Source organism: Lutjanus erythropterus, chromosome 13 (assembly GCF_056507025.1).
Source record: "Lutjanus erythropterus isolate fLutEry1 chromosome 13, fLutEry1.hap2, whole genome shotgun sequence".
Lineage (NCBI taxonomy): Eukaryota > Metazoa > Chordata > Actinopteri > Lutjaniformes > Lutjanidae > Lutjanus > Lutjanus erythropterus.
Window position 1 is genome coordinate 15,100,204 of NC_139329.1, and position 72,089 is coordinate 15,172,292.

General features: G+C 39.9%; 1 protein-coding gene across 2 annotated transcripts; it reads right to left on the bottom strand.

The window, feature by feature from the left end:
* Positions 1-204: 204 nt before the first annotated feature.
* trim44 (tripartite motif containing 44) lies at positions 205-59,185 on the bottom strand. Of its 2 annotated transcripts, none has more exons than XM_084734727.1 (6): positions 58,808-59,185; positions 55,819-56,483; positions 53,207-53,284; positions 42,434-42,721; positions 34,092-34,114; positions 205-1,673 (listed from the first exon to the last, which is right to left on the bottom strand). In XM_084734727.1, the coding sequence occupies exons 2-6, from the start codon at positions 56,443-56,445 to the stop codon at positions 1,589-1,591; spliced, it is 1,101 nt and encodes a 366-aa protein (XP_084590853.1). In that variant the 5' UTR covers positions 56,446-56,483; positions 58,808-59,185; the 3' UTR covers positions 205-1,588. The 2 variants fall into 2 exon arrangements, with proteins under 2 accessions (XP_084590853.1, XP_084590852.1); XM_084734726.1 differs by having other exon boundaries at positions 55,819-56,462; positions 58,808-59,184.
* Positions 59,186-72,089: the final 12,904 nt, after the last annotated feature.

Sequence of the window (72,089 nt, forward strand, 5' to 3'; positions counted from 1 at the left end):
TTGCCAATCAATAAGTGTCAAAATGCGCCCCGCTTCTGATTATAGATCTGACATGAATACTAGGAATTACACACAAACATAAGGAACTGATGGTAGGGTAGAGGATGAAGGCAGACAAGTGGTCTAGACAACAGGATGATGGGAAGTAGAAACCCCAATTCCAAAAACATTGGACACGTAAATAAAAAAAAGAATGCAATGATTTTCAACCTGTATTCAATTGAATATAGTATATAAGATATTTATTGTTCAAACTGCTAAATTTTTTGGTAAATACACTATACACATACAGTATACACTTATTCTGTCGTTGTGTCCTCTGGGCTAAAGAGGTGAAGGACCATCCAGATTGTTACCAGCACAAATTGCAAAAGGGAGCATCTGTGATGGTGACGTGTTAGTGCCCATGGGAAAACAGTTAACTGGCACATCTTTGAAGGCACCATTGATGCTGAAAGGCACATACAGGTTTTGGAGCAACATATGCCGCCACACAGACTATGTCTTTTTCAGGGACATGCCTGCTCATTTCAGCATGACAACACATTTGGCATGTGTTAGAAATGGTATGGCTTGTAGTGCATTATGAAGCACAAAATACGACTTTAACTGAAGTCATATATCAACCATGATTGGGAAAGAATTTCACTTTCAAAACTTCAACAATTAGTGTCCTCAGTTCGCAAACAGTTATTAAAAGAAAAGGTGATGTATCACAATGGTAAACAAGCCCGTCTCAACTTTTTTGTAATGTGTTGCAGGCATCAAATTCAGAAGGAGTGTATATTTGTGAAAAACAATAGTTTTTTTTTCAGTTTGAACATTAAATATCTTGTCTTTGCAATGTATTCAATTGAATATTTTGTTTCTATTTATGTTTTACACAATGTCCCAACTTTTTTGGAACTGGGGTTTGTATAAGAGACCTCCTTATAGAACAAAAGCAAGAGAAACTTCCTTTATTAGGCTTTCCTTTTTTCATTTTTACAATCAAAATATAACACACTTGATTACCCTTGTAATATATATTCTCTCGATTGATATAAGGCATTGTGGCATCTGACAAATGTTCCCTTTCTGTGTCTGAGGGTGTCCAGAATGTTTGTCAAAACGACAGAACCAAAATGATATCGCGAATAAATGAAACGTGAAGCGCACCATGTCACAGAATTTCCCATTCCTGACATCTGTTGGGCTTAACAGATGCTCCGCTCGGCTGCCTAGCCAGGCTCCTCTCGGAGTCAGCCAGGCTCACCAGTAAGCCAAGGATCTGACTGGCTGTGGAAATTGAGCCTGATGGTAATTGATTGCACATAACTTGCTTGCTTCAATTAAAGAAAGTTAGTAGCCAGTGAGGAATTAAAAAAGTTTGGGAGCAGAAAAGACGTGGCCATCCATATTTGTCACACCAGTCTTCTTCAAGGTCAGTTCACTGCCAGCAGGCGCCAGGAGGGGAGGGGACAGGAGTGGGGTAAAAGGGAGACGGCTGACAGAGAGCTGGCCAGCCTGACAGCTCGATAGGGCTGATGGCAGGCTGAAGCAGACATTGAAGGACAGGTGGGTGTAGTAAAGGTCTGGTCTGCTGGTATCAGGGGGCGTGGTCCATGGATGGTCCGGAATCATTGTCTTCAAAGTCCCGTGGGTCCATGGGGTGTGCCCTCGGCTCTGGTAGCCTGAAAAAAAGAGATACAGAGATAAATTAGATGACTGTACATCCTCCAGCTCTTTCACAAATACCTGCATGCAGCCACACAAACACACACCCCACCTGCCACGCGCACATATTATGGAAATATAATAAACCTTTGTGAAATGTAATCAGCTTCAATCAAGCTAAGCCTTAAGTAGAAATCATCCATTCTGTCGGTTTTATATTAGCAGCTCTGCGCTGACAGAGACAAAGTGATAGCTAAATTGCAGGGACCTGTAGCAATCCGAGTCTGGCTGATAGATTCAATTTCTCCGCAGACAGTCTACACTAATCATATGCTCTAATTGGACAATGTCGTAAGGGTGATAGAGCACTGCTCCTCCCTGAGAAGCAACTCTCTCCTGAAACTTGTCACATCCCACCCTCCATCCTTCTTATTATGATTTTTCTCCCCCTACATCTACAGTACCCACATCCATTTTAAAGAGACTATATGTCAGCATGTTTTTTTTTTTTTTTTTTCTAAAAACACACTTACCGGATGGGGATGCTCATTAAGTCAATGAGATTCAATGCACTTTAGAGCTATGCCATGTAATTTCACTGCTCAAATGTTTATTTTAAAAACAATCACCTCCTATGACCTTGGACAGTTAGTTTGCATTTATATTTGAGAATTTACTGTCACCTATCAGAGCAAGAATCAACAAAGAAGAAATACCTGATGTCATGTTTATGTACAGTTTTATACTTATACACAAACTGGTGAAATGGCAGTTTAAATGAATGCACTGTTTTGATTCAGATAAGTGACATTTCAAGTCCAAGTTTAAGGTCAGAACTGATCATAATTGTCACAAAATCAAGATGTATTTGGATACAAAAGCAAAAATAAACTGCATGATTCAATGAGGTCATCTGTTTGTTCACTGTCAGTTAAGCAGCTACATAATTATGTATCCCACAATGCAGCTGCTTTGTTCTCTGGTTATTACAGTTGGAGGGAGAGTGGTCCATGGCAACCAACAAAGCAACAGGTAATTTGTATGGCGAACAGTATCATCTCTTACACATGTGGTCAAACAACACAGAAAACCAAATAAATGAATCATTCTCCAGACAAACACAGTTAGCATTAACAACACACATATAGAATTCTCTGTAGGAGCAGCAAGAACATGAAAAAGTCATGATGCAAAACAGTCAGTTGTACAGTACATTCAATGTAACGTAACAAAATATTTCATCAAATGTTTTTCAGTTTTAGTTAGATTTGCAGTCTCGGATAAGGTTGTCAAAAGTAGCGATACTTTAATACTTTTTCAAAACCATGTGTTTTTTTTTTTTTTTTATATATTTTTTTGGCATCTTATGCCTTTAATGACAGGACAGCTGAAGCCGCGGCAGGAAATGGGGAGTGAGAGTGGGGGAATGACACGCAGCAAAGGGCCATGGGTGGGAGTCAAACCCACAGCCGTTGCAGAGGACTCACAGCCTCCGTACATGGAGCGCACGCTCTACCAACTGAGCTGTCCAAGCGTGCACAATGTGCATCCAGTCAGACAACACTGGCAGTGATATAACCATTACGGTTAATCCACTGGTCAGGCGGGTCGGGTCATAAAAATTACTTACAAAAACAATACATGTAAAATTAACAGCACGATTAATAATGGATGCTCTGCAGGTGGGTGAAATAGGATGGAGTGTCTCCCCCCGTTCCAACTGTGTCTGTACGCTTTACGCAGGATCCAAGAAGGATAACTGCTGTGGCATTACAGTGCATATGGACACATTAATACAGCAGGTTAAATATTGCAAGCAACCTCTGTGATCAGCAGAGTAAATTGTTAAAGACAATACAACACACAAGAAAGAAATCACATTGACATCACTTAAGCAATGGTTTAATGATCAGAGGCTTCAGTTTTGTTTCCATGTGTGTGTGACGCCACTGTGGAAACTTTTGTTAATAATTAAGCAGAAAAACTAAAATCTGTGGTTAGAAACAGACAGGACAGAGGAAACATTTTTGTATACTGCTCCAATGGATGTCAGGGTGTATATGCTGCTTTACTCCAAACAGTTGAACAATGAAATTACAGTTCCATGTGTAAATGGACACAGTGTCTCTCTCTTATGTGAACACAGCTTCATCCCATTTTATCCACCTGCAACCATCCGCTATTAATCATGATGTTAATTTTTAGGATCTGTAGATTAACTGCAGTGTGTCAATGGCACAATTGGTTTCTGCTGCCTCAAGCTAGCAATGTGCTAGTAATGAGCCTTACCACAGCTCATTTTAAGACCAACACACCCATGGACACACAGATGGGCACAAGTACACAACGTGGGTGCTGTACAAGAAAATGACAACTGTGTTGGTCAGAAAATAGCAATACCAACTGCACTGTACTCCATGCTGTGCTTTGTACCAGGCAGAAGATAGAGCCCTTGACCTTCATGCAATATTTCAGCCTGCTGATCGGCTAGTACTTGTTGCCTTTGTTGAAATATCAGGAGAAGACAATTGGAGTCATAATTCAGTATGTGTAGCCCTATGTAAAATGGCCATAGCTGTTTGATCAGCTTCTCTATATGCTATAGCTGTCTGGATTATACCGGCAAAGGAGAAGTGCTCACTAACATGGACTTCAACAAATGTGTTAAAATTTGAGAGCAACAAATCTTTTGTGTTCATAGATGAAGTCTGAGATTTTTTACTAACAAAAAGCGAAAACAAAAGAGTTTGTTTATATTTTGTTCAGTGTTTAATGGATCTATAATTCTAGTATAAAGCGCAGTTCTAGTATATAAACCCTTGTTACAAATAATTGGCATCAAAATGAGACAAAGGACTGCTTGTCAAGCTACCATACAGAACAGATGGCACTCTGTATATTCAAAATAAATAATGGTTGAATGTTTTTAGCTACAGGTAAGGCTCACCATAGAGATGTACAGTATGATGCTTTCTGTTACTGAGGGGTGAAGGAGTTTTCCATTTTCAGTCTCGCTGTTGAGAATTCTTTTTATAAGTACAATCTTTCCAAAAGCAGCCAATTAATGAATTTTATATAAACTTATTGTCATTGTGTCTAGTAATAGTTCACTGGGCTCTATCTCATATCTCTCTGTCAAGGACACATTTCCATCCATCTCTGCTTCCCTCCCTCACTTAATTCAAACACTGTTCCACCTCCGCCGCCTTCGTTTTCCTGCCCATGTTGCACGCAGCACAAAAATCTGCTCATCGGTTAACAGGGAGCGATATCTTCCTGAGCACTGCTCCCAGAGTATTCCTGTCTGACATACTTTGTGTTGGCAGAAACAAAGAGCTGCTTCCTCTCCCATCCTGCACCTTTTCCAGGAGCACATAATCACAACAGGGTGCCTTATCAAAGAGCAGCAATGTGCGCATGCAAGCTTGCACGTGTGTACACCTATAAGCAGCGTCGTAAAAAAGGTTTTGATGGCGTGTTAGCCTTTCAGAATATAATGGATTGACTCAAGAATGCTTAGTGGTCAACTCATAAACAGCACTTTCAGGTTTTAACAAAGAGGGAAGAATATGAATTCAGACTTGGCATCTAACTTCACCTCAAGTGCCAACATACTGACTGCCAAAAGAAATGATGATGTCGAACAGAGTGCATACACATATAGGGTTAGTTCTACATTCTATCTTAAATAAACTTTCAGACCGTTAAAGGGATAGTTCTTATTATCTGAAGTGGGGTTGTATGAGTCAGTGTATTGGAGAAGGAAGCAGCAGGAGCACTGAGCAGAAAGAAAAGTAGAAAAGTAATGAACTGCTGTAGACAAGGTCAGCAAAAAAAGGTATTTTAGCCACTAAAGGGAAAATACACCATTTTTTTTTACACCATGTGAGTGTCCAATCACATTTGATGGTAAATTTAGTCAATTGAAGCAACAGATTCCTCAGTGTGTGCTATACTGACCAAGAAAACTGAATTTTCCTGCTCAGGGAGCCATGCAACAGTGCCCACATGTGCCAAGGTGCATTGTGGATTAGCTTGTGACTTATGTTCCCATGTAATCACTGTCCTAGCCTAAAGGTATTACTTTGTTGGCCAAAACAGCATTAAGTGACAAAAATACCCATCTACCACACATCCCCTGACTACCCACTAAAAATCCAAGCTGAAGTGGTCTGTAGTTCTTCCTGCATCCACTGACATCAAATGATCAACATGAGATACTGCAGCAGAAGAACTCAGTTTTCTTAGTTAATATAGGAACACTGAGGAATGTACTGCTTAAATTGACTACTTACCACTGATTGGACATCCACTTGAAAAGTGCCTAAATCGCCCTTTAAAAAAAGTCCATCTTTGATGGGCATGTTTTTAAGTGTCTAAAATACATTTTGCTGTTGACCCTATACACAGCAGGACATTGCTTAGCTTCCGTGCTGGTGCTCCTTTCCGCTTCTCCTAACAGAAGGTGTGCTGATCGGCATCTACTACAGCTAATACACTGACTAACCATAAGTGCCTCATACAACCCACATCAAATACTCTGAAATATCCCTTTAATTATTCAGAAGCCATTCAAATTGACAAAGTTACCACTTGCACTTTCTACCACACCAGTTTCATCCAGCTTTCAAATTGTCTGCAGCATCACAGGGTGTTCACTCTTTACTGTCAGCACAACACACAAAATTCTGCACTGAGCTGAGCCCTGCACAGCTCCCTCCTGCCTGAAATGGCATTTGGGGGGTAAACCGTTGGCTGCCTTATTTGTGTAAGGCAATTTCATCTTGGAACTCCAGTCAACCAAAACAGTCACCCTGCTCTTCGTATGAAAAACAAACAAAAAAATCCCCCAAAAACAACATAAAAAAGTAATTACAAATATATTTATATGAGACCTCCACTATGGAAGCAAATGAACTATTTATATTCAAACGGTCTTTGCTGAGCCTTAGGACACATGGCTGTAATAACTTATTTATTCCACCCGCAGGAGAAAGGCCATTACTTGAGAAGGGGAAAGAGAGAATGGGATGGGTGGTGGAGGGAAAAGACAGAGTGGAGCTTCAACATGCAACCAAATGTCAGTGGGTGGGTGATAAATTCCCTACAAGCTAAAGCCCTTGCTTTGTTCTCTTTTTCTGTCTGTTCATTCTTCCTAGCCTAAGTAAAAGATCACTTTTCTGTGTGTGTGTGTGACTGGCTTCTTTCCGTGCATGACTTATTCATAAGCTTTAATGCAGTCGATGTATTATTGATCAGGACCGATCATTGCCTCTTCCCCTTGGTGTGACCATGGCCTGCGGACAAGGGTGAGCTGAGGGCTGGGGGGCCGGATTCACAGCTCACTGTCTGGGCTGCAGGGAGACACACTGGCTGTGGCTCCAGGGTGATGGATGGATGCCTCGGTGTGAGGAAATTTGGGACACTGAGTGTGTGTGTGAGAGAGAGATAAGAGTTTTCGATGGGACTGATAGACTAGAACAAAGCTAATCTTACTAATGTCTCCTCTCTGAGTGAGACAGGAAAAGTTTCTCCAATAGCCCTAAAATGAACCCATCGCTCATGGGAGAAAACCTTTGGCTCCCCACGAGAAAAAACAGAAGGAGGGAGCGTGCCTGATGTTGCCGAGACTTTGACTTTTGTCTCCCTCATTCTATTCCTGTTTTGGCCTCAACTCCGTGGAGCTCTCTGGGAGATGGAGGGAGGGAGGGGTCCTCGCCCTGATTAAGTTTGAATTCCCTGCTCTTGGCAGAGAAGCTGCAGGACTCCTAAGTCATCATCCGGAAACACTCCCATCACGTCGGGGCAGCCTTGCCAGCTTGATCCAGCCTCATTGCCATATGAATAATCATACTGCGGTAGCTTGGATGGAATGGAATGGGTTTGAGGTGTGTGCGTAAAAAGATGGAGAGAGTGGGAAAGGGAGGAGCTGAAGAGCAAGGAGGAGGTTGCTGATAGGGAAGTGAGGTTCTTCTTGATTAAGCAAAGAGGCTGAACGTGAACGAGGCTGCGTACACAGCGCTGGTGGCAGTCATCCTCAGGGGAAAATAACTATTGCAATTTGCGTTTCCAAACAGCGGTGATGCCATCGAAGCGTACTCCATCACATAAGACTGCAGGAGCCATTTCTCAAGTCCTAGAGGCCTATGAGGTTTGGTCTAATGAGAGAGGATCTTTAATGGTTATTGATAGAGCCCATGAGGACAGACTCTTACCCTTACTCTCCAGTGAAGCAGTGCGCTCTGCCACTACTTAATGAAGTAAATCTTGTCGCTTCTGCAGGATGATTTAACACTGCAAACAGCTTTTACGACAAGAAAGTAGTGTGACATAGGGCTGGGCCATGTATCGATATTTTATCGATATTGTGATATGAGACTAGGTATTGTTTTAGATATTGTTATATTGTGTTATGGCGAGTGTCTTTCCCTGTTTTAAAGGCTGCGTTACAGTGAAGTGATGTCAGTTTCTAAACTTAGCAGATTGCTCAAGCTGTTCTTTTGATGATGATGATTATTGATAGAACTGCAACATTAAGGTGATTAACCAGTTATTTCAATGGTTTTCAAACTGGGGTCAAAAGGGGTCCTTGACTGGCTTGTAGGGTCCTCAGCAAAATCATATAATGGGCATGATATGTCAACAAAGATTAAGGAAACATGCTTAGGTGAAATACTCCCCTCTCTGACAACAAAGCCACAGCCGTGGTGTCCTGCTTTGAAAATTCTATTCCAGGAGTTCAAATCACTGTCAAACGTTCGTTGAAGTGTCTGTTTATGAATCGTAAGAAATCATTAATAATCTCTTAGAAGGTGTAGATGTTTGTAACAGTTAAACTGAGCAATATCTGGCAGGCAGTAAGACAGACTGCCACTGAACCCCAACTCTAAAGTGTGTATTTTTGTGGCAGTGGGCTTTTGTTTTCAGGAAAATGGGCTTAGCTTTACATCGACAGACAACTGGGAGATACAAAAAGCTGATCAATGAGCAACCATTGCCGAGGTCCTTAACGTGAAGTAGTTTGGGAACCCTTGGATTAACTGATTGAAAGAAATTCAGTTGCCAAATATTTTGATAGTGGATTAATCATTTCAGTCATTTTTCAAGAAAAATGTCAAACATTTGCTGGTTCCAGCTTCTCCAGTGTCAGGATTAGCTGATTTTCTTTGTAATTTCATGACAATAAATGAAGAATCTTTTGGTTTTGAGCTGTTGGTCAGAGAAAAGAAGCAAATTTGAAGATGTAACTTTGGGCTCTAGGAAATGTGATGAGCATTTTTCACAATTTCACAGACTAAGTGGTTAATCGATAATGAAAGTAATTGTTAGTTGCAGCCCTTATTTCTTAATATTTTGTGAAAACACAGATAGTCAGCCCCATAATATGGCTGCACTGTTGATAGAGATATTTGGTCAGAAATACTGTGACATTTTTTTCTGTATCACCCAGCCCTAATCATATGGTTTGCCCCATTTGAGAATTTATGTTATTTTTGAGAAAATGTGTATATTGAGTTACATATTGCATATCACTGCACAGACTAAAAATATTAGATATTTAGATATTATTTCTAAGTCATATTGCCCAGCCCTACTGTGATATGGAAAAATAAATCAAATAAAGGAGTGAAAGTGGGAAAGGAAGGAGTGTAGAGCATTACTGATGTGAGGGAGGGGGAGTGAATGTTAACAAAAAGCAGGCATCGATTTGTAGATGGCAATCTGATATTAAAAAAAGAAAAGGAAAAGATATACTCTAGGCTATTATGAGTAATTTAGCTTCTCTGCGCTAATGCTCTGCTGGATCTAAGTGGCCATTGTCCTGGGAAGGTTTACATCTTTCTCTCTTTTTGGCCATCTTGTCTGCCAACTTCCCCTCTTCTCTCTATGGATTTATGTTATCTCCTTTCATCTGACAGCCCTGTCGAGGGGTGTGTAATTTAGAAATAGCCCCTACGCACACCTTTCATTAAGAGCACCCCTGTGATCTTCCAAACACTTTGCACTGCGATGATCCTGCCAGCTAGAATTTGAGATATGGATGTATCCTAATGAGGAGAAATGTGAAGCACAAACTGAGGAGGGCAAAGGAGCGACATAGAGAGGTACGGGAAGACTTAAGGAGGGAAAAGACAATTTGATCAGAGCTTTAGAAAGGTGAAAATCAGAGAACAAAAGGGAGGAGAGTGTTGTCAGGAGGTGACAACATCCTGATGAGAGCTTGTTGCTCAGACACCAGAAAGGGAGAGGTGATATGTAAATGCAGGAGCCATGACTGATGCATTTTTCAGGAGTTTCTATTAAAGTTCCATTGTCACAGGTTACTCAGGCCATGATCAGATATGGTGCTTTTCTCTCATGCTCTAATATAAAGAGCACTTCCGAGCACCGCCGGGAACAAAATCATCAACAGTCTTTTTGATATGCGGCTCCGAGTTTAAGAGCTTGCAACTTCTGAAATTAGGTGCAGCTACTTCTCCTGGGGTAACAAAGAAGACACCGTAGGGATGTCACCAGCTGCTGCTACTGTGCAAATTAAACTGTATTAAAAACACATCAAACTACAATCCAATTTCATTTGCAAATATAGTTTTATAAAAAAGAGCAGCTTTTGGAAGCAAATAGAAGTGGATAATGATAATTGAATCGTAAAACATTTTATTTTAAGGGAGAGAAACCTTTTACAGTTGATTACTTTTATGAAAACAAATTGGTTATTTTAGAAGTTTCAGTTGAGGTTAATAAATATGCACAGTGCTGAAACTCTGCCTTAAATAACAATGATTAAATAATTTAGCAACTAGAATTGAAAAGCATTTTAACCAGCTGATTTTGCTTTCCTTTCTGAGTGTCATAAATACTGCCTCTGTATCTCTTGAAAAGCTTTAAACTGGTTTAAAAAAAAAAAAAAAAAGATGCTTCTTGGCGAGCCCCAGAGGATTGTCCTAGGTTAATTTTCCCCAATTTATACGTTACCCTAATACTTACTCCTAATACTTGGATGGGTTAAATGCAAACTTACTTTATGTTGTACTCTGTATAATTGTATTTGCTACAATAAAATTGACCTTTACATTTAGTGAGTGAATTTGAATATAGCACTGACTTCTTATGGGTCCAAACATCAACATGTTGACTTGTGTTATGGCTGCTATGATCCTATTACAGGATGTCTAGTCTTGTTTACACTATTGATAAAAAAAACTGGTAAAAAACATATTTTGCATCACTTTATCTCATCAAGCGCAGCTGCTCAGGTTTTCACTGCTAAAAAGCGAGAAAAGACCTTCACCCTGAATCTTCTGTCGTTTGCTGTAGGCTAGCTGTTATTTTTGGAGTAGACTATTTTAAAATTTACTTTCAAAGCCTGACTGGGTCTGCCCCATGCTACATCACTGACCTTTTGACTACATATGAGCTACACAGACTGTGATCTTTAGATGAGACATGTCTGAGTAGACTGAAGACTAAAGGTAACCATGGGTTCCTCTCAAGTCTTCGAGACTTCAGAAATAACACACCTGAAGAGATCAGGTTAGGGAGGTCAGAAAATGTTTCAAGTCACTTTTATAAAAACCTCTTTTATGCTTGTTTATGTAAATTGTTAGTGATGTCAGTTTTTCCATTTCTTTGTCTTTTTTATGTTCTGATGTTGACAATGATATGATGATCTTCCTTTATTTCTATTCCTTGTAACAAACCCTTTATTTATATTTTAAAACATTTTCTATATGATACACCATTTTCCTCTGGTAACAGTGTCTGTCCTGTCAAGGCAAAACAAAAAAAGAAAACCTCACCATGTGTGACAGCAGCTATCGAGGAGTGAGAGCTCCATTAAGATTCTGTGGTGAGAGGCTGCTACGTGGGCACAGGTGTTACCAGCTCTGCAGGTGTTGGAGGTGGATGGCAGGCTCACAGCATGGATTTTATGACTGTTCCACTGCTTTACTTTTAAACTTCTGATGCACCGGATCTATTTATGCCACCTGATTAATCGATGCATGGGAAAATATGGAAATGCATGAATATGACTTTCAATTGGATTGGATGTGACAGTAAGTGCTGCATAATGATGCACAAATAGGAGACAAGATGTCAAAGGCTGGATGGAGGACACTGCCCAAAAAACATACACAACTGATATTGTGTTTAGTTTTTCATTCTGGTTTGCTCAGATTTATGTTTTAATGTACAACTTGATAAATCTAGGATTTCAGCACAACACATACACAAAAAAATCTAGACTTGACCTCCGAAGTCTAATCAGTTCAGACGGACAACCTAAAAAAATAATGCCACAAAAAACTTTTCCTCCTAAAGGAAAAACCATAGCCAAGTCTGATGTTCTCTGATGCAGTGATAAACACATGCACGTGTGTGTATTACATGCAAAGCCGACACGTAGGTAGATTCATAATGTTAGTAATTTTCCTTATGACAAAGAAAACAATAACAACACTGTTATTTCTGCATGAAAAGGGAAAATAATCTACACAGGTGTCAAAACTCTGTGGCCATTTTAGTGATAAATGCGTAAAATTTCTTTATAGCCTGCATCTGTGCAGCAACCCCTATTGAGCCACAGTCGCAGCAGTATTGCCTCTGTCTGTTTACATGGTGATTTATGGGCTAAGGTGATTCTTTTCCACAGGAAATATAACTATCTGTGCTCATGATATCCAGACTGACCACAGCAAACTGTAATAATTTCATATCTAAAATGACAGCCTGATCAAGGAAAGAAAAGTGCTTTTTTTAATCTAATCAATTATTAAGTCTTTTTTTTGTAATTACATTTTACTCTAGGATGGAATCCATCAAATATGTACAAATGTACAATTTATACCCTCACTGACAAGAAATGAATTATTGACTGTATCTTAATGGCTGGAGATCAGAGGAAAAGAGTGAAACAAGCTGCTGGATCAAAATAGAGAGCCTACCATCACATGATACATGTCCTGAACCGACTGAATAATTGCTACAAACAGTGACAGTCTGCCTCTTTCAGAGTCACTGGTCTATTCATACTGTTCACTGGGATTGTCTTCCCCCTGAAAAACAATGCAACACCCTGTGGTGTTTCCATGCTGTTCCAAAGACTTAATCAGTTCAGGGAGGAAGTGAAGAGACAAGGCACAACAACAGGCGATGCATCATGGTACAGGGGACAGAGAGCTAGGGGCTGTTTAATATGACCCTTTGTGTGCACCGCGGCTTATTCATCAGAGCAAAAAGGGAGAGGCGAGGATAAATCCATCTCATCATCCACCAGATGTATTGCCTCAAGTAGACCCCATTCAAACTCATGTTCATGCATGCCATTATTTCAAAATGTGCATTGGAAAGTGCGGCGTGTACCACTCTAACCTAGGGACTGCGTGCAGTCAACTCACTACATGATGCATGTATTATGCCGAGGACGCCTTTCTCTGCATACAGACTGCGAACAGCGAGGCAGAAAGGTCAGCGAAGTGGAACAAAATGCTCAGCCAATCAGAATAATCACACAGGTTTGTCTGTGCTGCAGCAGGTGCGAGGAGTTGGATGAACACTGTTATCCTCCATGAACTAATTTCTCGCTCACTTTGACACAGGTACCTGCCGTTAATCATACAGAGGAATTAACGTGAAGCCATTCAGATAAGAGCATTAAACTACTGTAAAGACTCAATCTTACATTGGCTCATTTAGTGATTTTACAATTTCTGTGGTCACAGGGGCAATCGAGGAATTAATTGAGGAGAACTGCAGCAATCCCCTCCATGTAGCCCACAAAAACAGAACTTCTAATTAGTGTGAATGCCAAATCAAAACTGACCTGAACATGAAGACATGCAGCCCTGTTGTTACTTGCAACTTGTACTTAAAACACCAACTCCAAGAGAGTTGGGATGATGTGTAAAATGTAAATAAAATAAAATGCAATGATTTACAAATCCTTTTTTTTAATATGGTACGGAGACAAGATATTTAATGTTCCAACTGAAAAACTTATTGTTTTTTGTAAATATACAGTCATTCAGAATTTCATCTGAATTTGAGGCCTCCAGCACATTTAAAAAAGTTGGGACAGGGGCATGTTTACCACTGTGTTACATCACCTTTTCTTTAAACAACACTTGAAAACTGAGGACACTAATTGTTTAAGTCTTGAAAGTGAAATTCTTTCCAATTCTTGCTTTATACACAACTTCAGAGACTCTACAGTCTGGGGTCTCTTGTCATGTTTTTGGCTTCATAATGCACCACACATTTTCAGTGAGAGACAGGTCTGGACTGCAGGCAGGTCAGTCTAGTACCTGAACTCTTGTGTCTGGGCATTGTCTTGATGAAATAAGTAGGGATGTCTCTGACAAAGACATCATGTGGATGGTAGCATCTGTTGCTCCAAAACCTGTCTTGTATAACATGTACTTTCCAGCATAAATGGGGCCTTCACAGGTGTGACAGTTAGCCATGGCATGAGCACTAACATACCCACATACCATCACAGATGCTGGCTTTTGAATTTTGCACTGGTAACAATCTGGATGGTCTTTTTTTGGTCCATGATTTCAAAAACCAATCTGAAATGTGGACTTGTCAGACCACAGCACACCCTTCCACCTTCCATCCATCAGTCCATCACAGATGAGCTCAGGCCCAGAGAAGTCGGCAGCATTTCTGGTGTTAATATGTGTGGGAGACTCTAATCTTGTATTTGTAGCTGCAATCCTGTAATCCTGTTGGCTTTTAATGCAGTTTTTAATGCAGTGTCGCATGAGGTCAAAGGTCATAGGCATTCAATGTTGGTTTTTGGCCTTTACATTCTTGGAATCTGGAGAAATCTCTGCATATATCTGAAATCATGCATTGCAGATGGTGAAATCCCTGAATTCCTGAATCCATGCTTATCAAGTCATTCACAAGCATGAATGGGCCTGTCAAGGATGCCCCTTTTTCATATCCAATCATGACACAGCTTCTTCTTCTTCCAACTTCTTTGGAACGTGTTGCAGGCATCGAATTCAGAATAAGTGTATATTTACAGAAACAATCAAGTTTATCAGTTTGAACATTGACCATAGTTTACACAGTCTCTTTGATTTACGTTTTACACAGCATCACAACTTTTCTAGAATCAGAGACGTATGTATTTGACTGTGTGTGAACCATCATGTGGGTAAAAACACACCATGATATTTCCTTTTAAAGCCCTTTTTCAACAAGATTCAATCTGACGATCAACAATTATCCTGACTGGTACACTCTCGTGGGGCCACAGGACTGTGCCTTCCAATTTATCAGAGCCATTACAGTCTTGGTCACAAATTAAATGGCAATGAATGACGTTAAGAAGATCCCTTGGAGGAGAACAAGGAGGAGATAATGGAATCACCTTAATGGTTCCCCACTGCCTAACAAAGAGATAGGGGAGAGAGGACAAACTGACTGCTAACAAGAGGTCTGATCTTCAGGAGGAAGACTATACACACAGGTATGCAATGAAAGAACTCAGATCCATAAAGAAACTCAATGACTGTTTATTAGACAGGATAAATGACTCACTGTGGTCTAATACTCTGCTGATACACAGTAAATGTTACCGTTTGGAGTTTCACTGTTAGAGGGACATGATGACTGATGACAGCCTGAGCACCATTTACAGACTGTTGTCCAGGAAGCCTTAACAAAAGACTTGATGCAAAGACTTAAAACTGTTCTACAACACTGACAAAAGCTTAACTGATGGCAAAATGACTGAAATGGACCTACAAAAAGAGCAGGAACCATTTGCAAAAAAGAAAACAAAAATCTTATTTCTTTGCAAGTACCTAAGTTAAACTTATAAGTAATTTTCTGAACTACCAGTAGTGTTGAAGTGATAAACCCTCATGATAAAATCCCAGACGATTAGTATTACTATTTGAAAATTGAATTATTGTGATAACTGTGTTTGATCACAACACTTTGAAAAAAAAAAACAAACATTGTAAATACTGTCCAGCATCAGCCAAAGTTGAAAACAGTACAGCAGCAACATTGACAGTGAAAACATTGCCATCACAAAGGTCATGATGCCATTTCAAAATGGATGCAGAATATGCAAGGCAGCCACAGTGTGTACAGATGCATAGGGGTGCATTTGCAAACACGTAGTTAAAAGCATAGGCAGAACTCTGGCCTTAGTCATTATCTCAACATTACTGATGATGATGTATCAATATTCTCAGTGTGTTAATATGTTGTGACAGCACAAACAGTCATCCCCACAATACTGTTGCAATCTCAATAAACATCAATATCTGCTCAATACTATCCATATTGCCCAGTCCTACAGTAACCTGTGTTACACAGCCCAGCTTAGAGCTGAATGACTTAAAAAAATATCCAATTGCGATTATTTTGAGTGATACTGCAATTGCGATATGATTTGCAATATTACAGGTTGTGATAATTTTTACATCACTATTTTTATTTTGATTGAAAAACATTACATGTTGTTTTACAGGAATCTGTACTAAATGAATATGTTTTTAAGTCTGTATATGTAGGACAGGACACCTCTGCCTCACAACAATCATTAATTTCAATGTTTCTTGACACACTCTCTGATTAAAGCTGATAACCAGCTTCGTCACACCAGTTATACACTGTGAGACCACTAATATCAGGCCCACTGAACCCACGGATCTCAGGCACAGCCAGACTGTTGTTGGTTCATTATACAAATCCACAGGTTTAAGGATATCTGATACCTGCTAAGCAGAGCAAAACTTATTTTTTCCTGCATGTTTTTTTTTTTTTAAACATGCAAACTTTAAATGCAGACGATGTCTTTGGCTTAAATTGAAATTTCCGTGGTATCTAATATTCCTTTGAAGTTTGAATCTTGAGCTCACAACAGTGAGAAAGGGAGAGAAAAACACATTGGAGAGATAAACTTTTATCTGTCCTTCAGAAAGCACAGAGCATCAGCTTATAGGTAATGAATAGTGAGCACCTATGCTGTCCCCGCTCTCCCTTTTACTTAAGACTTCTTACAATCCTCCCTTCCTATTTTCTCTTTTGTGACTGCAACTCGGCTGCCATTCATTATTTTTTGTGTCCACTTCTCAACTGTCTCTCTTTTTTCTCTCCCCCTCTCTCCCTTCATTCGCCCACACCCCTAACATGTTCCCTTCTCTGTCCCTCTCTGCCCTTTGTCTTCTCCGCAGGCACCATTGATCTGTGGTAACTGAAGGGAGTCCTTCCTAGCCTGATCTGCACAGTCAGTCAGTCACGTGACCACTGAGCTGGCTCTGTCCCAGGGCCAGACAGCCATTATGAAGACTGACTGGTCACAGCAGCGCCCACACACTTGGCAGGCTGGCAGCGCTGCCCCCTGTTGCCTCTTTCAAACAACCCCCCTTCTCTAACAGCAGAACGCCGGCGCCACCTTAATCAGTGAACTGCCCAGGTGCCCGGACGAGCTGTCCTGGAATCTGGATTGCTCTGGAGAGATTTGAAAATTAAAAGCCTGTTTACACCACACTTGGAGAGACGATGCCGACTCCTCCTCTGTCTGCGCTCTCCTCTATCATAGAGATGGAGGGATGTCAGAGGCACATATGGCCAGAGAAGAGGAGGAGGAGGAGAGAAAAAAAGAGTCTATGAGACAGAGAAAAACAGACAGAGTTGGAGAACAGACTGGCTATTAGGCAAAGCCTTCTGTCACATGAAAACTCCCCCTCCCCTGCATCCAAGCCCCGTCATCCAAGCCCTCAGTGTGAAGGACACCCAGATAGACAGCCTAGAAAACCTGGGCTCCAGACTGTCACAGCTCTCATCTCGTCTGATAAAAGTCTCATATGCCTCATCCGTCCCACCCTGCTTTTTCCTCTGCAGAATGTTAAACACACTATGTGAATGAAGGACCTCCCTCAGGGTGCAGAACAAAGATCTGCCTCTTGCAACAAACAAAAAGATTAACAGTTAGAATCTCAAAACCACCTTTAAAGAAAAGTTATTAATGCAAATTTTGTGCTATAATGCAAATGTATAAGCAATTTATAGATGGCGCTGCAAGACACTGAGACTAGTTTGGGCTTTATTGTTGGTGAAATTTGTTGTTTTGCTCCTGCAGAAGCAGAATAGACAGAAGCAGCATTGCAACACAGTGAAATACAGTCATGGGGCTCGACAGCTCCCTAGTGCCGACTGACTAATAAACTTTTATGTGTACTAATGCATCCTGTAAAACATCAGTCATGAAAGCCTGCCTTCTCCTGAAGGTGACATGCCTCTATTGGATATTTCATCATCAGGAAACTGGAAGCAATTTCATTTATTTATTTATTAGTTTTTAACAGTTTGTCACAATTGCTTTAACGCTAAACGTGATTCTCTGAAACAAATGCTCAGTGCCCTAAAGCCATTTATCAAATCATTCAGTGTTTTGGAAAAACTCTTACTTGGGGTGACACAATTCTCAAAACCCACAATGCAATTAGATTTTTCTATTTACACTTTTTTTTTTTCAGTGACAATTACTTAGTTAGTAAACAAGTCTTGATTTGCGAAAGATCTACAGATCATTGGTTTTACACCCTGACAACTGGCATTTACATTTTCAAATTCTTCTTTGAAAAGATATGATATCAATTGTGATGTAACAGCCAGTAAGCTACGCTGTGTCGTCCTTGAAGTGTTGTTATGTTTTTTGGACATGTGTTAGGTGCTGCAAATAGAAAAAAAAAAATTACTGGGAGAATTGCAATTTTGTTTTTGATTTCGATTACAATTTTATTTTGCTCATTTCAATCAATATTCGATTTTTAAAAATGGTAAGATGGATGGTAAAATGGTAGAATAGTTTTTCTTCCCATTTCTCCCTCATTGCCTGTGATGTAGATGTAGTGATGTGTTTTGTAGTGTGTAATGTATTGTTTGATTTGTCAGAAGTGTCAGAGGTCTTGTGAATGCAGCTTGAAGACTTGGTTTTGTGGTTGCAGATTGGAGAAAAAGGTGGAACGTTTCAAGAAATGTGTCCTAGCAACTTTGAAAAACTGTAAAGCGAGTAATGCCCATTCTTGGAAACTGGATTTATAACTATAATCACATCTGAAAACAATACATAATTTCTAGTCAAAACCAGCTAATGTCTCTCTGTGCCTGGGCAAAATTCACAAAAAGCAATAATATTTAATGATTCCACTGAGAGACTGTCTGGTTCAAAAGGGAAAATGCAGACGTACAAATGGGACCTCCGTCAGAAAAAGCCATTTTTTTTTTTTTCTGCTCACACCCCTCCCTTCACAGAACAACGCTGGATTAAGGTGATTTCGCAAAGTGCATGCTAAATCCCCCATTAGAATCCTGAGGTAGTTTAATCCCAACCATCTCCTCATTCCTCTCCAGCCAGTACTATAAATCTACATGTTGATGGGACTCGTTGTGAAGGTGCTGAATTAAACATGCCAACTTCTAACTGAGCAGAGGGATGGACAGTGGACTGGGAGAGTGAAGAGTGCCCTGACATCTGTCCCGCCGAGCTGTCACACACGTGCTATGACGCTGTTGCGGTGTCCAACTGTGGAAGGGAGATGTTTGCCAATGGTGTGTGTATGTGTGTGTGTGTATATGTGTGAGTTTCTGTGTTGACAGTTCATACCTAGGGCCAGAGGTTTGATAAGGCACTGATTCATTGCCCCCTGGTTCAGGCTGCCACTATCGTCCTCCTACATCTCCAGCAAGCTGAAATCAGACCTGTAATTCCACCTGAAGGCTAACACAATGCAATGTGCATGTGTACGTGTGTCTGTGTGTATGTGTGTGTGTGCGGTTAAAGGGGACACTCTAGGTGAGACAGTATGTGTGTGTGAGCATCTTTCGGTCTGTGCAGCGAGACAGTTGCCTTGTTCTTTCCATCCTTCCACTAATTATCTGTGGTAACCGTGTGAGTGTGTGTATGAGTGTGTGTGAGTGTGTCTTGTTTATGTGTGCTTTTAGAATGAATAATGAATGTTTATACAGAGTGCGACATCTTCTGAGTGCTTTAACTTGTGTGTGCGTGAGCACTGCATGCATGATAGGATGGAAGGCAGAGTCTCTACAGATCCAGTATGACAATCTGCCTCGTGGATAGAGCACTGAGAGAAGAAGTGTGTGTGTTTTTGTGTGCGTATATGTGTGTGGAAATGTAAGAGTGGGAGAGAGAATATGCAAAGAGTTTCCGGAGAACCTATTTTTCCTGTTTGTAAATGTGTTTAATTCCCTGACAAGATACAAGACAGGAGGAGAGGGAAGCTCTAATTGCCTCGTCCACTTCCTGCACAGTATGTCATATCAGCTGTTCCCGAGCCAAATAATGTTATTCTCAAATGCAAACAAAACTCACAGGCAGCCGTAGATTGCCTACAGCGTGCAACGTGCCCATCAGACCAATTAACAACCGGTTGATTGGCAGTTTCCTGTGGTGGTGATTTCCGTTGACAACACTGGCATTTGCTGATCATTACAGTGCAGCTGTTAATGTTGAGATCAGATAAGCCGTTTAAAAGTACCCAACATATCCTGCCAGTTACTGTATAGATTGTTTAAATGAGAGTAAATCAACATTCATGCTTGTGCTCGTGACTCTACAGATAGTAATGTCAGCCCGTTTCTCCACCGCTTTGGTGCAGGCTGAAATATCACACCAACTACTGAATGAATTTTCATGTACAGACATTCACAGTCTCAATGAATTCTAATGACTTTGATGATGCCCTGACTTGAGGTTGACAGTTGTGGTTTTGAATAAACTCTTTCCAACAACTACTGTTGGGACTTTTTCTCTCTAACCATCTCCAAAATCTTTGTGTTATGACAAAACACAAATGTAATGACATCCCCATCAGTTTCAACTGTACTTTCTGTTTGGTGCTAATCAGCAAAAATTAGCATGCTAATATGCTGAATTAAAATTGTCAATATGGTAAACATTATACCTATGCATGCTAACGATTATTTTCTGAAAAGTGAGTCTGTGTTCTCTTTTCCTGTGAGAAGAGTATTGTGCCCTTGATAGCACTGGACAGGCCTGCAGTTCCTTGTGAGTCCGTTGAAGCACGTTTAACCTCTTCCTTTATCCAAAGACTTATCATTTACTACCATAAATTATGAAGGTAATGACAAAGGAAAGCAGCAAATCTTTACATTGAAGAAGAATGATTAATTATCAAAATAGTTAGCAGCTAATTTTCTTTCAACTGACTAATAGATTCCATTTTATTTAAAATATGTCTTGACCTTTACAATTGTGTGTTACAGCTGTTATGCATCATGTGTCACGCTTTACAGGCTGACAACAAAACATCCTATAGACATGAAATGTGACTCAGTTGAAGGTCATTTCATTACTGCAGCAGCAGAGATACATGTTGCCAGATGTTCTCTGACATGTGATGGAGATAAAAAAAGAGAAAATCAAAACATCTGCACCTTCGATGTAGCAATCCAGCTTCTGCCATCTGCCAACTTTCTTCCTCACTGCACTTCCTCAATCACTTTCTTCTCACTTCTTGTTGTCTTAACACTTTCTTCTTTTCAAATAATTGCATGTGTGCATAAACACACACACACACACACACACACACACACGCGTCACCCACATACTACCACACACATAAAACGTACATTCGCTCACACTAGAAGTACTGCTGTCTTCCGAGGGGGAAAGTGTGCTGTAATTAACACATTTGGATTTATTTTTTATTGCTGATACTAATAAGCCTTCTTCTTAACAGAACACACAAAGTGCAGAGGCTTTCCTATGTGACATGCGATTATTAGATGGGACAGCTTGAGAAGTAATCTAATGAGCAGGTGCAGAGAAATGGAATTAAAAAGACAGGCTGGGAGAAAAGGAGTGCAGCACATAAAAACGCTGTGCTGTATCCATAAATAATGAAGTAGATAATAACACATCAACACATTTTACGATGTGACATTAACATGACGTGTGCTGCCTCAATTTACAGTCATGGAGAGGGTAAAGGAATTCAAGACAAGTATGCTTTCTCAGTCTAAATGACTGAGTATGATGTTGAACACAAGCCTACGTATTAGATAGCACAGGGTTATCAGTGAGGGTATTTGCTGAAGCAGATATCACAAAATATGGACCACTGGAAGAGATAAAATGCTCATACCAGGAAGCTTGGTGAAGTTTACAGTCACAGACTAACCTATTGTTGCTGTCTGGTGCACTGGAGCCTTCTGAAATATTATTTGCCACGCTTTCTTTCATTTTTCACGCCTTTCCATTCTGTATTAGCCATCTGCCCAGAAAGCTTACTGTAATTTTGCTGTTTACACCCACCCACCTTTTTTCCCTTTCCTCTTCAGCAGTCACCTCGCATCTTCCTTGGTGGAGTTGAAATTCATTTCTACAGGCTATACTCTTATGCTCATCTCAGCCTGGTTACACCATACCTGTGCTCAATTTCATCCTAAAACGCAGTGCTGCAAATGCTTATGTCATTGTACTATTTTCTTCCTTGCGTGTCTTCATTCCTTGGCTTAGAATGATGTTATATACATACAAGTGGCATTTACTTTAAAGGCACTGTATGCAACATTTTCCTAAAATAAAACAAAACAAAACAATGTATAGAATTATTTAAATATGATCCCTCTAAATCAGGGGTCCTCAATGTTTTTCAGGCTATAGACCCCTTAGCTGACAGACCCCCTACTACATATATTACACTGAATATTTTTGAGTCCTCTCTCATTTGTGCTTAGCAGCAGTTGTAGCATGGCTAATGCTAGGTGTGTCAGCTGCATCCTCTGCACTTCAGCCAGTAGTGTTTCAGGTGGAGGGTATGTCACAGTCACTTGCTTGTGAAGTTACAAAATGTTCCATTGTGGCTCACAAGAACGTCAGTGCACTTATATACAGCTATAATACAGCTAATTGGCCAGTGTGTTTCAATAATGCATAACTAGCTTGTTTGCTGTTTTTGGTAAGATGTAGCACAGTGGTTTTGTGTTGTCAGCTACCTCACATGATTGTATGAGGTTTTCATGAGCAGCATTTTGTGAACGTTGTGTAAATTAAATGTTTCGTTTTATTTAATGACTGACTGGTTTGTCTTATGTTGGGGTTATGTGGGTCAAGTTGAAAAAAACAAAGAAAAAACAAAAAAAAACAAAAACAAGGTGCCTCTGCAGTAGGAGGTCCCTGGATGGCCCTCTGCTCTAAATGTTCCTCTATGACCCACTAGAACAGTGTCTATCTCCTATGCTAAAAAACTGCAGAAAGAGTTTTACACACATACACACACAAGCAGGTAGAGCAGACTGAAGATCATTTCAGCTCTATTAATACAAAACACAGTGTTGTGTAGAGACGTGGGCCTGTTTATTTATGCTTTAGAATGTAACCACTGAGAAACAACCAGAAAGTATTGTTTTATTTCTTTGATTCACTGTTTTGTTCTCACTGATCATGCACCCTCTGCTAATTCACACTCTACGTCTCTCGACCTCTCTGTCATTCACTGAAAGTAGGAGGAGGGGGACAATTTTGATGCTGCGTTTACAAACTGTTGCAGATTCAATCTTTAAGTTGCACAAAGTGCCTCTGAATAAGAACATCGGCCTGATATGTAAAATATGAACTGCAAAGGTTCCTAACCCAATACTTTGTTAATCTAGCCTTTCTTCGCACTGTAAGGCAAAGTTCAACAAACATGAATATTTAAAGAATCCTGTGGTACTCCTTGTTAAATTGTTAAATCGCTCTTTTACCAGCTTTTCAATGTCAGCAGAATAAATCTGACAATCATTCCTTTTCTCAAGGTATAAAGTCACTGTGCTGACACTGATCTCTGAAGAAAAGCACTTCAGCACACACAAACGCATGAGCACACACACAGAATACAACAAAAGTGCAAGTACAAACACACCTTTGCATGCATACAACAAAAAACATCGGAGAGGCAGGAAAAGGTATGTGGTAGAGAGATGTATTTTACACACATGGATTAACAATCCATTATTCATGGGCACGACAGGCTCAGAGCATAAACACAAACACAGCAGTAACCTGATTCTGCCACACTATAGCCTCGGATGCATCATAGACACTTATCGCCGACTCTCTGCTCTTCGGGATCGCAGACAGCACACACAGTACTCGCCAGACCACTCGTATCTATCTACCCAGCAGATCAATACTAGAAGCACTCTTAAAGCTCTGGTCAAAGCTCTATACACTGTGTCCCTGGCCCTCACAGGCCTATACTGTAGGAAATGAACAACTAATAAATCCAGTAGCAGTGCCGGCTCTGGTGAAATCCAAAATCCTGCAGTACATCAGACTTATCAGGTGGCAATCCCCACTGCAGTCAAGTCCAATATCAAAAGAAGCAGTTTCTGTTTGAAAATACATTTGTACCTGTCATGTCTGTTTCACAAAAACGCATCCCTAACTGTCTGCTCTCTTTTGCATTTTGACAGGCGCCATACAGTCATGATTCACACTTGCCACCTTAACGGGATATTCAATTAGACAGCTTCCCTCTCCCCCACTTGCTCTTTGAACCGTCATACTTCACTGAAAACTTTGGATGGAGTCTGGAATCTGAAGTGAAATAGATGCGCGGAGCTGAAGCAACCCAACTCTAAATCAGAGGCAGCGTGTTTTTTTCTAGGTAAATTGCCTCATTTGTATTCAGGAAAAGTTTCAGGAGAAACAAATAACTGCCATTAGTCATCACAAAAGACAAAGCAAACAGAAGCACACTCTTGCATGCACTTATCTACACGCTTTAGAAATAAGGGTTCCCAAAAGGGTTTTTTCTGAAGGATTGATGTTCTACCCAGGACCATTTGCTTCTGAAGAACCGTTTTTGGAAGAAAGAGTTTGTCAAGGATCCTTCCTAAGGCCAGGGGTTCCATTAAGGACCTTTTTCATCCAAAGTACCTTTATTGGAAGACAGAGGAGGAGAAGAACTCTTTTGTCAAGGGCTCTTTTTTACCATAACATAACAAGGTTCTTGGTAGAACACCCTGGAAAAGTTTTTGATGTTCTTGGAATATAAAAGGGTTGAGGGAAGAACCCCCTGGGTGGGTTCTAGACAGATCTCTTGTATAAAAGAGGTCTTGGTGGAACCCCCTGGGTGTGTTTGTGTTAGGACCATTACAAGGTGGAAAGGTTCTAAATAGAACTCCAAGAGAGGCACCTGGGTGGAACCATAACACCATAGAAGGCTTCTCTGTAGAACCTCTCATAGGGTGTTCTGAGTGAAATCTTTCACAGACTGTATACCCCTTTATGTTCTCATGTTCTGCGACATTTTTTTTAATCAGTGGAATTTTATTAAAGGTTCTCTTATGGGGACAAATCAAAGAAGCTTTTATGCTTCTAGTTAGCTCCTTTATTTCTGTGAGTGCGCTTAGTTTCTCCGTTTAACACCTCTACACACGCCCCTCTGCGAGCATTTCCAAAAAATGTTTGATGTGAGTCATGCTAACGCCGACAATATCCGTGAAACACAAGTGCCCACACACACAAATGCACATGCACACACATTAATGCAAGTGAGTGATACTTTAAAAACTGGAGGAACATTGTGCATATGGCATGAATTATGCATGCTTATAGTCTCTTGTCATCTAAATGCATGTCTCTGTATTTGTCAGTTTGGTTTGTGTGTGCTTTGCATTCATTTGGGACGTCTGATCCACCCCTGTGGAATCGTGATGGCCAAGAGAAAGACAGAAAAGAGAAGAAGAGAGTAAGAGAGAAAGAGGAGAGTATTAATGAAGAGGTTTTAGTACAGTCATAACAAGCAGTCAGGCCGTACACACACATGCATACACTGAAAAACAGATAAAGATGCATCTAGCTGAAACATTTTAAATTATTAAATGAGGGCATGTTGGCGTGAGCACACAAACACACACACACACACACACACACACACACATAAACAGACTGGTATAAAGGCAAGAGAGGCTGTAGTGCCTCCTTTTCGTAGGAGACGATGTAAATTTTTCATTAGAGGAAATGCAGCTCCCGCCCTCCATGTCCTAATCTCTGAGCTCTGTCCTGTGTCCTCTGGCCACGCTCCCATGACACCTCCCTGCTTCACTCAACCCATCTATTTGACCCAGTGAAGGGCAAGCAGCTCAGACAGGCAGATAAGCTGTGTACCAACGTGCTTGCTTCGCTTTCCTGTCAGCACCCTTTTTTTCGTGTGTTCACGTGAATGTACGCCATGATTGAGGGGTGTCTACAGCCTTCACTCAATGAGACACACAGTAGTGAGTGATTTGCCCCATTGCTCTTCTCTGTCAGTGAGCATGGTCAGTGGTGAGTACAAGCTCCCGGAGCTTCAGCAGAAAACAGCGTTGCAGCCAAATCCAGTACAATTGAAGTGAATGGTGACCAGTTTTAAAATGCAGTCTGGAGACACTCTGTGGGTTTTTTGTGTTATTTTTTTACATTTTAAAACTGGTCACCACTTCAATTGTACTGGATTTGGCTGCAACACTGTTTTCCGCTGAAACTCCAGGAGTGTTTTGTGAACAGGATATCTTCACCCATCCTCACATCAGCACAGGGGTCAGTAGAAATAGAGTGAAATTTCATTTTTGGGTGAACTATTGCTTTAAGCACTGGAAATAGGAATCATGTGTCATAACTTTGTGAGCCTCCTAGGCAGAAAAAGAAAAAATAATCTTGCCATTCAGGACTGTTGGTTGCTGTTTCAAATGTTGAGATTATAGTGGAGTACTTCTGACAGGTGGATGCAACAAATTTTTCTCAGGTCCATCAATCAGAAAGTGATATGTGATATATAGACAACAAGTGCCACTATGGTGCCAGAGTAACAATAAGGTATGTACATTCATGAAGACCAATTGTGAACAAGTAGATGATCTTTAATTTGATTTCTACACTTCCTTTCTGAAGTTTGTAAATGTTCATACATTTACAATGTGTCTGTATGTACTGATAGATTAGACGGACTTAAATTTAATGCATTACAAAGAAAATACTATATGATTCAGTCAGAGAGTGTCTTCAAAACCAAAACAGTCAATGAAGAAACTTTACAGCACATGATTTATGTATAGGTGTAAATTAATGTAAGCCATACAGAGTAAATGTGTGTGCATCTGTAAAAGTGAAAAGAACAGAGAAGGGAAATGGAGAGATGGCATCTTCCCACGTTGCAGCCGTGTGTGTGTGTGTGTGTGTGTGTGTGTGTGTGTGTGTGTGTGTGTGTGTGTGTGTGTTCTGGGCCATGCATGCATGATAAAGTGAGTGAAGCAGGGGACAGGAGCTCAGGAGATACAGCAGACGTGAGTGATTGGAGCAATGAATGGGGGGACCTTGCATTGTAATTAGAAGTGCTACGCTCCCCAGCGAGCTTTACCATTTTACTGTGATTATGCTGTGTGATTTATATGCTGAGAAGGCCTCCATCGCTCTCGCTAAGCAAATTTGCTACATGTCGCAAAGCTTCAACTTTTCGTAATTCGGATGGTTTTTCTTCTTATAGATTTACTCATCATGAAGGGGATTTGACTGAAGCTAAGCTCAGAAATAAACCAGATTATCAGCTGAAGTTATTGAATTTTTGTTTAGGAGATAAGATAGAGCTGCAAGGCTTCCTTCCACTTTCCTTGCATTACGATTACTCGTCTATTTTATTCCATTCATTTGTAACATATGCATAGTACTGTGTGTTTAACCATACTCCCATAGACCCCTGTATACCTTCAGGGTGACATGTTTTTTAAACATTAAGCCATGAGGTTTTGCAGACTTATTATCTTATTTCTTCCCTCCTCTTTCAAATCTGCAAATAAAATTAGTATAATATAATATAATGTATTTATTTTCCCAAAAGGTGTAGACAAGACAGAATGCTAATGGGTGCAAGAAAAAAGCATGGCATAGATGGAGAAAGCTGCATCAAATAAGCTTTTTACTATTGTAGACGAGTATTCATGCATTTTTTTTGAAAATACATTTGAACAGAAAAAAGCCATACCACTGAACTGCTATGAGAAACTAGCCAATCAGTGATGACTTAGAAGAGTTGAGCAGTTATTTTCAGTTTCCTTGGGAAGTGTTTCTTCTTTAGGACCTCTTCTTTTCACTGCTTCTCTTTATATGCCAAGACTGACAGGATAGGAAAACACAAGGGAAGCCTCACTATGGGAGGCAAAGAAAACATCTCCAGAAAGACCTAACTTAAATATGACACTGCTTCCATGAATCACTGCTTCTGGATGTTAGTTTTGGATGTGGCTGTTAAGCTATACCAATGTTCACTGATGCCTGCATTTTTATTAAGTTATCTCCCCAGTAAAGACAGAAAAAAGCCAAAAAATGAAGAGCAGTCAGGGTCTAGGTTTTATGTTTTGACTGTTCCTGTTAGAGCTAGACTGCTGTATTAGTCTACTGATATTATTGCTCCAATACTGGCCAATCACAACTTTACTACTTTATATTGGTACTGGCATATATTTTGACCAATATATGCCTATATTAAAACTTTTTGTAAAGAGAACATAAAGCATATTTTCATTTGTTAGCTATATCAGCATAAACATGTTTTTTCTTAATTTAGGTTTAATATATACCTTATTTTACTTGATTTTTTCAAAGTATAGTTGTTTATAATGATTAGAAATAAGAGTGAAAGTGCACTGGTATCATTTTGGACAGTAATTTTATTGTCAAACTGTAAAATATCCTGCCTCCATTGCATATCTTTTCCACTTTTAGGGATTGTTGCAAACAAATGTGATTCTATATTCTGTAAATTATATTCTGTATAGAGTAGAATTTCATTTTTCACAATTTTTTAGTTGTTTATATTATATGGTATTGGCCTCAAAATCCGGTATCGATTAGGCCCGATTTGTGTTGGAGCAAGTATTAATTTGTGTGTGAGCAACTTCATATTAATTCTTATAATTAGCTACCACAGTTGTAACAATAGCCACATTTAGCAAATAAGTTAATGTTAGAATGTAAGTACATCTACAATAGTCACAATGTTGCAGAGCAAATGAGCTTCTCTTGGCTAGAATTTTGCAAAAAAACACGAGCATAATGTTGATAAAGACACTGCTCTTTGCTCCCAGACGTAATCTGCCATTTCTGCTAAGCTGTGTTTCTGGAGCCTGATGTACAGTATGTGGTGTATATTGCATATTTGTCAGGCAAGCGCATCGCTTACTCATCTGTTAGCCTGTTAACATACAGCCACATTATTAGCTTCTAGAAGACTCAGAAGCTGTTTTCTCATAACGTCAGTGCATATATTTCATCTCAAAAAGATTGATATTTTGCAAGAGAATGAGGGCAAACCAAAACACTGACTTTTTGAGAAGAAATAAATACATCAGTCATCTATAATGACTCTTTTTTTGGTGGCTAAAGCTCCAAAACACCCAAGCTAAAAACTTAGAAGCCAAGAGACACTAGATACTTCTACATGTCAACTAAAAATAAATCTTCCCAAGTCCCAAAAGAACAGCAAATTTAGGTCTAACGAGTGGAATTCCTTGGTGTATATCTCTTTATCTCTCATTGACTGTCTCACTGTCTTTGTATCTTTTTCTCTCTTAAGCATGCATCTCAGGAGACAACATAAAAGTGCCTTTCTGGAATTAAAGCGTTACTGCAGCAATAAACCCTTTCTCCCCATCCTGCCTTTGTTTGTGTGTATGTGTGTGTGTGTGTGTGTGTGTGTGTGTGTGTGTGTGTGTGTGTGTGTGTGTGTATTCATGTGTGTGAAGTCAGTCAGAGACACTCATCTCAACTATTGATCAGTGGCATGGTGACTCCTGATGTGCTGTGGCCCCTCTGTGATCACTGAGGGCTCAGACTGCAAAATGTGAAAGCAAATAAATAGTGTCTCAGAATTTCAAGAAAGAAACTAAGTTATATATACACATCCTATGAGAGAGAAATACAATTTAGTAATAAATTTAATTGCTACATTTACTTGTTTCTCTTTTAATTAAATCTATATAATAGACACATTAAATGTCTAAGCCCTGTACTTTTAGGAGTACCAGCATAATTTGGTGGGTAATACAGAGTATTGGCTCATGTTTATTAAATTTAGTGCCAAATTTCTGTACCTGGTGTGTATTTGGGTGAAAGAATTGGTTCGTTGAATAAGTTGTTGTTTGAGATAACTCAGCTATTTACACTGTCTTGTGTTACAATGGCTTAGGATTTTTACTAGCATTAGCCAACGCTCAACCACTGGCTGCATCTGAAATTTCTTACTATGCTACAAGAGTGTGTGAGATTTATTTAGCTATGTCAAAACCTAGCTAGCTGGGTTAGTTGTTGTTGTTGGATATAACCACTATCTTGGTTGGCTTAGCATTTTACTAATGTTAGCCAACACTCAGCCACTAGCTGCTACCAAAATACCTTACTAACATACTATTTTGTTGGCTAAAACGTATGTGAGGATGTAGGTATAGGTTTGGGATGAAAGAGGAGGGATGGGAGGGATTATTTTGTGTAGTGTTTAAAATGCTCTAAATAAATAAAATATTTTAAATGAGTACACTAATGATGTTGAAGTTAAATTTGGACTTTTCTTTGCAACTTTCTTTCTACAGAGAACTTAAACTACTGAAAAAAGGTATAGTTGGTACCGGTACTGAATTATAGGTAGTGGTAGCAGTACTGTACTGGTTCAAAAGTGAATGGTACCCAACACTAGTCATAATACACTGTAAGATACTAGCATAGCCTGTAAGTTCAGAGCTTTGGGCACATTATTACATCCACGTAGACACACAAACACGATTTACAAATAGATTACAACAGCTAGATTAGATCCAAAAGATAAATACTGTTCTGATTTGCCAATTAGGAACATTAATACATACAAATACACATAAATGCATGTACACAAGACAAACACATGACGCATCCACAAACAGATGCATAAAAGGTTCAAGTTAGGCAAAAGCGTTGTAAAGAGGGTGCGGGGGGGGTTAAAGCTGAGGACAGCAAGCAGAATTTGCAATGCATCACAGAGGCAACAGTGAGGAGGTTGTGTTGTGGGGGGTAAAGCAAGATTTATATTCAGGGGAGGACAAATCTTGGCAGGCATGGAGTACCTATGTTAAGAGGCTTGGGGAGAGGCGGGGGATCATATTGATGAGGAAGTCCGGGAAAGATGCGTGTGGGTGCAGGATTGTGGTCCTGTGGGGGATGCTCTGTCTACAGCAGAGATATGGGGCTCAGACAGCGGATTAGTGTTTCTGCTCCATAATCAATTTGCTGTCTGGATCCCATTGCACATAACCCTAAACATCCACTCTTCACTTGATCCTGCAAAATCTCTCTCCTTCTTTTTCCCTCCACCAATTTCACTTCATCTGTTTTTCACCCCCTCACAACCTTGTTTGTTTCACCTTCAAGCCATAAAAGAGAAATCTACAATACTTTTATTTTAATAAATCATTAAATGACCATGATATGTCACCAGAGATTAAGGAAATATGCGAAGTTGAAATATTGATCACAACAGCTGTGTCGTTCTGTCAAATATCTATTCTGGTCTGAAACAGGTGTTACTGTTTGCCAGTTTCACTTTTTTGTCTACTTAGAGGTCAAATTAATGCAGAATGTTGGCTGAATTAGTAAGTGTCTAAGAATTTGAGTCATAAAAATTTTTATAATAATTTTTTAGAAGGAGTAGATGTTTATAACGACTAAATTAAGCAATATATCAATGGAGCCTGGCAGTCAGTGAGACAGATAAGTCACTGAACACAAACTCCAGAGTGTGTATTTTCACAGCAGTACATCAGCAGGGCAACAGGCTTAGCTTTACATCAACAGGCAATCTGCAGCTATAAACAGCTGCTAAACTTACAGATTCAGGACTCATTGCTGCTTGTTATTGTCAAATTACAATGTTAGGCTCGTCTTGCTCTTCTGCAGTAATCCTGCAACCTGCCTAAGCTTCCTGGAGTCTAGAAAGGAGGAGACGGGGTCTAAACAAGTCACTTCAACCACAGGCAGTTTATTAAAAAGGATTTCAGCCTACTTAATGTATATTCTATGCCTCCCACTCACTATGTGGACTACAGGACAATTTTTTTGAGATGGAATTGTTACAACTGCTCCTTTAAAATGTCTTATCTCTATGGCTAAAACCACTATAATAAACTCACACATGAAGCTGTCCAGAATTCACTTGTGTCATTCCTTTTTTTCTGCTAACCTCTCCAAAACAACCCAGTATTTCTCTCCAAAATGAGTGTCATTTTCCACTAGCCCAGTAGATTCTGCACCCACCGCAATTTAGGGCAATGCAGGGGACTCTGGGAGTAATTATATCCGGGAGTGTGAATGTGAGTGTGTAGAGATGTGGAGGTTAACCTTGACTGAGGGCAAACTATTAGCTCCATCTCACCCTTGGGTCCAAGCTTGCTGCCATCTGCTCCCGAGCTTAGGGGTCATAATACTGGCTGACCAATCAATAACATATTACATGTTGGCACTGTACGCCAGCCATGGTCATGACTTTCTTTGCTTATTAAAAGCAAGGTACATTACACTCCAGAGAGGGAATACAGCACATTTTCCACAAGCAGGCAGTGCAACAATATCAACAGAACAAAGTCAAATTAAAAATTAAATTTCTGTTTGCAGAAAACAAGAAAGTTGTCCATCAAGACTGTGTATTTTGTGGCACAAACTATTTTTGTATTCAGCCTTCAATTTAAATAAATTCTCAGAGAAAACAAAGCTCTTGTCTCTGAGGACGGATGTGCTGGCATTTGCTGAAACTGTCTGTGTTTGTGTGTATACATGTGTGTCTTGTATCTGTAGAGGGGAGGGGTACTGTGAGATGAAAGCCCAGAGAGACAGCCAGGACGAGAGGCAGGGAGAGACAGCAGGTGGTGCTAGGAGCGCTCCTGCTCCGGCTGAGGGAGGGAGGCAGAGAGGCTTTCGTGTCAACAGATCAATAAGTGTGGGATTGGGAGAGGACTATCCATTTCAGATTGTCTGACACAGACGGAGATAAAAGGTGAAATATGTAGTGTAGGCAAAAAACGGAGACACAAACAAACTGTAAAAGCAGCTGAAAAATTATATGGCTGTGTCTGTCTGGTGCAGTTTCTCACCCTTTGTCTCACATAACTGTGGGGACACATACGAAATGTAAATACGATGGTATATCAGAGGGCCAGATCTGACCTCACTAATGACACAACATGCATGCATATAAACACACACGCGCATATGCACAGCTAAAGCCTGTCAACTACTGTCCATGGCAGTCTTATTGGACCCGGCAGACTGTCACCTCTTTTGATTCCAGCGGGCACACACAGATGAGAGCTACTAATTGCCTTGCTGGGGCACCGACGTGACTCGCATGTGATCTGAGGGACTGGAGGGTTTATGTGTGTAGGTGAGTCTGTGTGCAGTGGGTGACTTGTTTGAGTGAGTCACTGAGAAGGTGGAAGATTTAAGAGGGAAAAGGACTTGGAAGGTGTGTTTGTATGTTATTATGCGAGATGAATACTCGTCCGTCTCATAGCGATTGATGGCACAAGAACCTGTGTGAGGAGGTTCTGAAGTGTCCTTAGTGCCCGCTAAGCTAGACTCTTAGAAATTAAGATGCTAACTAGAACCATAAAAGGTTATTTGGCTTGTCCCCATATGAGAACACTTTTTGGTTCCTGGTAACCTTTTATAAAGGTTACACTTGAAACCCGTTTAGAGAGTTCTACTTGGAACCCAACATAAATGGTTAGAATTAGAACTATCTGTGATGTGATGTTCAAGCCATGTGAGAGGTTCCACCCTCTAAGGGTGCCAACAAGAACCAACCAGAAAGTTTTACTGAGAAACTTTTCTTTATAGTCAATGGGTTTTATTAAGAACACACTAGGGGTTTTCGACCAAGAACCTTACTATATTCAAGGGTATTACCTAGAATCCACAAAGGGGGCTCTACAAGAACCTTTTATATTCCAAGGGTTTTATGTAGAACACACTGAGAAGGTTTTACTAAGGACCTTTTTCTATTCCATGGGTTTTATTAAGAACACTCTAAGGGAGTTCAACTGAGCCCCTTTATGTTCCAAATTTTATTTAGAACCCACCCAGGGAGCTCAACCATGCACATTTTTTTTTAAAAAAAAGAGTTTTTCCTATAACATATTCTTCAAGGACTTAAACAATCCTTGAAGAACTCTTTCTTCTAAAAAATGGGGTATATGGAGGAAAGGGATTATTAATGGAATCCTTAGTCTTGCAAACCTTTCCTTCAAACAAGGATTCTTCAGAAGAAAATGGTTCTGGGTAGAACCTCATCCCTTCAAGAAAATCCTTTTGGAACCCTTATTTCTAAGAGTGTATCCAGTTAAGAAAAAGTGAACATGAATCACAGCGGCAGTCTTACCTTGGCCTGGCTTCAATGTCGCGCTGCAAACAAAGAGAGAGAGAATAAAACATATTTAAAATGGTTGCGCAGGTGCTGTGGGAAACAAATAAAAGGTAAACAACATAATTTACATCAACTTGGACCACAGCTGTTGTGGCTCTAAATCTGACCAATTAATTTTCACTTTCATCTACCAGTTGTGCTCATGTATATTCATGAGCGTTTAAAGGAGCAGTCTGGAACAAAGCGCTGAGCGAGCTGTAAACATTATCCACACGCTGGCTTTTCTGTTTAATTCTGATTGGGGGGCTTAAAAGATTTTTCAATGTCAAAACGGTGGATGTGATTTGTTGACTGCCAGTATGTGACGGTTACCATAAACATTGCAGGCAAAAGTTTTATTCATGAGCCAAATGAAAAATTTAATCTTATTTCGGATTCTGTCAATTTCCAGAATATGTAAATGCATTATTTCATGAGGCTTACCCATAACATTTATTTTCTTGCTATGAATCTATGCCAGTATACAATATTTAGCATGCCACACACACACTGTCCCAGTATGCATGCGCTACACTTGTATCACTGTCATGTACTACAGCCAAAGTACTTGTTGCCCCACTCCTGAGCTCAATTGGTTTATTTCAGTCAAGAGGACCTTGAGGACAAGAAGGCCTGCTTTGTTACCTTTAATATTCTGCCTGGCACTGATTGCACAGGACCTTGACTAACAGTGAGAAGATGGCTGTGCCAGAGAGGGATTTTGACACTGTGTAACTAACAGCATCTTGAAAAGCAGTGGCTCCTTGGCAGCCCAGCAGATGTGAGAAGAAGAGCTGATGAGTGGAGGCTGTGGAGCGCTGACTGGCTGTCTGCCTCACTGACTAAGATGTGGCTCTAAATTTAATTAGCTTCAGATCTGGACAAATACGTAGTTTCAAATATTGGAACTGGGTAAGATTTTTTTCTTGGTTTACCTTGTCAAACACTTCATAAGACTCAAAAGTCAATTTGTGAAATCAGTGTGCAAAACTGACATTCACCAATGAAGCTCTCGAATCACTGCTGTAAGACTGCCAGTACAAAAGTACACATTTGGAAATGTCTTTCTGTTTATCCACTGCTTGGTTGGTTAACTGCGCTAGCATTACTTTATAGCTAACGATGGCAGATTTTAAGACACCCAAAATGCAGAGGACATACAAAAATTTCTGCTTTAAATTATGACTGCAAATCCACAGTTTCTATATGCATTAAACACACTGAGAGCTGTGGTAGGCAGTTTATTTTTGGCATCCTTGGACAAAAATTCCATAATAACCTTTCAGCATATTTTAATGCAAGTAGTCTGGGAGAAAACTAGACTTCTGTACCTCCTCTCTTGGCTCTGTTTTCAGGCTTTAGAAAATTTAGCCTATGATGGAGGACAAAGCACAGACTCAGTCTCAAATTATCAAATACCGACACTGTGGGCTAACTTAAGCCAGTGACCAATGAGTAAACTGTACATGGGATATCATTAGACAGGTGTTTTAAACTATTCTTAAGCAAATAATCGCTACACTTTATGAAAATATTTATGTATGAAAGAGTAAAACTTGCAAGCAATCAATGTCAATGATTCTCCTGAAGATATCAAAATCAACAATGAAGTTATCCTTCTAACTAGTATTTTCTTTTGATGCCCTGATACTACCTTGATATCTGCCCTGACATCATTAATATTATCAGTTATTGTTGGTGTTCAAATGGCATCAGATGGTATGCTAAGCTAAATGCTAAATACAGAATAACTATGCTACTATGTTACTATGTTACTATACTGATAGTATACCACACCAGTCCATTTTTGATGAATCTCTATATTGAAGTATTGAGTTAGTAATGTGTACTGTATTTATTTGAAACTTACTTTGATTGCATTATATTAGGACAATAAATTTGTAATGTTGTTATAGTCCCAGCCGTGTGCTTTGTTTTCATTTGGGCCAATTAAAGAGTTTTTTAGAGCCACTGCCCACAAAATTGAAAGAAATATGCTGTTGGAGAAAAGCTGACAGCCCTGCTTTGCTCCAATTGTAATTACCACAGTTTCCTTTGCAACAGTATAGAGAAAAATCAAACCTTCAGGGCTGAATAATACCAGCAACATTCAACATTTACATCATTCACAGAGCCTAGGGCAGTTCAATCAATATGTCCACACAGAAAAACTCTCGAAGCTGAGAACAACCCAGACTTGTGCGCTTGTCATCAAAAGCGGAAACTGCTCCATTCATAATTTAAAAACTATATCAACTTTATGGAACGGTATGTTCTCTGAACTGTTCAAATGAGAGTCAAGCCTTATTTCAAAGGTGTGCTATTAACTCCTGCTACAAAGAATCTGTTGGGGCACAGCCTCAACAGCTCAGCTGAAAAATGTTGTTTCTAATTAAATTAGTATCAGTAATGCAAGACAACCTGTTTTTAGTATACACTGCGATGATCCACAAGGAATTCCTACCTTGAAAATTTAATTTGACATGTTATTAGTTCAGTCATAAATATTCAAAATGTAAAAAAAAAAGTAAGCATATCATGAAATTAGTGAAACGTTTCAGGGCTTCATTAGTACATGGTTTTCCTTTTAAGCCGATGGGTAGTCACAATAAACCCAAATGATGAATTTATTGTTTCCAAATTCCCCAGCATGCATTATATAACAAAACTGAAAGACACTGCACTGCAAAAAAGTTTTCTTATCACAGAGCTTCAGTTTATTTAACGGCAGAGCCACAGTGCAAAAGACTGTGTTGTTTAAAATCAGCCCTGGAGCAGTTCATTGTGACCTGAGTCATGGCTGAGTCGGGGTTAGGTCACTGGTGTAGACTCCCAATGCCTGGCTAATGAGGCATCTTGGCTTTGTTTTCATGCCAGGATTCCTTTATAGCTTAAACAGTGTTGAGCCTCTGCTTTTCTAAACACAATCAGAGACTAAAGCAACCTTACAGAACCTGCTCAGTCATGCATGTGAAAATGTGGCTTAATGAAGTCGCATTGCAATAAAGTGAGCCTTGCATGTACACAGACACATGTGCACCAATACCACCTGGACATAGGAGGGGATAGTTCTGATTATTTGGTGTGGGTTTGTATGAGGTACTTATCCATAGTCGGTCGGCACCCCCTCAGTTTGAAGAAGCAGAGAGGAGCAGTGGTGTAGCTGTATGACGCTAAGCAACGAACTGCTATTGAAAGGGACACATAACATGAATAAAAAGATCAGGGCTGCGGTTGACCAGCAACCTCAAAGTTTTTTAGCCGTATTCTGTGAGAAAAGGAAGTCTGACAGCAAAGTAAAGCCGTGAAAATACCTACAGACTACACTTAAACAATAGTGATTGTTTTAGGTGGACCTCTTCAGTGGCTAAAGTACCTTTTGTTGCGGACCCTGTCTACAGTGGTTCATTGCTTAGGTTTTGTACTGGTACTCCTCTCTGCTTCTCTGTGTGTATATACATATATACACACACATATATAATTACGCACTCTTCCTGCTGTACCTGCCATACTGTATCAATCTATACCTGTCTCTTCTCTACATACCTGGACTGTTTTTAGAGTGCGTATTTAGTCAGTGTGTTTACTTTGCTTTCTGTGCCTCTGTATAAATATTTTAGATGACACAATTCATTCTGTGCTTCTATCTGTCAGGTGTATAGATCACTTCCTGCCCAGTGACTTATCAATGTTTTTTTAATTACTGTACAGTCATCAGAGAATGTTCAAGTAAACACACTGTGTGGTTGTACAAATGAGTACCTACTGGCGCTTTTTAATTAAAGTGTGAATACTGAGAATTTTGAGAACAAATGGACTCAGGCTGAGACACCATCTCTTAATATATTCTCCCTCTGGCTCCCACTGATTGGTCAATTTTCAGAATCCCTTTTTCATCCCTGCAGACTGACTTTATTGTGCATGCATGTGTGTCTACACCTGTGCTCCCATGCCTGGATTAAAAGAAAGATGGGAGATTATTAAAAGAAGCAGTGGTAATTTGTTTGTTTGACCTGAAGCAAGAAGACTCACCTCAATTATGTGGTCTATTCTTTGGGGAGCAGTTGAAAGGATGGGATTTTTGCAGGTGAGAAATTTTTTACATCATAGTTGCCCCATTCCACAGGCTTGCAGTTATATGGCTGTAGTAAGTGATAGTTTTTACAAAGCAATTGTTTTTTTTCTGGCTTGGCTCTGAAGCTGCTAGTCTTTGTTTTCTTGTACAAAGTTGGAATCGAGGCACTACTTCCAAAAAGTGCTGGGGGCCAAAATTGTCGCTCCTCAGCAAACAGGATTAGTGCTTAGTGCTCTGTGCTTTACATGAGAAGAAATGACCGAAAACCAAAAACAGGAAACAGGGTCAACTTATTTAAAATGTGTATTTTCATTTGAGGAAAGCTGAAGGTAATGACTTGGTTTCAGTGCAGTCTAGTTATTTTTTTATTCTGGTGTCAAATATCTGAAACAACAGATGAATCAATTAGTAGCTCAAGACAGAATCTTTTGAAAATATTAAAATATTACTTCCCTGTCACTGTCACTGTCAGCTCTGGCAATTTGACATTTTCAATGTTTGAAACAATTGCTGTACCTAATTAATCAAAATAATTATTTGCAGGTCAATCGAAACTAAAATTACTGTCTTGTGTTTGTATCCGTCCACCAACAAGTCAGGTTGCAGTTTATATCTATATCTGTCCGGACTCATATAATGTATATGGTGAAGAAGCAGAGTGAGTGAAGGAATTTAGTCAAAAAAGTGTATTTTCTGGCAAAATGAAAGTTATTGCTATATTGACACTGATGTGTGAATAATTTCTAATGACTTCACAGTAGTACAGAAGACTGATAGAGTATCAAGTGCTTTTGTAGAACATCATGATGTCACAGTGAAGTTGACCTTTCACCTTTTGGGCATAAAGTCACGTCATCATTTTAAATATTGTCATACTTGGTGTAAGAATTTTTGCGTTAAGGCCATAAACGTGTTTTGTGAGGTCAGAGTGACGTTAACCTTTTGACCACCAGCTCTTTCTTAAGTCAAAGTGGACGTTTGTGCCAAATTCAAAGAAGATCCCTGCAGATATTCCTGATATATTAACTTTACAAGAAAGGGATGGGCGTAATATCACACTGACCATGACCTTTAACGTCTAAAGTCTCATCAGTTCATCCTTAAGTCAAAGTGGATATTTGTGCCAAATTTGATGAAATTCTGTGCTGTTAGTCCTGAAATATCACATTCACAAGAATGAGATAGTAAAGTCAAAGTGACCTTGACCACCAAAATTGAATCAGTTCATCCTCGTGTCCATATTTGTGCTCATGCCAAGGTTGAAGAATTTCATATGGTGTTCTTGACATATCACATTCAAAAGAATGGGACGTACATATATCTCTCCGTACAGACTGACAACCTGTAAAACATAATGCATTGAGTCACTGCTGCTGGCAGCACAGAGGCATAAAAAAGGGCATTGTTTCAGCCCCAGTACCATAGACAAGAAGTACCCTACACAGTTAAACAGACCTGCAGTAAAGAGTCAAATGAATGATTGTAGTTCAATGTGCCATCTGGAGACACTGCCACTATGAGGCAGACAGATGAACACTGGAGGAGTGAGTGAACAAGTTGAGAATTAATGTTTGAGGCGGTTATCCTCTGGATCCACGAGGCTCTCCACATCTAAAATGTTGTACTGAAGAACAAAATTGCTTCAGGCATTGGTGAGTTCAGATGCACTTCATGCAACTTATTGTGTGTATCCACATACACACAATAAGAGACATCATTTCTGACTGAGTAAATTGCTGCATAACCCCTTCTTTACACATATACACGCCTCTCTTGTGACTATACATTTCCAAGTAACACTGCCCATTACTCACTCCAGCAATAACTAACACATGAGAGTAAACAGGGTAACCATCGGCATTCAATTAGGGTCTTAATGAACTTGGCCCACCATGGATTAATTTCTCAGCTAGAAAAAGCAATCTGCACATCAGCTATCACCATTACAGCAGCCTCCCTGGTCCTGCGCAGCATCGCAAGGGAACACTCAAGGCTCTTTTCCCGACTGTGGTGACTAAAGTACGGAGAGTGACAAATAGACCAATGGGATATTTTAATTTGGGCCCTATGAGCAATAAAACCTTCCTCTTCAATGTTCAAATGAGAGATGAGGGAGTGAAGCACAGCAGAATCTGAAGTGTCATGGCTTGCACCTGTGGTTGTGTTAATGTATGAGTGCATGTGTACATTATACACTGTAAATACATACATGCTCAGGTGCGAACAGTATTTTGGCATGAAAACCTTCCTTTGTCTAAGGAGCTGGTGTGTGAGAGGAGAGGGAACAGCTGCTGTGTTCATAAGTGACAAACACTGCAGCCAGAGGACAAAATAGTTACTCTCATGCTTCATCAGCCAGCAGCTATTACTACCTGTGTCATACTGACACAACTGACTGTATGAAAGCAAAACTGTGTTTCTCTACATGAGCATAACCTTTGTCCTGCATAAATACAAACATCACTCCTTTTTATTGGGAACAGATCTGCGTATGGTGGAACCTGTTTATCATTTTTATTTGATCATAATGTCTATGCAGCAGGTGCTACACTCATTAGAAAGACAATCCTTTAAGGTCTTGAATCAACCTCCATGGCTACAAGCATTTTTCAGTCACAAGCAAAGACAGACAGGTTGAGGCGACACTGCTGACTATCCTATATGTTATAAAACATCAATAATCGCTATGTATAGCATGCAGTGTAACGGTGGCCACACATGATCAGCTCTGTGCTGGCTGGCAAACTGTTTGTAATTGTTTATTGACGAGAGTGATAGCGCTCAATTTTACAAGGCTGCTCATAGTAACAACTTTGGCACTGGACCTCTGTGTTTAAAGTTCAAATTAATTAACCATTGACCCTGTTTGCTTAGTTTCATTCACAGCTTAGGTTCTTTCAGTCACTGTGATGTGATGCGAGGTGATGATGCTCAAACATGGACTGCTGGATATATTGTATTGATTTTGGACATTTTGGTAACAAGTCTTAATAAAAATGTTGTTAACCACAAGCTAAGACTGGTAAGTAATTTCACTTTCTTACTGCTTGCTGTTTTAAACCAAATCCCACCTCAGAATAAGGTACAATCATATAGAGTACAATTATACAGTCAGACTCATTCTCTGCATTTAACCCATCTTAGTACAAGGAGCAGTGGACAGCTAGTGTCTGCGCCTGGGGACAAACTCCAGTTCTAAGCCAGCACCTCGGTCAGGGATAATGACAGGAGAACTGACCCGCTATACATGCTTTTGACGATGGGGGAACCCGGAGCACCCGGGGAGAACATGCAAATTTCATGCAGTGTCCAGACCAGGATTCAAACCCATGACTTTCTTGACCACTGCACCACTGTGCTGGCTCAAGTGGCTTCAATAATAATTGGTCGGGATTTTAAAAGTCTACATTAAATAGAGAATGTAGCTGGAATGAAAAAATATGTTACTTAATTAGATTAAATTATATTTGAGTAATGCCAGCACCTATATCAGAGTTTTGGGTCTATAACACTGCTTCAACTGTCTAAAAAAAATAAAATATAATAAAAACGCTTGTCCGGGCTCTATTTTAGAGAAGTTTTCAGCACTTGTTTCACATCCAACCTATTTTCTTTGGTCAAAATCAATGCTGAGGTCCTTGATGTTTCTGTTTCCCCTCAGGAAAGCAGTCAATATGTAGGACAAGAGACTAATGAACAGGATTGACAAGTGGCACCTTTAATATGATCCACATCGCCCTTTACGAGAATATCGGGGAGTTGATATGAGCTACAAGTAAGTCAAGTGTCCCAAAATTATATAGAAAAAAGGCTGACTTAAGAAAATTAAAGTATGTTACTATGAATAAATAATTTAGACACTTACTAATCTGCAAAGGCAGAAATCACAAGCTGCTCTACTACACATCACTCACATTAAATCTGTACAATTTTTCACCCTCCAGCCGCTCAAGTCTGTTTGTTCACTGTATATCAGGAAGTGGTGTAAGACTGCAGCTTATACAGCAAACAGCATGAAGACATGAAGGAAACATGGTGTGTCCCTAAGAAGCCAAAGCCTCCAAGCATAAAGCAGCACATTAAATAAATCATGGCATGCTGAGTGTGAGTCATGCTGGGCTTCTGTGACATTATCAACTTGCTAACCTTTCTATATGCTCTTTACTGTGCTGTGAGTGACTGGTTATAGAAAAGCAGTTTGAGAAGCAGAGTAAAGATAATGAGGAAGGAAGGTTCTTCTCACCGGCACGCGGATTGGTACAGGCCCTGCTACGAGGGCCTCTGCTACGAGCGCAGGACCTCCTGCCTCTGCCTGTTCCAGCAGGCACAGCTGGTTTGTGATGTTGGCCATCTCCTCCTGCAGACGCTCAGTTTCCACGCTGATCTCTGCAATTTTCTCAGCAGCGGATGCTGTCAGGAATGCCTCTTTGAGATCTACCAAGTGAAGCGTCCTCTTCTCCTCCAGACGCACCAGTCTGCGGAGCTCGTCGAACTGGCTGTTCACATAGGCCTCCAGCTCCTCTGTGGACATCTAAGATATGTAGATGAGGACACAGAGAAAGCGGGGTGTGAGTGAAGGAATCATCTGGGTGAATTTAAGCAGAGGAAGTCCACAAGATACCAAGATGGAAAGAGATACTGGGCTGCCATTTCAAATTAACCTACTTCAGAGTGTAGATATTAATCATTGAGATGAACTCGTAATAGAGAGAAGCAGAGGTAAAGATAGATATCAAACTCAAAAACAAGTGAGTAAAAATAGAGATAAATAGATAAATAAATAAGTAAACTTGTACTGAGGTAAAATGAGCAACCACAGGTGAAATAGGGAGATGCATATAAAATGACAAAAGGATAAGGGCCAGACAGCAACTTCTGTCGTTTACTTTGACATGCGAATATTATTTTAATAAGCCCACTGGTCTCTGTCATGCAGTAGCTAATTGATAGCATGAAGCAGATCCCCTGGAGGCAAACTCTATGCATCCCATCTGCAGATAGAGACCTCAGAGGCTCCTTCTTCCACAGCAAGCCATCTGTTTGGCTTTCAGGGCAAGTGAACTGCTCACTGAAATACCTTTTTCATCCATTTCCCTGTTCCCCCCAATGAGGCGCTCTTTAGCTATGAGTCATTACGTTAAAACACCTCAATAAACAGGCGCCTCCCCACAATCCATCCCGCAGAGATGGCTCCACCTCAAACGCAGATGCTGTCATGACGTAAAACACCCCAAAGTCCCTTGTCATGATCTGTGCTCCTGAATGTTATAATCGCTTCAATCTATGAACATCAGCTGCTCACTCTCCCCTCTTCCCTTGAGCAGAGCTTTACTCTCTTCCTTTCCATCTATTTTATCTTGTTACCCCTCAGCCTCCCTCTCTCCAGTGAAGCAAGGAATCATCAGTCTTTACTGAGGTTGGCAGAGCCATGGTCCCCAGTGGCCCAAAGTTTTATCATGTATTTGCCATTTCTGCACAAGCAATCAGATTCTCCAAATTGCCCATTAAACCAAGCGCAAAAAGTAACAGTTTTAATTTACTTTCTTTGTATGAGCAGGAAAAAACAGCACATAATTCATTTAGAATCAGACAGAGAGACTTAGTTAACATCTAATTGGAAAGCAAAGAGTCGTCTTCTCTTTTTGCTTCACCAAAATCAATGCTCCGAATGCATGTCTGATGAATTAGGAACAACAGACTACACCTGCCTTGGACCGGCAAAATGTTCCATTCCACATGTATCTGTGAAAGTGGAGAGATTTGAGAAAACGAACAATCATTTTCCAAATCTGGTTTTCTATGCCTCTGGAAGTTCTTATACGTTAACGCACAGAGCAATAGAGGGAAGTGCTCAAATGTAATAAATCCTCCTAAGTTACAACTATACGCTGATTAAACCTTCTAGAAGACTCATCATTTTAAATGTGAGCAGCGAGCACTTAAAAAACACATTAAGAAGTGACAAGGCATTTACTACTTCATTTTGTACTGGGACAAGAATTTAATGCTCAAGCTGTTGCTCATGTTTTTATGTCTCAGATGTCTTTGCTCTATGTGGGCTCTGATTGAGGTGTCTTGGACACCATGATGGATCAACACATTCAACATTCAAGTTCAATTCTCCTGCAAATCTAAATAATCCTTTCAAATTTTTAAAAGCTTTGACATCTGCTGGGCATTTGCATTTATTATCAGTGAGCGAAATGGAATATATCTGGCTGTCAAAGTTTCAATGATATCTATGAATTCATTAACAGCTGGGAGTAGCAGTAATGACTTCATTAATTAATTCCATGTCAGGTGTAGCTTTAGCATTAGGCTATCATCATGAATACTGAAGAGGAGCTATTTCTTTTAAATGACTAGTCTATTAATGACAATGTGACTTTCAAAGTATGAAATTAAACAATCTCTTAAAAGTTGAATTCAAGCACAGTGGCTTATTGTGGCTAATGTTTGCTAATATTAACTGTATATGTAGTGCAACTGACAATACATACTGCAGTCAATGTGCTGACTTTATGTCTGTTTTCTATTTAGGCTGTTGTTAAATTGCAAATATGTTATTGATCACAGTGATCACTGGTTAGCTAAAGTTAAAAAGCCTAGCAGATTAGCAGTCATGAGTGTCTGCGGTTTCATTTCACTACATGAAATCATTTAACGTACATATCTGCGTATTTTATTCTTTTGTGGACACAACTGTAGGGATGCCCCCTAATACTTGATTAAAGTCAACCAAGGTCTCACTTATCCATTAGTTGTAGAAGAAAAAAAAACATTTGGGAGCTGCATCTTGCTGTTAAGCCTGGATTGAAGTGTCAGGGGAATGTTGCAACACAGACCTTTTCTCTTGTAACAAGGGACTTGCTATCAACATGAGCAGGGGTCAGCAACCTGCAGCTCCAGTGTGTTTTTGCCCCTTTCCAGTGGCTCCTCATGGCTTTGATAACCAGGATGAGAAGGAGGTTTTCAGACCCGGTGGCAAGGGGGCCCAGCAGAGAATGCTGGCTGGGAACTTTGCTGAAATGGGCACCAGAACCAGGGCCTGGCGAGCAGGCAAATGAACTGGTCTCGGCCACTGAGTCCACCAGCACACATCTGCTAACAGTACTATAGCTGCCATTAGCTAGCTAGCTCAGTTAGTAGTCCTATTAGACTGGGACAAAGACTTGACCAATGGAGGGCAGTTTGTCAGCCGGCAATACGGTACCGATTTGATTTATAGCATCTCTGACCAGGACTGAGACACTGGGGACAAGGAAGACACCTAAGTATGCAACACCCATCATGTTGATAAGTTTTTGTGAAGTTGGAAGTTATTTATACCTTAGTTTTGACAAAACGTTCAGTCTCTTTGCTGGTTTTTCTGAGACATTCAGAATCATTACCACTTTTGCCATTGGCATTTGACAGGTGTTCCAAAAAATAAATATTTGAATAGTTAATAGTTAATATCCTAAATGTGCAATGACTAATCGACTAATGGCTTGAACTAACGGCTACAAGTCAACTTGGAAAATGTACACTTGGGGGGCAGCCCGACACAACAGGTTTCTGTGAATGGAAAGAAAGCATTTTGCATAAATCATGACCAACAATGCTACCCAAGAGCAAAGCTTCAACATGAATAGGGCAGACAGAATTGTGACATAAATCTGACTGTCTTTAGTATCTTATCTGTCATCAGTCTGACACATTCCATCATTGCATGTCCCAATCTCCAGGACCTCCACAGAGCCCCCTGCTCTCTCAGTGAGTCCCTGTGCCCTCTGTGGCAGATGGGAGTCGTGATCCTGGATCAGCGCTCTTTGTGTTTGTGGAGCAGGAGCCCTCTGCCCTTGGACCTTTCACTCAGCGACAGAGCTAGCAGGGAAGGAGCATTCATGCGTGCTAATCTTCATTTGCATTGCTGCAAGCTGAGGCTACGAAATGAGGCCTCGGGAGAGACAGCGGCGCCTGCTTACAAGGGCAGAGTTAGAGTAAGGACGGGATGAGAGAGAGAGAGTGAGCGCAGGCAGAGGCAGGACATCTGGCTTGCAGATTAAGAAAACTCATTTCTTTTTTTAAGCAAAAGGTACGACGCGAGGCAAGCAGATTAGGAAAGGCAAATTATTTTCCGGTCATGTTTTTAACATGCTTTGTATTATGACTGTAAAACCACTGTTATCTGAGAAATTCAGGAATGATGGTAAAGCAAGCAAATTAAGTCAGTTCAGATCCATTATGCAGTGTAATCAGCAGCCATGCCTGATTTTTTGAAGTGGTATTGTATGAGGTACTTATCCATTGTCACTAAAAAAACCTACAGTGCATGGCAGTCAGCATGATCCCAGTTTGGAGAAGCAGCAGGAGTACTGGTGTAGGAAGGTAAGCAATGTGAACAAGATCAGCAGAAAAATTAATTTTACCCTATCAAAGAAAAAAAAATCATTATCAGCTTAGGTGTAGTCTATATTTAGAATATTTTCGCTACTTTATCTTGTGAGTCAGACAGCCTTTTGCAATGAGAAACTGCTATTATATAAGCCAAATACTGCTCTCTCTCTAAACCAACCAAACTCCATACCTGTAATCAATAATTTTATCTCACAGAACACAAGAGCTGCTGTTCTACTGCTGCCTTGATGTGTGAGTTATTGTCTGAATCCAAACTAACCTTTTAAACTAACTAACAAAGCAAATAAAGGACAGTAGACCAGCAACTCTCGTACCAGGTAAAATTAATGTTTTTGGCTCTGGAATGAGCGATATTTGGCTAATGTAACAGTAAGAAAGGCTGTCTGACAGCTACCTAACAAAAGCATACCTAATACAGCGTAAACCCAAACTGATATAGATTTTTTTGGGTGGACCTTTTTTTTTAAGTGCTTAAACTACATTTTGCTGCTGACCCTGCTCACAGCACTACATTGCTTTACTTGGCTACTTCTGCTGCTTTTCCAACCGGAGGGCATGCCGCCAGTCATCTACTGTAGGTAATACACTGACGTTGGATAAGCACTTCATACAGCCCCACTTCAAAAAATCCAAACTATCCCTTTAAGCAGAAAATGCCAACTTGAACCTTGATTTCATTTCTTTCTGAACAATATATGGGGGATGTGAAAGGCAGGCTGAAAGTTGAAATTCCAACGGGGAAAAAAAAAGACAAACTCCCTGTGACTGAAAATGTTTTTTTTTTTTTTTTTTTGCAATCAGACAGAAAGTTGGGATCTGTGCCTTGCTAAAAATAGAAAACTTCTCAGACATTCCTCTCACACTTCACATGATTACAATATAGCAAGACTCTCAAATAGAATTAACTTCACACACTAGAGTACTTGTGTGAATGGCTGCAAAAAAGGTTGTGCTACTCATTACTGCTCATGAAAAAAACTGCAGGAAAAGAACCAAAGCCCTTGGGAGTGAAAATATATCAGTGTGAAAACAAACAACAAAAACAGTGTGTGGCATCACTTTGGTGAGACATGAGGACACACTAAAATGGAAAACAAAAGTTAACGGAAAACAGCTATAAACAGCTACAAATATCAAAGTAGCCTCAGCTTTTAATCTTAACCTCTGCCACCGCGCAGACACTTCAGTGGGTCCATCATTGTAAATGCATTTTTGTGGACGAAAGTATTTTAATTTCTGGTTAACTTCCAACAATTCAAGAGACAGTTAACTTGTTATTTAAAAGTGGACGCCCAAGACATCTAGAATTGCAGACAAAAATAGTGCCATCCAGAAGTTGAATATTTCCTAAAAAATTAGGCATCCTGCAGCTGGAGCACAGTGATGAAAAATGCAGATGCAGAATATATTTTTTGGAATTGGCATAGAGAGATGTTTCATCTATCTTCGATGCTTCTGGTGCATAGAAGCACTAGAGTTCAAATGGTTAACTTTCTTCGAATGTTCTCACTACTGAATCAGGGTTGCTTATTCAGAGGTCTGTTTTGTGTGATGCTTTTTTAAAAAGGCCTAAAAAGCATTAATAGAACATTAGTAGTAAATGGATTTGAACTGTCCTTGCCCTTGGCAATAGTGGCCCTGTTCCAAGTGAACACTACTCTTTCTCTCTCCCTCATGCTCTCTTTTATCTCTTCCAGAAATTAGATTCTCCAATTTAGCCTCTAAAACAACACAGCAATACATAGAAAGTTAATTTGAAAAACACCAGCTCTTCTTCAAAAGTCATATAAAGCAATATAAAGTCAGGGAAAGCAAGAGAAGTTTAAAGAGGGAGAGGAAAAATGAGACAGAAGGCCTTTTGGTTTTTATAACAGCAGAGTTTCAATATCCAGCACCTTTTTATTGGTTTTGAGAAGCAATGTCAGCCAAGCAACTTTCTGGGGAATGATACTGAGTAATTCAATTAAAATTCTGTGAGAAGAGATAGAAAGGGAACGACAGCCTTAAAGAGCAATGGTAGAGAGCGAGAGGGGGAGGAGGAGGGAAGAAAAGGATGAGGTAGAGAAGGACAAGAAAAAGCAAGATGAATAAACCTAACAGCAGCAGCCAAGCCTTTTCATGCCTCGCCCGTCTGTTCCTCAGCCTCGGCTCCCTAAGACAGCTTTAATGTGTCTGCTGCTCTTGTAGATTTTATGAGGCAGGGAAAATGGATGTAGCCGCTGCACGCACACATACACATTTGTGACTGGGCCGGTGTTGCCGTGCCGCCTCCAGATATCGGACTCCTCTCTCTGTAGGCTTGCAGAGAACTGCTCCACAGGCAGCGTGCGCCCTAGACAACACCCTGCGTGGCACAAAGTGAGTAAATTAAACATGAGAGTGAGGTAAATACGCTGACTACCTGCTGTCCTGCACTCTTAGAAATAAAGATGCTAACTAGAACCATAAAGGGTTCTTTGGCCTGTCCCCATGGGAGAATGCTTTTTGGTTCCTGGCAGAACTTTTTACAAAGGCTTCACTTGTAATCCTTCCAGAGTTCTACCTAGAACACATCATAAAGAGTTATACCTGCAGTTAGCTACGAAAGGTGCAACCCAGAACTCCTTCTGCGAGATTCTAAAGAGAACCCATTTATGCTGTAATGGTTCCACCCAGATCTTCCCTTGAGATTCCATCCAGAACCTTTCCATCGAAATTCCAAGGGTTATATCTAGAACCCACCCAGGGTGTTCTACTGAGAACCCTTTTATTTTATGGTACAAAAAAACCCTTGACAAGAATTTCAGCAATCCTTAAAGAACTCTTTCCTCTAAAAAGGATTCTTCAAAAGCACATGGCTCTGGGTAGGACCTCAGCCCTTCAGGAAAACCCCTTTTGGAATCCTTATTTCTTAGAGTTTGATCTGAAGCCACAACATGCTTCATGTATCATTTCCAGCTCTCATGCAATAGGTAAAGCAAGCTGACTGGCTGAATGACAGACAGCCGTCCAGGCTGCTCATGTTACATTACGCCTCTGGTCCTCCATTAATATGTATGCAGCCTCATCACTGTTTTTTGCATTATATTCCATTCCCCTGTGGAGAACAAAGATATGAGCTTTGAGAGATTAAAATCCCCACACCTGCGGCAAAGCACATAATTAAGCAGGCTAGATTTAATAAGCAAACACGAGCTAAGGGTTAAATCTTTGCATTCACCCCTCACTTCCTCACAGACAGCTCATCACACCTCTTCCTCTCTTATGTCCTTTACTGTGCAATTTTACCTCCTCCAACTTCAGTCTATCGCTTTCTCTTTTTTGCCTCTCTCTCTCTCCCACACACACCTACACACAACTTTCCTCACCAGGAGCAGTCACTCTGATGGTTGCCTGTCATGCATAATAAGAAACGCTGACATTTGAGAGTGCAGAGAGGACACACCGACAAATCCACATAATGGTCTCTAACACAGTGCCCTGTGAGCGAGCAGGTAAGTGGTTTTCACCAGGCACACTGCGCTTCTACTGTGGAGCAGCACCAGACTAAATGTCCAGGAAGTCCTTGGGGCAGCACTGATATTTCAGTATGATAATAGACAAAAACTCGGGTGGGCTTCCAGCTGCCAGTAAAAGTGTTACCTCTTGCAGGCCAGTCAAATTAACCTTCTAAATTATGCAACTGTGCCTGGGTCGCATCTCTGCAGGTACTGAGTGTGCCACTACTCTCAGAAGGGTTCAGACTCTGCTATAAGCAAAACATAAGGCAGAACAGGCATGGTTGATGGGGAGACCAAGGCTGAGACCTTGCAATATATCCTTGATCCCGCTGCTCGCTGCTACAGCTCTCACTACACAACACGTAACTGAGTGTGGCAGAACATGCCCCTGCTATGGCATCTGTAATGGAAATACGGCTACTGTTTTCAAGGTTGACTTGACTTGAAAATTCAGTTTGCAGCTTTTGTTTTGGTTGATATTGAGAGAGCAGTAATCATATGGGAACATGCACCAGGCACCCTGCTTTTCAGACAGCAACCTGGCAAAGGTTAGACAAAAAGGTTGAAATAAGGCTATAACCATTACTTCAGTTTATGAATGTGAGCATAGAGGGGTGTGTGAGTGCCTGAAAATATTTAAAAGTGAAAAAGTGAAATTTCTGTACAATGATAGTCAAATACAACAATACAGTAATAAATATTAACTTAGTAATGTTGTGGTGTAATTAGTATCAGCGTTATATTGGGCTACATTATATTGAAAGGTGTCTTTAAAGGTGGAATATGCAGCATGTGCCTCATCAATGTAACAAACGTCATTGATTTAAAGCGGTCTCAAAGATGACTGTGCCTGGTTAAAGCATGATTTCCCTAGAGAACAAGCTGCAGCCAAAAATCCTTGCTCAAAATCATCTGAAGTGTTTTATGGAGAATTTTGTTTTTAAGACACAACGTAGAGTTCTGTACGCTCTGCAAACTGGAAAGGTCTTATCGCAGCGGTATTACTGCTCTGCACAACTGGTAAAACAAAGAGGCACTTTATCAAGACATCACCGTCCTATTTACAGTTTGTCTCCACCCATGCATGATGTATTATGATTATCAACACATGGAATGTGTTTGTGAGTAGTGGTCGCTTAATAATAATTTTATTTATGTTTCTTCATTGTCTCCATGTGTAAAGTAGTTTCTGCTGATATGGTAACATAACGTAAGGGTCCAACATTTATTCAGCCATTTTATTTTTTTCTGTTTACATTAAGTGTCGTGTGAGAGAGGAAAAGGCTCGACTTGAATTTTGGTGCAGTCGGTAAATAGTCTATTTTTCTTGCCACACACTGGTGCAAAAATGCATTTGCTAGTGATTATCTTACTTACTGCTTAAAAGCCCATGCCCTCACCTCTGCACAACACCAGACTTTGGGTGAATACAGCCAAAGCAATTCTCAGTCTGCTCTGCCTGTGTGTATGTCTTTCTGCAGCTCTCAGAGACAGTGAGCAGAGAAAAGAGACAGAATGTGATATAACCTTGTCGCTATGTTGTCAAAGTGTCCCTACTTAGAGTCCTGCACACTGTATTGACAGCATCACACACTTTTAGTGGATGATAAATGATGATTTATAGGGTTTATGAGTCTATACTTTCTTTTAAGAAAATGCTGCATACTAAGCTTTTAATATATGTATATATTATATTATATTTAATATTTTTACCACTTCATTGGTTTATATGACGGGGGGAAAACTATAACAGAAACCCCTTATAATTTAACACATTGCACTACATCCACCCCTAAATTGAATACAAGAATTTTTCTGTTAAGTTCAGTGAGCTTTTAAAAACAGCTCGAGGGTATTCTGTGTTCAGTATTCCTCTCTATCATGACAATGCCTGAATCACAGTCATTTTGAAAATAAAACCTCTGACATAGCACAAGTGTGCTCAGTCAAAAACCGCACCATCAACTCAAGCCTGAAAATGACATGACTCAGTAGTCACACAGTGATGCCATCACAGGCTCCAAGAAGAATTATATCTGCAGAAACGAAATAAGCCAGATCTGTGATCTGTAAATGGGGCGGCATGATAAATATATGGATTGAAATAATTGGCTCTCATGTTTACTACCCAATGCCTTTATGACATAATCTCTTTCTAATCCCTCTTTATCTCATTCTAGACGGCTGTGTCTCCACCGCTGCAGTGTCTATACTGCTGCAGTGCTTACTGCCGTACCCACTGAATTAGAAATGAGTAATGGCTCATTTTTTGTGCTCTGTTATGGCTCCCCATGGTTTGAAACCAGGTTCAACCGCATTTTTTTTTGTTTGTTTGTTTTGTTTTAAATCCTCATGAGAAACATGCAAAACTAATAAGATGCTTTTATGCATATTCGATTAAAATTTAGCTTTTTTTTAAAATTACACTTAAGACATGACAAAATTAAGACACACACACATTCATTGTCATCAAATCAGATTGTGAGTGATTGAAAGTGGCCTTGATAGTAAGGAAAGTCATGAACTGTGGGCAACTGAAATGTAGAATTACATATAAAATATTTAAAAAATGACCTGCGGGATCTGCAATGGTATTTTGACAGGCTGAGACTGGTTGCCCTAATTATGTAAGAGATAAGGCTGAAAGTAGACTAACAGTTTCCTTGGAGGCACCTCTAGAATCCATAGCAACAAACCTTGAACCGACTCATGTTCTATATGTATCATTAATTTAAGATAAAACAAAACTAAGTGTGCAGATTATTCCATAAAATGTGTAGTGTCCTTACTATAATCAAGTAACCTTCTATTTTTGTTCTCTTACAATTAAAACTACAAAATTCTGTTCTGTACTTACTAAAAGTGAACGTTGACATCTCTTTACAATACACTGACAGATGCAGCAATGCAATACGCACATGGTACTCTGTCATTCCTTGCAAGGAGGTCAAATCCACTTTTTATTGCTGCAGAGAAATTCTCATTTCATTTGATAAGAGTCAGCTGGAGCTCATTACTAAATGAGAACAGTTGAGTGCAAGTCTTTTGGGAGAGGTTTTCTAAAAATGGCCTTTGCTGTATTAACCTCTGTTAGTACTCGCCACAGTGTTCTGCTGCATGCAGGAGTTTGCACTTACCTCAGGGTTGGTCCACTTAGTCTTGATCTTCTCAGCCATCTGTTGTGTGCAGCCCAGCAGATCATAACCTTGCCTGCTCTACAGGTGGAGCAGAGAAACACAGAGCTGACCCAACAGCACACGCCACTACATAAAACACAACACATACATAGAAACTGTTTCTGTGTGATTCAAATAATAATATTAATACCCAGTAAGCTACCTATTAAAGGACCAGTGTGCAAGATTTAGTGGTATATAGCTTGCAGATTGCAAACACCATGTTTCATTTCCCCTTTCCAAGAGTGTAGAATAACCTATGGTGGCTGCAGAAACTTGCAGAAAATGCAAAAGGCTGGATCTAAAGTCATTGTTTGGTTTGTCCCTTCAGGGCTACTGTAGAAACACTGCAGTGCAACATGGTCGCTTCTGTGAAAGAGGACCTGCACCCTCTGTAGATAAAAATGGCTCATTTTAAAACATTATTAATATGTTACAACCAATGTAGTTTATGTGCCCTTGGCTTCTGTTCTTTGTGTCAGGAAGCTCATAATCATCTAAGCCCTCATTACAAACCCTACAAAAGGCCATTTCTCCACCTCAAATACTCTCTTGCCCAGCAAACCCTGCAATATAGTCCCTCTTGTTTATTCCTTGTTTTCTTTTATTTACTTTACAGACATAAAATTTGGTTTAACCAATTTTGTTTCCTTCCTTTATATTGCTTCCATCAAGCCAGGGTCGTAACATATGTGGGTTCATGCCAGTAGAGCTCCTAAATTTTACACACTGGACCTTGAATTACTATGCTGTTATTCATTTAGAAAAGTGCCAAATTAACTAAACTCTATACAAACCAATGCTGGGTACACTAACAAAAACAAATATTACAATATTTTTGATTGAACATATCAGTACTGATAATGTGACAATATGATTGGGATGATGTTTTTAGAAAATGTTTACACAACAAACAAAAGCATGGCATAACCTTGGTAGCTCACCCATCAATCACAGGCAACACTTTTTTATATATATTTTTTTAATGTTACATACTAAGTGCATTGTACATCAATGCAATGGAAAATCATATCATTACTCCCAGAGATAAGGGGCTCTTTACATGAATACCCACACAAAAAGCAGGATAAAAGCTAGAGTCAGTTTAGAGTAAATAATGTGGCCTTAGGCTGTGTGTGTGTGACCCCCTTTGTCTCTCATCAATCCATATGTGGTCATGATGTAAGAGTAAGCCAGTGAAGTGTGCTGCTCTACTTTTGTTTTTCAGATGTACAGCCACAGGGCAGAGAAAAAAAAAAGTCTTGCTCTGTAAATTACAGCCAGCACACCATGAGGGTCATTACTACTGTAGCTAAATGCACCAGCTTTGCATGATGATTTTCTAATGAGGCTCTTGCTGAGATTTCCTGATTCAGTTTACGTTAGTATTCACAAACAAAACCCCTGACTGCTAAAAATATTAATGCAAAGCTAAGTCCTGGTTTGTGATACTATCACACACTGTTAATTGTCCCTCTGTGCAATAATACAGTCCAAATGTCTTCAGTGTGCTGATAACATCTGACTCTAAACGGTACCATAATCATCACAAACACTTTGCACTGCAGAACTGAGCCCAGAGTGATGATGGGAATTATACTCAAAATCCATGCCAGCATTAGCCCACTTTACTGGACCAGAGTTATCAGAGTTTTTATTAATTTTTTATACTCATTTATTCATTTTATTTTTTACAGTTCAGTTTAAGTTTCCAGAGTATGAGCATAAAGTAGAGAGTACAGCATGTTATTTTAGAGAAAGTGTATATCGAGATGGGGGCCTATATCATATATTGTGCATAGCCTAAAGACAGACATATTATTTATAAGCGATATCGGCCAGTGCTAGAGTGTATCGATATTTTCTGACCTCTGACCTCGAGCTTGTGTTGAAAAATTTGACCAAACTGAAGAAGACTAAAACTAAAGACAGCTCCTGTATACTTTTTATTTTTGTTAGATTTGTATGTACACAATCATTAAAGTTAGTTTGCTTATTCTTCTCTAAAATATTTTTTTCACACCTAGTTTTAATTTTTAGGTTTGTTTTAGTTAACTCTGTAATAACCTTATACTGGACCAACTGAGATGCTGCGCTGACTGGCTCGTAATCTCTGGACCTGTTAAATCCACCTGAAGCAAAAAGTCTTCTGGGAAAAGAAGACAGGATGTAGTCATAATTGGCACCAAGCCAAATGGACATTGGGATTATTTATGTTTAAATTCCATTTCACGGTTTTCGTAGAAATTATTGATGTAGCTGTGTAAGCGAATCAATGTATAAAAGATGTCATGTGGGTGACCATGAGACAATGTTATGCTTTAAATATAAAGCAGAGCATTTACAGATTCCTGGTGAGTTGACTTAAAGACTACGGGGCCTACAGCTATTGGCATACGACTTAATACTGATTTAGAAATGCAAACCAAATAGGCGACGCTCTGAATTCATTACAGAGCTGCAGATGTTGTGGAGCATGCCACTGTGATTAAGTACAATAGAGAACATACAGTAAATTACACACAGCAGCTCTACCATATATAAACATGTCACGTTCTGAGAGTGTGACTCACCTTCTGCCACACATAGGCCTCATGCAGGGTGATGATCTCATGCTCACGGTGCTCACCCTGCACGGCACACACCACACAGATTATCTTCTCATCTGGTTTACAGTAGAGGGAGCCTTCCTGTCCGTGCTCCTTGCAGCGCAGTCGCTCTACTGTCACAGTGTCCCTCTTCCCGGCCTCTCCAGCAGCCATAGCCTCCTGCCCTGCCTCTGCACCCTCGGCTCCATCACCCAGCTCAGCCTCCAGAGGCAGACCATTACGTGCTCCTTCTCTTCCCTCAGCATCCCGACTCACATTGGCATCAGCCACTGCCACCCCGAGTGGTGGCATCCTCTGGTTCATGCCTATCCCAGCCTCACCCTCGGCTCCATCTCCCACTCTACAGTCTCTGCTGGTGCCAAGTCCATTAGCTTGTGTCTCCTCATGGTTATAAGGTGTTAGCGGGTGATGCGTGCTGCTGGCATGTCTGTCAGCATGGACAGGGCAGAAGGCGAAGCTGCAGGTGTGGCACACTTGTGTTGCTGGTTGAGCCTCATCGGGCTCACAGGCGTCACATGACCCGTCCATCTGCGGCAGCTCCTCGTGTTTCAGCCCCATAGCTCCTTCCTGGGGTTCCCCTTTGTGGTCCATGATGGCTGATGATAATTCTGGGGATAACAGGAGTAAGTCTTAGAGGAGACACACAGAGTAGAGGACGTGTTATTAATAGCTGTGACCTTCTGTGAACAGCTCTCATATTTGCACAGGGGAAAGTCCAAGATCCTCAGGACTAATCCCCTCTGATATAATATACCCATAATAGATGATGTATGGAGGGAGCCAAAGTCCACAAGAAACAACAACCAGAGCAACACTACACTGTATGACTCCATTATTTGTTTTAATACAAAAAGTTACTGTCTGGGTTGCCTTCAAATTTTACGTTGGTTGAAGGTGAAAAGAAAAGTTGAGGTAATTTTGCAATGATTCAAAACAAACTTTTCTAGACAAATACACTTGATTTTAATTTGAGCGTAAGATCTTATGTTGGACCAACAGCTTTTCAGTCTCACTGACAAACATTACAAAATGCTTTGATTTCTTTTTATACTTTCTAATTTTGAAAAGTCAATTCTTCATTTCACACCAAGAGCTTACAGCTGCAGCTGCTCCTGTTGGGGCTACTTTGTTTCAGCACTGGTGCAAAGAAAATATGTGAAACAGCTCTGAGTGAATTACTTACATTTCTACAGGGTAGCCACTGAATTCACTACTAACCTTCATCATGGTTCGCAGTGTTTTCATTATTGTGAAAACAAGCAACTATGACTTTTCTTAAAAGCGCAATATATAACAATTTCTCACCTATCAAAGTTATACCTCAGAACAAATAGGGGGCAGCATATAGCTAGAGTAACGGCTCCCTGCTTCTAAGTGTAGCTGCCATCAACAGCCTCCTAGTAAACATGACCAGACCGGTACTGAACACAGTCTGTATAATGGTGACCAGGACACGTTTGTTTTAATAGCCCGGAAAAAGCACACACATGCACCATCTTTGAAATCTTCAGGACAATAAAGTTTGATTTCATTCCGATCTTCCAGCCTTCTGAGCCAAACAGCAGATCTGGAGGGATGGTGGCATAAGTAAGGGTTCCTGTGCATAAGAATATATTCAGAACTACAGGAAATGTAATGGCTAAATAAAAGGCTGTCTGGTGGCAAAGTAAAGTAGTTAAAAAAATCTAAATTTAATGCACATTTGAATGGATACTGATTGCATAGGTAGGCCTTCATTCATGTAACAGTACAATGCTGAGTACCCATGCCAGGACTTCTTTCCCCTTCTACTAGCTGGGACCACGTTTACTGCCATCTACTGAAGGTGATGCCCTTACTATGCAAGTACTTCATACAACCCCACTTCAAAAAAACTGAACTATCCCTTTAAAAATAAGCTGTAACTGTAAAATAATCTATTTGTTAAAAAAAACGTTTCTGTCCAGGCTGCCTTAAAATATTAAGTTGACTGAAGTTGAGGTAGTTTTGTAATTACTCATAACAAATAAACTTTTTTCATCAAATAAACTTCATACCCATAAAGTTGCACTTGAAAAAACATGTTCAAGTGAAACATATTACGTTGACACAACAACTGTTAAGTCAGACTGCCCAACATTACAAACAATAGTGAGTATGAAACTTAATTTAATGAGTTGATTGAACTATTCACAGTACACTCCTTCAACTCATTATTTCAAGTTGAAAGACTTCATGTTAGAGGAAGTTATTCAGTGTTCTGAAAACACTAGAATGTTTAAGTTTATATGACTTGAATAAATAAAACCTACATATACACATTGAGATTATGAGGAGATATCAATTGATTCCACTAAATTCCTGCATGATTTTTTACAGTGTATCACCCGAGCTAGTTGCACAAAAAATGCATGATTTTGCAAAGGCAATCAACAGGAAGACCGCATCTGCAGTCACTGGATTGTCTGTGTGCAAACACGCTCACTTTGTTTACTGCCTCACAAACAGAAAGTGCTGAGTGCGAGCGGCTGTACCCTGCCTGTGCCTGACCAAACAGACACACTCACCTCCTCTCACCTCTCTGTATCATCAGGCCCTGACCTTTTCATGTGTTGTTCATGTTTCGTCTTCATGCCCTCTCACGGACCCTCGAGTCCACTCTGCAGGAGTGAACCCTGAAAGAGTGGTGCATGCCTTGTACACACGCACACAAATAGAAATAATGTTGTTTCTCTTCACTTTCTCTTCCCCCCTCGGAGCCTTCCTCTCCTGAGCTGTGTTTGTGTAGCTACTCTTTTCCACTGCTGACACAAACAACCGGTAGAAAAAGTGCTGTAACGCACAGAAAACTCCCCCTCCTCTCCCTCTACACCTCTCTCTGCTATTTCTCTGTCTGACTCACACATTCACACAGGCATTTCTCCCCTCATCCTGCGGGGCTTAACCAGTTTGCAGCTCACTGCAGTGTACTTACTCGTCTGTGTCTCTTCCTCCTGTGTTTTTCCTGTCTAGTGCGTGTTTTGAGATAATGTGGAGTCAGTTGAGGAATTAGCTCGACGGCTAACTTCCTTAGCACAGCCGCTGTGCCTTGACTTCTACTACTGAGCTGACGACTGATCTACTTTCACTTTACAGCAGAAGAGAAGCTCCACGGTTCCGATCCGACGCCGTGTACTTCCTTATTTTCATCAGTCCTTTCTGCTTTTTTTTCTACTTCCTGCTTGTAGTCTCCTGTGTGTGTGAGAGCGGCAGAGACACACAGAGGTTGGAGAGAGAAAACCCGTCTGACAAGCACAACAAAGAGTCAAACTGCAAACCGGAGGCAGAAAAATAGACTCAGTTGTAACGTTACGGTAAAGAAATAGTAATGTCCTTGGCGAGTAGCCTTATTAACCGTAATTACCCCCAGCTGCGCAAACGAAAGTTAATTGATTCACGCAGCCAATCAGGTTTCAGGTCATTTTTAAGACATAATAATGTGCTAAAATACTACAGTTTTATCTGCTATACAAAACAGGGCTACAACGATTATTTTCATAGTTGATTTATTGGTCAGTTATTTTCTGGATTAATAGTTGCTTGTTTTCAAATGTAAGAAAAGGGTGATGAGTGTTTCCCAAAGCCTAAGATGACGTCCTCAAACGTCTCCATTCAGTCACAACCCAAAGATAGTCCATTTACTGCCAGAGAGGACTAAAACAAACAAAAATATTCACATTTTAGTGGCTGAAACCAAATACTTATCTAATAGTTGGTGATTAATTGAATACTCAATTAATAATAACTTATTTATTTCTTAATCAATAGATTGTTATAGGTCTAATAGAAATATGCAAAACCCCACGGTAACTAGACAGAGATAGTCTGTGCCTGTCACGTTTCTTTTGTTGTTTAGCTGCGTTGTAATCATGGCTGAGCCACTGTTTTCATCAAAAATTAATACATCCAAATTTTCAGAACCATGTCAGGTTGTTTGTGTCTGCTACCATATTGTTGTAACTGAAAGTTTAGTCATCATCTGTTCCCCCCAATGCCAACTGAAGGTCAGGTTTAGTTTTTTATTCCACAAAACACTCCTTGAGGAAAACAGGAAAACAGCATTGCAGAATCTCCCAAACAATTTAAGTGAATACTGACCAATTTTCAAATGAAAAAAATGCCTTTATATTGTTTGTCTGGCATAAACCAAGTCTCCTAAAACCCTGACATGATCTACGGTGATGGTTTAGGTTAAAAACATGGTGTAAATGACATCTTTCAAGTCATCTTGGCATGTCAAGTCTTTAGGAGATTTACACCAGACGAGCAGTATGCAAGCATTTTATGTTTGTTTTTTTGGGTTGTTTTGTTACGTTTGAAAATTGGCCACCATTCACTTGAATTGTTTGGGAGATTCTGCAACACTGTTTTCCGGTGAAACTCCAGCAGTGTTTTGTGAACTAAAAAACTAAACACATCCTTTAATCAGCATGAAGATGAGTAGGTATTAAGTAGATCTTTCTTTCTTTCATGGTTGTCTTGATGTTGTGCGCAGCTGGTAAGTTATACAGTACTTTTGAGTTGATTTTATTAGTATCACTTAACAGTGAGACTACCCTTTTAAATGACTGATAAATGGTTTATATTTGTTATTAATTAGGTTGTAAACACTTTATAAATCATTAATAAGATGCAACAAACTTACAGATACAAGGCATTAGAGATAAAAAAAAAGGGCAACAAGTTACTTCAAAACTGCAAAATAGTGAACCAACCCAGTATAGTTATTGCTTACTGAGCTTACCTTGTCTTCTCCATCAGCAGCAGTTATACCTGTTGGCTTCATCAGATATTTGCTAATAGGTTACAAGCATTTAACCACTGTCAGAATATGCTCATAGTCAAAAAGTTCCATTGCATGGCATATTAAACTAACATATCAAATTAACAGATTCATACACTGAGACTTTGGCATTGTTGTTTACCTTGACATTTTCAGCACAGTTCTACACTTTGAAAAAAGGCTCTCTTTGCCAGTTACAAATAGAAGTAATGATAATGAGTTGTGTACTTTAAAATAAGGCTCTCTTTGCCTGTTATAAATGTTAGTAACTTACATGTGAGATTAATTAGTAGCAAGCAATAACTTGATCTTGCCAAATAGTGAGACCACGTCAATGTACGAAAACTGTTAGATTTTGTTTAGAATAGTTTATTAATAGATTGAACAAACTTGGTCTCAATCTGTGAAAAAAACATACAGTTGCTTTGTGACAATCAAGTAGAGCATAAGGATAAGAGAGACTTGAGACAATCTTCCCAAAATGTCTTAATTTTTAAAAAGAGCGATTTATTTCTGTGATTCAGTCATCACTGCAAAAGTTGTAATACCAATAATAGCAATATCTGGGGCCTGGGGATGAGATGAGATTAAACTCTCTTGGTTTCCTTTGGGGATTCGGCAAAGTGAGTGAAAGCGAGGGCAATATACGCTTATATCACAAAATGCAATCCTATTTTCCCAGTGAGTGTTTAAATAGTGTTAAAATAAGTGCATTTTATTGGTCATGAATACATTTAGAAGAAATTACAGCAAAGTGAGTGACAGCGTCAGCTACAAGCCCGGGCAAAGATGTGCTTATAATCTGAATATAGGAAAGGGTTCAGCTGGAAGAATAAACAAATTCAGAATTTAATACCAGTGTTAATGGGGAGTTTCTAATTATGATGTCTGCTTTCCCCTTCTGTTCATGTCCTTACCCTCCATAAACCGGCACTGAGAGACAATGGACCAGGATTAGAGGTCTGGAGAGAGAGACGGAGAGATGAGGAAAAACAAGCTGTTCTCTGTAGAGAGATCTAAAGAGGCTATTGAGCTGGGCTTCACACAAGCAGTATTTGGCAAATCATCGTTGACTGCTACTCTGATTTGAATGGCACACCATAAATAACCATAAACCACATTCCAAGTAAGCCTCCGGCAGCCAGCCGATATGGATGATGATGCTGTTTTTGCCAAAGTTTTTGAGCTGTTTTGAAGAGGATTGCTCTTTTATAAAGACTGTCACCACAAAAGATTTATCATAAGACTATTAACAAAAAGGATTACTCAATGACAGCATATTTCACTGGCAAAATCAAATTTTCCTTGGCATGAGACTCGCTTAAGCCATACTGATGTAACGATTAGAACGAAAACAGTGTTTTCAGACAGCATTTAATAAGTCACGCTGACAAACATTACAAAAAAATTGGATTTCCTTTCATTGCCTTTCCATTTCCTTGACTGCTGCTCTTGTTTGAACTACTTTGTTCCAATGTCGACACAAAAACATTATTTGAAGCTGCTCCCAGTGCATTTATTAAATTTTGAACGTAAGGAGGTACGGACTGAATTCAATACTGACCTTCACTGTGGTTGCGTGGTTGGGTGCGTGACCAACAAACCTCTAGCTTGCCTGCAGCTAATCTCACACACTACTGGATGACTATACTTATGAACGTGATATTTTAAGATTGCCTTCAGGGAATTTCTTCAAATTTGACACAAATTGGACTCAAGGAACACAAACACCAGCAGGTCACTGTGATCTCACAAAACACGATCCTGGCCATAAGTCAAGAATGTATACACAAATGTGTGATAGGATACTAGCTGAAGAGCACCAACTGAAATGTAACCAGTAACATGTAATTAAAATGCAAAATAAATGTAATCTGTTACTGTTACTGAGAAAAAAATGTAATTAATCAAATTACTGGTGGTTATAAAGGGGATTTCATCCAATCATTCTTTTTGGGTTGCCTGGTGGAGATCTGCACTCTACTGAGTGCACTCTTCTAGTGAAAACACACAACCATGACTTACCTTAAAGTGTATTACACACACAGAGAGTGAGTTTTCATCATGTACAGGGCTTGTTACATGACATATTTTTAGATCAGGGCTGACTTTAGTCAATTTTCAGGGAATAACCTCACAAACTTGGGGCCCACCCTGCTCTGAAGAAAGGCTAGTAAGTCCTAGGCTAATGACTGAGTTAACCTACTTTGGAATGTGCCGGGATTGTGCCTGTGTGAAAGCTCCCTTAGCCTGGAGCTAACAGATCTCCTAGGCTGGGGTTAAGTGCAGTGTGAAAACACCTACTGTTTACTTCAACCTTTATTTTTAAAAAAAGAAAAAAAAGAGGGGACTCAGGTGCATTTCAACTGTCAAACAATTCATGCTGGGGAGGTGGCTAATATGTTGATCATGTTGCTTTAGAAAGAGATGACTGGACTGTGCAGTACGTCCATTCAACTTATCATTTCAAGGCAAATGACTTCAAGTTAGAATAACTCAACTTTATAACTTTTGTAAATAAATAGCAGAAGTTTTAAGTTTAATTAACTAAAGTAAATAAAACTTGTGCATTTATGTTAACCTTCTTACAAATGATTATTTGTTTCCTGTAAACTCCTGCATGATTTTTTACGGTTGAGATGTGTGATCCTGATTGGAGTTGTAGTTTAAACCGAGAGCTCTAACTGCTTTGCCACATACATCAGAGGAATATCACATCCAACCATAAATTTCCTTTTACTATTGAACAACACGCCATGGTCAATATGAAGTTAAACGCCACCTGATTTATTTTAAAATCTTTCGCTGCATCTGCTGGGCATTAAGAGACAGCATCATCTTGCACACTGAAAACAATTAAAAGGCTCATTGACTTGCAGTTCATTAGAATAAGCGCTCGATATAAATACAATATGAGACTGCTGATACGAACTGGTTCTTTCCCTACCCGGGGATTGTAGTGAAACAAAATCTGACACGCAATAGGAGCTAAATTTGTTTACCTGAATTGTGTTTCTACAGCTCAGAAAATCCTGTGCATGGAAGTTGGCAACACAAAGAACATCAAGCTCTCTGAAGTGGCAGCCAAGACTGAAGGGGAAGCTTTGGCAAACAAGCAGAGCAGGCAGAAAACACTTACCTAATGCCTAATGTTTTAACATTGTTCTATCAGCATGAGGTCAGCCTTTGGTCTCGAGATGAAATGTCCTTCAGCACCAGTCTGTCAAAGGAGCACTTCTTGGAGTAAGTTAACGTCTCTCCCCCTCTCCCCCCTTTATCCGTTGATATATTATTCTGTCTCCCAGCTCCTCATTTGCGCTCTGGATCATTCTCTGGCTGCTCTTGACTTTTCCACAGCTCTCAACCTGTCATATCTGGGCAACATAAAACAGAATCAATATGCTGTTTTCTTGTGAGGTTGTTTGTGTATTCCTGAAATCTGTCTCATGAAACAGGATAACTGAACTTTGTAGACTAAAACATTCAGACCTGCTCTGCAGCATGGACTGAAATAAATAGAGATGAACAGTATGTTGGGATTCACTCAGGTGCAGTTAACCAGTTGACTTAGTAATCCTGCTTTGTGAGCTGGACCCTCGATGCTGCACTTGCTCAGCAATGTTTGTTTTCTCTCTCAGGGTAGGGGAAGGACAGCTGTCAAGACTGATCACAGGCAGTGAGGAGTGAGATACAGGTGAGGGAAAAAGAAAATTCTGTCATCCAAGACATTGTAAAATCCTGCAATATTCTCCCAAGAATACAAATATGTACTCAAAACACCTTCAATGACATCATTGACATGAAATGATAGGTAAACACAGGTGGTACCAATGATACTAATTAAGGACCTGTTACATTTAGTGCAGCAGAGCCTTTCCAGTGAGCCAACATGCACAATTGCGGCACCCTGACTCTGTTTGAGTTGAATGGAACCTTAATTAGTATAATTGGTAACACCTGTGTTTACTCTACTATTTCATATCAGAATTGCTGCGGTGAAAACAGTCTATTGGGTGGACAGTTTTCTGTATAAGTGCCTTAGTTATCTATCATTAATCTAACACCATATATAACTAAAGGATTTAAGTTAAAGGGAAAATTCACCCTTTTCTGCGGCTGTCCGATCAGTGTTGATGGTAAATGTAGTCAACTGAAGCAATAAAATCCTTTGTCTGTGCTATTTTGACCAGGAAAATGGAGTTCTTATGCTTGCAGAGTTGTGCTTCCAGTGCTCACACCCATGGCCTTCCTAGCCTATATAGCTATTACTTTGTTGGCAAAAACATAGCAAAAGGTGACAAACATACTCGTCTATCACACCCCAACTAACTCGAATTAAGAGACCAGAAATCCAAGCTTGAGTAGCCAACGCCTTCTCATTCCAACTCGTCATATACTGACGTTTTGCCAAACCCATCCTTGTCTCATACTAATGCACAAAGTACCCCTTTGTGTCCATATGAGATGCTGTCAGAAAGCCTTTGTAATGCATTAATATTAATGGATAATCTTGTGAAACGGCTGCAGTTTGGGTAAGTTTAGGCACAAAAACTACTTGGCTAGGTCTAGCATAAGACAATGTAAATGAGGGGCACGCACATCCCTGAGGCCCAATGGGTTGGGTGCTGGATCACACAATATCAAGTGCATAAAAAGAGAAAAAATGGCGGATTCACACACCAAAAGAGGGTCTAGCATAAGACCAAGTTTGTGATTATAATAACTATGTCATGTTACATATGTCAGTTTACTACATGAAAGTGACATGATACACATAATATTATGTATCGTAAAACTTTTAATAACATTTTGCTTTCATATGGACATATGGAACCTCAGTCTCCAAGGTGAAAATCCTGTATTTGTTCCACTGAGGAATTGCCTCACTTGATTACTTACACATTTACCATTAATACCATACCATTAATTGAACATAAAAAGTGGTCAAGGTTCCCTTTAACGGCTTTGAAATAAGGCATGTCACATGTAATCAGCTGTTCAGACTTTTCTAGATCTCAGTAATTCCTAATCAGGGCCAGAGGGCTGAAATTATGTGTTCCAACCCTGTCATAAATTCATGCATTCTTTATGTTACACATTATATATTCATCAGTGACAGCAAGATATACTTGACATGGTACAAAAATCAAACAAACCCAGTACAAAATATAAATACATACAGTATTTGGTTGTCTGGGTATTTACATACACACTGTTCTTTTTTCTGAGCACGTTAGGAGAGTTCAAAAGTTCATATTTGACTTTTCTTCACCTACCTTAAACCTGTAACATCTTTCACTGAACGAAGGTCATGCATTTTTAAATTGCTGTATGCAGGCTGTATTTCACATTTATTAAATGAACACTCTATCATGAATACATCCAGAAAGCATACTCATATGTATCACACAAAGCACCAACTCATTACTGTCTACTGCCAAAGGCATATCTAGACTAATCTCTGTCACTGTCGTCTTCCTTCTCTCTCGTGGAGGAGGACAAAAGCAAATTTTGCTCCCTCATGAAAACAGACATACTCACTGCCATCAGCTTCTTACAGTGTTGGGCAGGTGAATCTGAGTTTAGATTTGAAAAATTGAAGTGTACACTTTGTTGAAATTGAGCATTGTTGAAATGTACACATTTTGGATGAGGAAAGTTATTTTTCACTCTGAATTGAGGACATTTCTCTGGTTGTTCTTCTCCGAGGGGCTGCAGTTGGGATTGTGGGTTGATTGCTGGGTTGGTAATAGAGTAACAGTCCCTCATAAAGACAGAAAAAGGGCATAGCGTGTGTCTGCACATGCATTATTTCAATTCTGACATTATGAGCAGTATAACCCATCACAGATGATGGTACCACATTATACACAATTTTCTCTTAACCTCTGTGAGGCTATTATAAGTTACAGAATCTCTTTATAGCTATTGCCTCTATTCCCTGGAGACACAGAATCAATATAAGCTTTGAGGCTGCAGCCTTCCATCAATAAGTCACTTAATCAATAATCCCTAGAGAGTGAGAGCCACATGTCTGTTTTTGTAAGCCCAGGTTTTTACCTTGGACCAGATTCCAAGAAGCAAATGGACAGAATGCGTTGTTAGAGAAAGTCAGTGGGTGTCTGAACCAAATTATTGAATTATGATTCTTTTACTGGTTTACACAAACAGGGACTGATTTTCTAACCTGATTAAATCATTGAGGAGGATTAACTTTTCAAATAGTTGCCAGATTGAGCAAAGTAATTATTTCCTGAGCCATCATGAGTAGGTCAAATAGGCTAACCAACTTTTTAGCTAGCAATATAACTTTTTCACTTTTCAGCTAGCTAGCAAATGTTTTCTTAAGGAATACAGCACATGCGGAAGAACGTATTTTTCGCCCTCTTTTATACTTACTTGTCCCAACAGCAATCAGATTTTGATTAAACTATTCAATTATGTTTTACACTAAATTAAACAGTTTACTAAACTGAGAATAATTTTAATTGTTGTTGTTTTTAAACCTTGTTTTGCTAAATTAGATTGGAACTAATCTTAGAATAAACAATCTATGTTGGTCCAACTCAGTCTTTTTGAATTTGTGTCTAGTAGCAATAAAACATTAATTGTGAACACAAATGTATTAGTAGTGTTTTTTTTTCTCATATCTGTCTGTCTCGTACAGACAGACTAATAATAATAATAATAGTTTTTATTATTAGGTCGGTTGGTGAAGTAGGCTGCACTTTTTCCACTGCCCTTTTATACAGAAAATCTCATGATAAATGTCTCTTCTGTCGCTGCAGTATGAAAGGAAACGCTTAGCCATGAGTCTTTCCTTAAACACTGAAGTATGATATTATATAGACACTGACAGGGCTGTACAATTAATCAATATATTATTGAAATTGCAGTATGGCTAAGTGCAATGTCCAGATCACTGAAGCTGCAGTTTTTTTTTGCAAAAATCTGTGACAAAACGGTATGAAGTACTTTAGGGGTGTAGAGATACCCTGGCCAACAAATCTTGTTCTCCAAATATAAGAAGACATGTTTGTGTGAAATGAAAACTGTGAGGCAAAAATGATAATTTCCACTAATCGTAAAGTGGGACTGACCCTACAAAGCAGATGAACCAGTGCATCCATCGTCATTGCCTTGGCATATATTCCCTCACAGTCCCCCACCCTTGCCTGGCCCTATTTGGACCAAAAAGCTGCTCTTATCAGCCTCTTACACACACTCTGTAACCACGGTAACTGTCTTACACTACTAGTCGCAGGGCAGTGATGTGCAACCAGTAGTTTCCTGCGGGGTTCACGGTCCACTTTTGCTCAGAGCAGCAGAAATAGGGTGTCAGGGGACGAGAGTAATAATGTTGTTCAGAATCAAACATCCAGCACAGCTAATATGATGACTTTGAATTCTCACTGCACAGTTCAGTGTGTGGAAGCAATTAAGCTTAGGCTTGTATTTCTGAAGCAAATTGAAATGGATCATACATCAGTACTCCTTTCATTCATCGGTTACACATGGGAGAGAATTTCTGGAGGTATTGATGGATTACTTTTTTAAATTTGTTTTGAGCATACAGTATATTGTATCTTAGCTTGAATAACAGCTGGGAGGAAGAAAGAGCCAGGCAACAAGATACATCTGCACCATTATATTCCCTTCTATTGTTTAAGGTCCAGTGTGTTGGATATATAAGGGTTTATTGTCAGAATATGGTAGAAATTGAATATAATATTCAAAAGTATGTTTTCATCAGTGTATAATCCCATGAAAATAGGAACTGTCCAAAAGCAAGACTGTGAATGAATAAATAAATTATTGCTGCATACCGCACATATTTCCAGACCAAAAGAAGGTAAAATATCTGCTTTATAAAAAACATCAGTAGTGTAGATTTATAGAAACAAAAACTTTCTTTTTATTATTTCACAATTTTCTAATGAAAATCTTGTTTTTCTAATCCTGTTACAGTTAATAACTTCCAGATGTGATGTCAAACCTGTGCTGGGCACACATGGATCTTTTCTTCTTGCTCCAGTTTTTAATCATATGTCCTAAGTGTTTGTTTATTAATATCCATTTTGAAAAAGAATTATGTGTCCACGTAATGGGCCGAGTCTCCTGTGTCCACATTATCCCTAAAGCGTCGAGCCCTCAGACTTTGGCTAACATCACTGGACTATGTTTGGCTGAGTGTGACCTCAAAATGTTGTTGTTGTTTGTTGTTACCTGGTGCACAGTTATCTAAAGCCTCCAGGAGAGGACATGTTATACTGCTTGCTGATCAGCGATGTTTTCTATTCTTTAGTCAAAGTAGTTTTTAGAGAGTATTAATTTCTACTAACACGAGGAATTGTGGAAATGTCTATTTGAACAGACACTAGGATTAGACCTCTCCAGTTCTCGTTTGGAGAGGTCTGTTGGCTCAAGATGGGAAAGTAAAGTCAATCTGCAAGCTTGGGAAGGTGATCTGTGAATAGCTTTTATCTTAGGAAGTGACCATCCTTGAACTTAGTGTTGGATTTGTGCCTAAAAGAGAGATTTTGGTAATGGACTGAGAGAATAGAGCTGCATGTGATGGGAATAGGAGTCACAGGTGTGAATATACAGTAGAGCAGTGCAAATATGAATTTATAGTAGCACAAATGAACTACTACAGCCAGGTGATGTCTCTTTTGAAGGAGAATTCATGTTTCTGGCCTCCACCAGCTGTCACAAAAATAGCACAGTGCACAGGTGCTCATAGTGTAAGCAGACAGACTATGCAAAACATTGTGAATCTAAAACCAAGCCAAATATCATATGGCAGAGACGAGGGGGAGAAACATTTTCCACCTCAGGTAACTTTGCTTTACAAAAATAAAGCAGTATGAAATCAAAATCTTTTGTGCTGTCATGTTTAATCTTGGTTTACTTAGTAAGCAACTGTTCACTGGACTTTTACGTCTTTCATAAAGTAGCCCTTTCCTAATCTGGTTAAAATCTGTTGAATATAAATTGATCCTCTTTACTCTCAGAGGAAGACAAATGTGAGTCAAACACAGTGGGTGGTTTGTCTAACGTTATGTCCTGGCTGTACTCATGGCATGCTTTTCCTGCTACATCTGTGCTTCATCAGTACAAAACAAGTGTGTACTCGCCACTGATTCACAATCTGCAGCGAGGACAGCACACCTCTTTTATGTTAAGGTTACCAGCATCCAAAGCTACATTAATGCTACAAAAGTTTGATAGTTTTACTTGTTGTTAGCATCTACTTTAGCTGCTAGTTGATTAGTTATTTAACTTTATTCAGTAATTTTGGTGAAACTGGAGGAAATACTCTCCGTTTTTCTGGAGATTGACCCCTATTCTGCATTTTATTAATATACAGTTTACTAACTACACCACAAATTAGACAAGAAGAAGGCTGGAAAAATGATAAAGGCTGCCAAAGTGGAATATTTCTTGGGTGTGATTACTGTATAAAAGGACACAACTTTTATAAAGTTATTTTGGTGAAAGTGGATCATATTTTATGGAGAAAATATTTTCATGTTTTCCCTCTGACCACCTCTGGCTGCTCTACCTGGACAAACCTTTACTTGTTGCTATCTGTTAGCTACTTTAGTCGCTAATGCTAATCTATGAATGTATGTACATACATGTATAAGTATATAAATATATATGACAGAAAATAAGGAAAAGTCTAAGAGGTCCCTTATAAAATTCTATTGGATATAGACTGATACTCTTTTCTCTCAGTGGAAGAAAAGTGTGAGTCAGACACAAGGGTTGGTTTGTCTGAGGTTGTTACTGTCTTGACTTTACTCATGACACGCTCATTTTCTTGCTACATCTGTGCTTTGTCAGTACAAAACGAAGTGTGTACATGCCACTCTTTTACAGTCTTCTGCAGAGAAGATGGCACACCACACATATGTTTAGGTTATCAGCGTCCAAAACTGTGAAACTGAGGAAGAGATTGTGTAAATAAAGACATGGTTGCACAGTGAAATTACCATCAAATACAGTTTGCATGCAAGAAAACTCAAAGAAGTGTTCACACAATAATCTAGATTAATGGACTCTTTCAACAACCGTGCATACTTGGCCACAGCTGGACCACTGTCTGCCATGACATCATAGCCGAGGACACTATTGGCTCTATGCAACAATGACATTCAGTGTTTTCCTCTGTGGTCCCTCTCAGTGGGCCCCCTAAACGTGGGCGCCGGGTCACAATGCTCCTCTGTGCCCCCTGACGTATGGCATCCTGGCACTGGTGTGGCCCTGGAAAATTCTCAGGACGAGTAGCCGTGCCAGAAGCATTCGAACCTTCCAAACCAAGGGATGGTGTCCTTGGGGGCTCATGCTTGATTGGCTGGGACTCGGCTTACAAAACAGTGAAAGAGAGACAGCGCTAAGGTGAGTGTGTTCAGTGAGATAGGCAGAGCATGTGAGGAAAAAGAAAGAGACACCTTTGAATGGTTAAAAACTGGCCCGTTCCAGCTAGGGAAGAAATACTGTAACTGGCTGCCAAACCAATCAGGCTTTCACAATTTTGCGTGTGCTGATGATGATTTAAGGGTTTCCACACACTTCTCGTTTGGAAAAGAAATTGGAACCACATTTCCCACAGAAACCTGACAACCACTCATTAAAGCAAAGCATTTCACATCACAAACCCGTCATTATCGTTTCATGTTGAAGCTGACCTTCCAAGTCATTTCATTTGTGTTGTCTGATCACAGACCAGTGTTGATGTGGTGTCAAGGTGACACCACACCTGTCAGTCAAAAGGTGGCAACATGAACCTTATTTTTTCCCTGTCAGAGTGGAAATGGGAGGGGGGGGTGAAGGGGTGAGAATACATTTGGCACAATCCCTGAGGTAATTACAGATTTAAAAGCAAAAGAGATTCACACAGTGTTCACTCAAACAACTACGCCCGAGGCCAACAAAATGGAGGAGAATCTTTTGTGCGCGTGTGTAGCTGATGTGACTGACGGAGTGTTGAGAAAGAAGAAGAAAAAAGGAAGAGTAGGTTAGAGGAAGATAGAAGTAGAGAATAGTTTTGGCGAAAGGGTGGGGTGACTGTGGAGGGAGAGACAAAAACAGCGAATGAAAGGATGAAGATTGAATTTCGTCTTCACAGGCGAGAACAGTGCCTATGAGCAAACAAAAGGATGAAAAGGTGACCTGGCACTGTTCTCTGACTGACTGACGCTTGGACAATTCCCCATCTTCCTGATGGCAGCCCCTCCCTCTCTTAACTCCCCCTCTTGCTGCAAGTCGCCAACTGTCAGTGTCCAATATCAACTCTTAAAACAATTACTGGTCTGCCAGAGGGTGGACATAGCGCCGAGTCAGCAAACAAAACGTGGAAGACTACCTGTCACAGAGTGTGGAGGCAGGCAGAGGAGACGAGTACAGGATGAAAAGAAAAGAGGGGAGG

Bases quoted from the DNA above. Each gene is read 5' to 3' on its own strand.
- trim44 (XM_084734727.1), bottom strand. From the start codon at position 56,445: ATGGACCACAAAGGGGAACCCCAGGAAGGAGCTATGGGGCTGAAACAC. The intron at 53,285-55,818 runs GTGAGTCACACT...CTCCACCTGTAG, and splicing joins AGGCCTATGTGTGGCAGAAG to AGCAGGCAAGGTTATGATCT. The intron at 42,722-53,206 runs GTAAGTGCAAAC...TACATATCTTAG, and splicing joins CTAAGTGGACCAACCCTGAG to ATGTCCACAGAGGAGCTGGA.